The 72,089-nt window shown below is 41.0% G+C and overlaps 3 protein-coding genes across 3 annotated transcripts; 1 reads left to right on the top strand and 2 right to left on the bottom strand.

Annotated features, from left to right (window-relative positions):
• Positions 1–67: 67 nt before the first annotated feature.
• Positions 68–1,015, top strand: LOC142140029 (olfactory receptor 52A1-like). The gene has a single exon (XM_075197890.1). It carries the CDS (start codon positions 68–70, stop codon positions 1,013–1,015), a length of 948 nt encoding a protein of 315 aa, XP_075053991.1.
• Positions 1,016–30,877: 29,862 nt separating this feature from the next.
• On the bottom strand, positions 30,878–31,810 carry LOC142140030 (olfactory receptor 52A1-like). The gene has a single exon (XM_075197891.1). It carries the CDS (start codon positions 31,808–31,810, stop codon positions 30,878–30,880), a length of 933 nt encoding a protein of 310 aa, XP_075053992.1.
• Positions 31,811–63,827: 32,017 nt separating this feature from the next.
• On the bottom strand, positions 63,828–66,800 carry LOC142139755 (olfactory receptor 52A1-like). Its single transcript, XM_075197624.1, has 2 exons — positions 66,719–66,800; positions 63,828–64,753 (listed from the first exon to the last, which is right to left on the bottom strand). Exons 1-2 carry the CDS (start codon positions 66,798–66,800, stop codon positions 63,828–63,830), a joined length of 1,008 nt encoding a protein of 335 aa, XP_075053725.1.
• Between the last annotated feature and the right edge of the window lie 5,289 nt (positions 66,801–72,089).

The raw sequence follows: 72,089 nt of genomic DNA on the forward strand, positions 1-72,089 counted from the left end.
CACCTTCAGGGAACACCAGGGGTATATGCAGACAATGATGATCAGATTCCATGGGCTTCAGCAAAGCATGTTAAATTCCACATTTTATCCAACATTCTTTATACTGGTTGGGATTCCTGGTCTAGAGAATGAACACAAGTTAATCTCAACCTCCTTCTGTATATTTTATATACTCGCCATGTTGGGAAATATAACACTACTGGTTGTTATCTCAGCATCACCCGGACTCCACAAGCCCATGTTTATATTCCTTTCCATGCTGGCATCCAATGACATCCTACTTAGCACAAGCATGGGCCCTAAAGTATTATGTATTTTTTGGTTCAATGACAGACATATTAGCTTTGATGCATGTCTTCTCCAGATGTTCTTCATCCACTCCTTTACAAGCATTGAATCTGGGTTATTACTGGCCATGGCATTTGACCGTTACATTGCCATATGTCAGCCACTCAGGTATGGTTCTACAATGACCAGAAATCTGATAGGTAAATTGGTCATCGTGTTGCTGGTCAGAGCTGCTGTTTTGGTTGGTCCTTGCATCATTTTGATCAAGAGATTTCCTGCATTTAAGACCAACATCATAGAGCATTCTTACTGCGAGCACATGGCGGTTGTGAAACTTGCCGCAGCTGACATTAGAATAAATAGCGCTTTAGGGTTATTGGTGGCCTTTACTATTGTCGGTGTTGATTTGCTATTTATTCTATTATCTTATTCCATGATTTTCCGTGCAGTCTTCAGTCTTCCATCTAAAGACTCTCGTCTGAGAGCATTTAACACATGTGCACCTCATATTTGTGTCTTTCTAAGTTTATATGTCTTGGCCATTTTTTCTTTTCTATCACACCGATATGGTAAGTGGATTCCACCCTATATCCACATTATTCTCTCTGACATGTACCTACTGGTTCCACCCATGCTAAATCCACTCGTGTATGGCATGAAGACAAAGCAGATCCGGGAACAAGTATGGAAATTCTTATGGAGATATCAAAAAAACTCTAGACATTAACGATTAGAATTATAACTGGGCGATTCTGAAATAATGTAGAATGTAAACTGAGGGTCTGCAATGCATCACTTACACCTACAGCTGAGAAGCCGAGGATGAAATGATCAGAAAGAAGACAGTTCCATATAACAGCTGCCATGACTTACTCTACCATATACACATACACAAGGAATTGAAGATATGACAAAGAGACTAAATTAGAACATGTTTCTGCATCTGTTATTTATATTATGAGTTTGTTTTATTGAAGTTTTTATTGTGAGAAATAAATTATATGCAATATACATGAATTTTCTAAGATGTTGCCAATAATTTCTTATTTATATCCAGGGGGGTGCAAGGTCTCTAGGTGTCGTAGGCAAATTTTCAGTCTAATCCTCCCCCCCCCACCCTCCTGCAAGGCTCTCACTCACTTAATTCCTTTTTGAAAAGTAATGAATAGGAATTCTGCATTTATTATTAGCGTAACAGCATTACCTGGTTTCGTTCAGATCACCTGGCAGTCACGCCCCTTCTTCAGCAACAATCTGTCCAAACCGCTTGAGTCTAGTTGAGAAAGCGCAACAATTACTGGAGTGCAATAATCTGGAGGGGAAGGAAGGGGGGTGTCCGAGGTGACGACCAGAAGTAGAGACCCAGCACTCTACTCCTATTGCTGACACCTCGATTTGCTCTGGGCCTGGGTGCGGGGCTACAGATATCCGAGGCAGGGAAGTATGCCGCCCAAATATCTTACTCACCAATGTACCGGTGAGGGCCCCACAAAGAGAAAGGCGAAAACACACAATGATTGGTGAGGGTCGCAGCCGACAGCTAATCAGTGATTTGGTTCAAGATGGAGTGTAAAATAAAAAAAACAACCCTTTCCTTCTCCTGGCTGGCAAGGATGCACTCCAGATGCACTGATGCTTTCAATACTTTCCAAGCTCAACTTCTACCCTTTGGCCAGTTACTGAAATAACAGCAGTAATTTACTTAATATTGCTTGTTGACATAATATATATTTTCACCCCCATACTTTGCAAGTAAAATATAGAATATAATAGAAAAGTGGGGATAAACTGTGCTTCCTAAATATTAGTGTGTGAAATGCTGTCCCTTATGGGAATACTTTGTTAAAGGGGGGACCTTCCCCTAGAGAAATCAAAAAAAGGTAAAAGAGCAGTATTACCTGGCGGTCTGAGAGATGGATAAGATCAGTAGTCTCAGGCAAAGGAAGTGAATGATATTGAAATATAAAATGTGCGATAGAATATTTATTAATCAGGAAAATAGAGAAATACTTAAAATTAAAACATATAGTTCATATATGGTCCAGACCAGCAATACTCTGGTATATACACTCAAAGTGTTGAAGGCATAATATACCATAAATCCAGTTATAAAAAGTATTCCTCCATATAAATTCACATAGATATAGCTTCTATAAGAATGGAGGGACACAGGTAGAACTCCAATATCTCAGATATGTTAAGGAGAGAATCAATTTCCATAACAGTTCTGAACAATAGCAAAAAGTGCAGATACTTAAATGTGCCTCTGTAGGGTGGTGTATAGAAAATCACTCACTGTTCAGTAGTTTAGTGGAATACTTGTGGAAAGCTATGGATTTCCACAACATTCAACTCTATATCTTCTCTCCTGATCTTTCCTCCACCCTCCTCGCTCAAGTATCCGACTGCCTCTCCGCCATCTCCTCCTGGATGTCCGAGCGCTTTCTCAAAATCAATATCTCTAAAACTGAACTCATTGTCTTTCCTCCACCCAGACTCCCATCCCACCATGACCTCTCTATTGTCGTCAACAACACCACCATCTCCTCTGTCACCCAAATTCGCTGCCTGGGTGTCACCTTTGACTCCTCTCTCTCTCTTTTGCCCGCCACATTCATTCCCTTGCCCAAGCCTGTCGCTTCCAACTACGCATCATCGCCCGCATCCGTCCTTTTCTCTCTCAGGATGCCACCAAAACTGTCATCCAGGCACTCATCATCTCCCGCCTCGATTATTGTAACCTCCTCCTCACTGGCCTCCCCCACTCCCGTCTCTCCCCCTCCGCTCTATACTCAATGCGGCCGCAAGACTCATCTTCCTCTCACGCCGCTCCTCCTCTGCCTCCTCTCTCTGCCTTTCCTTACACTGGCTCCCCTTCCCCTACAGAATCCTTTTCAAACTCCTCACCACCACTTACAAGGCTCTCTCCAACTCTACTGCCCCTTATATCTCTAACCTCCTGCCCGCTCCCTGCGCTCGGCCAACGACCGCCACCTCTCCTCCACTCTTATCACCTCTTCCCACTCCAGAATCCAAGACTTTTCCCATGCAGCCCCCCTTCTCTGGAACGACCTCCCTCGTTCCATCCGTCTCTTTCCTACTCTGTGCTCCTTCAAACGTACACTCAAAACTCACCTCTTCCTCAAAGCCTATCAACCATCTACTTAACCCCCATCTCCTCCCTTTAGCTCGTCCTCCCTTCTCTCCTCTTGCCTCAACTGGCTCCTCTTGTGCCTGGTCTGTTTACCCTCCCTTAGGATGTAAGCTTGTATGAGCAGGGCACCCTCCCCTCCTGTCTCCATACCTGTTCTTCCGCTCCATCTTTTCTGCATATGACTAGCCGGAGATTCTGAAGTATTGGTACTTTTTGTTCATTGTTCTGTATGGTTTCACCCTGTGTAGTCTACTGTTAGTACTGTGTGCGGCGCTGCGGATACCTTGTGGCGCCTAACAAATAAATGATAATAATAATAATATGGTGGAGTAAACTCTCAGTAGCGTTGTGCCAATTTAAGCGGATAAGATGCCTCGTCTGGATAGCACAGATAGGGTTCAGTCATAGGATGAATTGGCTGCAAAAGTTCCCATGCAATCACCAAGCACTTGTTTGCAAATAGTCACAGCCATTGGCTCAATTTTATCATGATGATGGTGGATGAAAGAATAGTAAACTCTTCTTGTCCACCACTTAAGGAGCCATTTTGCTGGAGGTCAGAGTAGAAAAACATAGCAAACATAAATTAATGATAAACAAATAATCAAAGCAGTGAGTCTATAGATAAGGACACAAATATACAGGCTCATACCAAAGGTATAAGTCCAGATAATATTAAAGATAGATATCAAGGTCAAAACCCACATTTAGACCATCTGGTGACAGGGTTTGAAGGTTGAAAATCCACTTTGTTTCTTCTTGGGAAATCAACCTTATGTAATCCCCTCCCCGCCAGAGCTTGTTCACCTTATGTATCCCAATGAACTTTAACTTAGAGGGGTCATGGTCATGGAAATGAAGGAAGTGGTCAGGGACGCTATGTGTTGTCATTTTGTTCCTGATGTTCCTATGAAGTTCCTGAATTCTAGTGCTCAGTTTTCTAATTGTTCTGCCAATATACTGTTTCCCACAGGGACATTCCAGTAAATAGATGATCCCCGTTGTGTAGCAGGACAGTCTGTCTTAATAGTATAATTGACATTAGTAATCTAGAGGACTATTTTAACCTAGAACCACTCACTAGGAACAAACTAACACAACTAGAGGATGACATTACAAGGGTTAAAGAAAATAAATTTCTGAGAGACATCAAGGACTATGAATCCGATTTCAGAGAACATGAGAACAAATATATGAGTGAATTCATACACAATCCAAAAAAACAGACACTATCTAGTACTCAAACTGGAAAGACCCATCTGACCAACAAATATAGGAGAAGAGAGAATTTTAGGTATCCACCTTATCCCACAAGAAAAGCAGGTTTTAAATCAACGGGCTTTAAAAACCCACCTTTTTCGTAAAGCCTTCCAGTCTCCCACCTAATTACCTTCCTTTTTTTCTGCCTCTTCCCCTTCATTCCTCTTCCCCTATCCTCCATTCCTCCCTCTCTCCCCCGTGTCTTTCTGTCTGTCTACCTTACCCCTTAGATTGTACGCTCCTTTGAGCAGGGTCACCCCTCCTCCTGTCTCACCACTGTTAACTCTGCTCTCCAGAAACCTTATCGTCCTCCTCGAGGACCCTCTTCCCCCTGTCCCCTCCCGCTCCCTCCTTTCCCCCCCGGGGTCTCCCTATTATCCGTGCCCTCCCTCTTGGGCTCCGTCGTACGCAGACCTTCCCCTCTCCCCTCCCCCGCCCTTGCTGTGCTTTGAGCTCACGGAGTTACTGTGCTTATTGTTTACTGTACTGTGCTGTCTCTCCTTGTATTGTAATTTTGTTTGTCCCTGTACGGCGCTACAGACACCTAGTGGCGCCTTATAAATAAAAATTAATAATAATAATAATAACCATTGATTAAAACTACCCCAAAGAGGATAAGAAATATTAGAATTTACAAACCCCTTGATCCCTGAAATATAGGATCTCCATCCCGCCCTCCAAAAAGAAGCTACACAGAGGTAGCAAAGGAGGGCTATACATAGGGTAGTCAGTTGGCATCTACAGCATCTACAAACCTGAAATTGGATTTCTTAGATAAACTAAGCCAGTTATCTGACCATACCACTGAGAAGGAGCCTATTTTACCCCCCAAACAATCTGATGCTGATGAAAATATTGCAATTTTTTTAGACCTAGCCAAGGAGACCCTATCCCGATGGAACAAAGAGATGAAGGGAGAAAGTCTTTTAGGCCAGAAAAGAAGAAGGAGCCCAACAAGTTTAGATGAAAACGAGGAGGACAGAAACTTAGGTGCCAGATAAGGGGACAAGATATGACGCTAAAACCTATAGGTGAAGGCATCTTTAATCTCAGTGAGACGACATTGACAAATCCACAGATAAGAGTTCTCAGTAAATGTTTGAAATTTGCCCCCACAAGGCAGTTCAGTAAATTTGACACCTATATAGACATCCATAAATTTATCAGTGTTAGTAGTCGCGGCGACCGCGGGCACCGCCGCGATTCTCCTGGGTCTGCTGGTGACGTCCCAGTCGTTGCTATGGTAACCGGGGCGTCACTTCCGGTTTCTGTGTCCCGGTTGCCTGGGCAACAACCAGGACGCTTTGGTCTCCCTGATGCCGCGTCCGGCCAGCTGTCAAACAGCCGGCCGCGTGTGCACAGGACTAGGTAGGGCCAGCCCTGCAAAACTGTGTAGGATCAGCTAATCAAGGCTGATTAAAGCTTTAGTTTACTGCTGGCACTCTGTATATACGATTGGCTGCAGGCTCTGCATGTTAATTATTCTGATGCTGGGAACACATCCTGGACTGCATTCTGATTGGCGATCTGTACTATTTAAGGCAGTGAGGACTGAGCCTCACTGCCGGTTATAGCGTCCTGTTCCAGTTCTGCTACCTGCTACTTTGTTCCTGTGATTGGTGTTTAACCTGAGATTGACTACCCGTGTATGACCTTTTTCTGTTCCTGGACTTTGAACCTGTGCTTCTGACCCTAATCTATTGCCTGAACCTGGATTCTGAACCTCTGCTAGTGACCCCGACCTATCGCCTGTTCCTGGATCCAGAACCTGTGCCTGTGACCTTGACCTTTCTGCTTATACCTGACATACCCTCTGGTGCCCGGCCCAGTCCGCTGTCATCTGGCCTGTCCCTACTCCGTGTGCAACCTCCTATACCTGTGCGCTACCGTGTAAGCATAAACTCATACTACTCTGAGCATAAGACCTGGGGGCATCTGAGTACCTGTGAGCATATGTATTGAAAAAGGAAAAAAGGAAAAGGGGAAGGATGGGAAAATGTGTATATAGGGCACTCTTTTGGTTCAATATATATAGTAAATTTCTGTTAAGAGTAATATCTTTATTATAAACAGATGATACATTAGCAAAATGATTAAAAACACTCAGTGAATGGAAATGATGACCAAATGTACTAGGTAGAACACTGTGAGCATAACCAGTCTCTACGGGAAAGGCGGCTGCTAAAGGTGAAGACCTCTTCAATCTGTTCTATGAGTTTATGCTGCACTGGTGGCCATAACAATCAGAAGGATGACTTTAGAGAAGCTTTTTGCACAAAACATTAGACCCACTAAGGGATACACCATGTAAGAGGAAAGCAATGACTACTAACATAATAATTTTAGATCCAAATCGACCTTTACCCTAACCATGTAAAGGGATTTTTTATGAATACATTCCAAAAATTAGTACTAAAAGACTTGGAGGCTACTCCAATTGAGAATACTACTCATCACAATATTACATACTCTGAAAAGAAAGCAATTAAGGAGCTAAAAAAGGATAGTGGACTAATAGTTAAACCTGCTGATAAAAGGGGTGGTATTGCTGTCCTAAGCAAGCACAATTATGAGGCTGAACTTAAAAGACAACTAGAGGATCTAGAAACCTATGAGATCCTCCCAGGGGATCCGACTGAGAGCTATCAGAAAGAGCTTGAGCTACTTCTGGATGAGGCAGCAATCCTAGGCATTCTAAATAAAGAGGAGTATAGCTACCTCTCTGTAAAAAACTCTAGATTGTCGGTTATATATCAGCTCCCCAAACTGCATAAAACATTAGTCAACCCACCTGGGAGACCAATTGTCTCAGGGATAGGATCTCTCACGAGTAATATCTCAAGCTATATTGATCACTTCTTGCAACCATTGGTTCGAAAACAGAGAAGTTATTTGAGTGATACTGGGCATGTCCTGAGCATTCTTAAGGATGTAGAGTGCGAACAACACTTAACACTTATGACATGTAACGTCACGTCGCTATACACTATTATTGACCACCAATCTGGATGTAGCTATGTTAAGAATATTCTGGAGAAAGAATCCGATCCAACACAGAAACAAATTGATTTCCTCCTCGATAGTATTCATTTTGTATTGCAACATAAATACTGCTGGTCCAGTGGGTCATATTATAGGCAGCTCCGAGGAACTGCAATGGGAGCAAAGTTCGCGCCCTGTTACGTGAACCCGGTTGTGGCCCACTGGGAAGAAAGAACTATTTGGAATAATAATCCCTTTTGCAAGCAAGTTACACACATGGCGTCGCTATATAGACGACATCCTGTGTATATGTACAGGGACATCATTAGAATTTAAGCTATTCATTGAATACATCAATAATAATGATTTAAACATTCAGTTTATTTCTAATAGCAGTACAACTAAGGGTTTTTGAACGTAGAAATCTATGTCCAAAACAACAGGCTAGAGCCAAAAACTTTCTTCAAGCCTGTTGATTGTAATTCCCATATAGCTACCTCAAGCAACCATCATGTCAAATGGTTGAGTAACATCCCTAAAAGCCAGTTTATCAGGTGGAGACGTAATTGTTCTAGTGTGGGACAGTACGAAGATCAGGCAGAGATTTGATAAATAAGGCCAACATTGGAGTAAGGAACACTGAAATGGAAGAACTTTTAAGAACAAAAGATAAGGACAACAATGAAAAGAGTTTAGCTGAAATCCCCTTTATCAACAGAAATAGCGGAAACTCATATAAATTTGAAAAAATTATTTAGAAACACTGGGTAGTCCTTCTAGGTAATAACACATTAAGAACTATTATCCCACCTAAGCCCAAATTTAATTATAAAAAGGCCGACAATTTAAGGAAGCAGCTGGTTAAGTGCACTATACCCACGAAGATGAAGGATGTAAAAAGCACCTGGTTAAATGAGAATACACATGGCTTTTTCTACTGCAACCGCTGCACAGAGTGCAAGACAAATGGCTATAGGGACACTAAACCTCTGAATACTTATAGGTCAAACATTACTAATGTCAATTATACTATTAAAGACAGACAGTCCTGCGACACAACAGGGATCATCTATTTACTGGAATGTCCCTGTGGGAAACAGTATATTGGCAGAACAATTAGAAAACTGAGCACTAGAATTCAGGAACTTCATAGGAGCATCAGAAACAAAATGACAACACATAGCGTCCTTGACCACTTCCTACATTTCCATGACCATGACCCCTTCAAGTTAAAGTTCATTGGGATACATAAGGTGAACAAGCTCTGGCAGGGAGGGGATTATATAAGGTTGATTTCCCAAGAAAAAATGAAGTGGATTTTCAACCTTCAAACCCTGTCACCAGATGGTCTAAATGTGGGTTTTGACCTTGATATTTATCTTTAATATTATCTGGACTTATACCTTTGATATGAGCCTGTATAGTTGTGTCCTTATCTATAGACTCACTGCTTTGATTATTTGTTTATCATTAATTTATGTTTGCTATGTTTTTCTACTCTGACCTCCAGCAAAATGGCTCCTTAAGTGGTGGACAAGAAGAGTTTACTATTCTTTCATCCACCATCATCATGATAAAATTGAGCCAATGGCTGTGACTATTTGCAAACGAGTGCTTGGTGATTGCATGGGAACTTTTGCAGCCAATTCATCCAATGACTGAACCCTATCTGTGCTTTCAAACATTATAAATGATCCTAATTCTCCCTGCTTGCAACACTGACATCCCTGAGGAAGCCCATACCGGGCATAACTCATAGGGTTTACTGCTATTCTGAGCAAGGATTATTTTTAACATTCACCTGCATCCCCCATGAGTGTGCCCGCTTGTCGGGTAAAAGGAACAGCTGATACAGCCGGCAGAGTCCCTGGAAGCTAGAGCGCACATGCGGATATCGGACCAGGCACAGAGAAATTTGAACCACACAGCCTCCGATCAGAGCAGCTCCCCATTCCAGGGGAGTTAAGGACTATCTGTGTATAATCGCTTAAACGGAGGGAGGAGTCCAGAGCGATGCATAGGTGTATCTGTTAACCGGACCTATTTGGAACCTCAACCCTGGAATTTCCAAACGGGGCATCTATATGCCCCGTCTGGTAAGGACCTTGGCACAAGGCTACTGAGAGTTTACTCCGCCGTAGCCTTCCACAAGTATTCCACTAAACTACTGAACAGTGAGTGATTTTCTATACACCACCCTACTGAGGCACATTTATGTGTCTGCGCTTTTTGCTATTGTTCAGAACTGTTATGGAACTTGATTCTCTCCTTAAAATATCTAAAATTATGGAGTTCTACCTATTTCCCTCCATTCTTATGGAAGTTATATCTATGTGAATTTATATTAGGGATGTGCACCGGCGACTTTTGGTGTCTCGTGTTTTGTGTTTTGGATTCGGATTTGCTTGAGGTTTTGGGTTCGGATTTGTTTCGCAAAACACCTGCCGAAAGGTTTTGTTTCGGATTTAAGGTTTTGGATTCGGATTTTTTTTGAAAAAAGCATAAGTAGTTCAAAAATCAAGTTTTTGGGCTTATTTTCACTCCTACGCTATTATTAACCTCAATAACATTCAATATCAATAATTTCCACTAATTTACAGTGTATTCTGAACACCTCACAATATTGTTATTAGTCCAAAACGTTGCAACGAGGTATCTTTCTGGACTGCGTAGTGGAGTGGTCCCCACAATACAATAAGAAAACCATCAACTGCTCTTAATTACACCAAAAATTGTACCTGGACTGCGTAGAGGAGTGGTCACCACAATATAATTTAAAAACCCTCAAATGGTCTGAATCCCACCAAAAATTGTACCTGGACTGCTTAGAGGAGTGGTCCCCACAATATAATAAGAAAACCGGCATCAACTGGTCTTAATTACACCAAAAATTGTATCTGGACTGCGTAGAGGAGTGGTCCCTACAATATGATAAGAAAACCATCAACTGGTCTTAATTACACCAAAAATTGTATCTGGACTGCGTAGAGGAGTGGTCCCTACAACATAATTAAAAAACCCTCCACGGGTCTGAATTCCAAAAAAAAAGTTTCTTGACTGCGTAGTGGGGTGGCCCCGGTACACTATTTTTTACCAGGGCCATAATATAATTAAAAAACCCTCCACGGGTCTGAATTCTACCACAAAGTTTATGGACTGCATAGTGTAGTGTTCCCCACAATATTATTTAAAAATTTTGCAGCAACAGTCAATATTGTTTAATATCTGTACACCTCTATTTGGACTGCATAGTGGAGTGGCCCCTGTACTAAATTTGATACCGGGGCCACAATACCTCCTCCAACTTCCAAGTGTAGTGTTTATAACATATAAACACTACAGTAGCTCTAGCACGTCAATACCTCTTGTTTTAAATTATGACAGGGCATTTTACTTTTGGTTTAATTTTTTGAATTTGTTGACATTTTGTTTTACTTTTTGAACATGGCAAATGACTGTTGAATGGTCACATAATGCCAAAAAAAGAGTTGCAAGATGGAATTGTCCTTGGGCCCTCCCACCCACAATTATGTTGTTGAAATAGGACATGCACACTTTAACAAACCAATCATTTCAGCGACAGGGCCTACCAAACAACTGTGGCTGAAATGATTGGTTTGTTTGGGCCCCCACACCAAAAAAACAATCCATCTCTCCCTGTACAAACTAAACAGGCTCTGCTGAGGAAAGATGTCGTCCTCATCCTCAACCTCTGATTCCTCTCCCCCTACAGTGTGTACTTCCTCCTCATCACACATTATCAATTCGTCCCCGCTGGACTCCACAACCACAGGTCCCTCTGTACTATCTGGAGGGCAGTGCTGTACTTCATTGAGGAATTGATTATTCATTTTTATAAACATCATTTTTTCAACATTGTGAGGAAGCAACCTCCTTCGCCGCTCACTGACCAGGTTCCCAGCTGCACTAAAAACTCTTTCCAAGTACACACTGGAGGGGGGACAACTCAGGTAAAATAGAGCCAGTTTGTACAGGGGCTTCCAAACTGCCTTTTTTTCCTGCCAGTAACAATATGGACTGTCTGACATGTCTATTTGGATGGTGTCAGCAAAATAATCCTCCACCATTTTTTCAATTGTGACAGCATCCAATGCAGCGACAGTAGACATGTCTGCAATGGTTGGCAGGTCCTTCAGTCCGGACCAGATGTTATCAGCATCCCCGCCAGCGGGTCTTATAGGAAAACTGAGCTTTTTCCTCGCAGCCATAGATGTGGAAGAAAGTGAGGGTGGAGCTGTTGGCATGTCACGGTCCTCTTCAGAGGACAATATCCTGACCAGCAGGTCTTTGCACCGCTGTAGACTTGTGTCCGCCAGAAACAGAGACACAACATACGCTTTAAACCGAGGATCGAGTACGGTGGCCAGAATGTATTCCTCTGACTTTAAAAGAGTGACCACCCTCGGATCCTAGCAAAGCGTACGAAGGGCTACATCCACAAGAGCTACATGCTTGGTGGAATTGCAATGGTTTACCAGCTCCTCCCTCACTTTCTCCAGCTGCTTCTGCAACAGCCTGATCAGGGGAATGACCTGACTCAAGCTGGCAGTGTCGGAACTGACTTCTCGTGTGGCAAGTTCAAACGGCTGGAGAACCTTGCACAACACGGAAATTAGTCTCCACTGCGCTTGACTCAGGCGCATCCCCACTCCTTTGCCTATGTCGTAGGTGGCTGTGTAGGCCTGAATGGCCTTTTGCTGCTCCTCCATCCTCTGCAGCATATAGAGGGTGGAGTTCCAGCGCGTCACAACCTCTTGTTTGAGGTGATGGCAGGGCAGGTTCATGGTTTTTTGATGTGCCTCTAGTCTGCGGTAGGCACTGGCTGAATGCCGAAAGTGTCCAGCAATTTTGCGCGCCACCGCAAGCATTTCCTGCACACCCCTGTCACTCTTGAGGTAATGCTGCACCACCAAATTAATGGTGTGGGCAAAACATGGGACGTGCTGGAAATTGCCCATATTTAATGCCCGCACAATGTTACTGGCATTGTCTGACACCACAAATCCCCATGAGAGTCTAAGTGGGGTAAGCCACTGGTGTTAGGAACCCCTCCAGCCAGCACAACACAACCCGGAATCTACTCTGCCAGTCAGGTGTTCACTGGAGCCCCTGATGGTGGGGACAGACTGGGCCGCAGACTGACAGAGGGTCGTGAAGTGCGTACCAGCTGGGGAGAACCCAAGCAAGAGGAGTCAGGTCCACGCAGAGGTCAAGGGCCAGCAGCAGACAAGAGTATTGATGAACAAGCTGAGGTCAGGGGTCACAGGCAAATAGCAGAACGGGTAAACAGGCCAGAGATCAGGGTCACAGGAAACACGAGCAAGGTCCAAATCAAAGCCAAGGGTCATACACGGGGAGTCAAATAGCGATATCAGGATACAGGACAGGAACTAGCAGGTTTGCAGACTGGAACACAGGAGCTATAACCGACAATGAGGCAGCAGACCTCATTCCCTTAAATACCCAGCTGAACCAATCACAGGTTGAACACACTCCTGCAGGTTAATAAAGCAGTCACTAACAGAGCCAATCAGGGCTTGCCCCTGACCTGCACAGTTGCAGGCTAATGCCTGTAATTGCCTCCTATAATCTGCCCATATTAATTAGCCCACAGGCTGTAGAACGCTGCGCCCGGCCTCCTCCTATTGCCGGGACGCAGCTCTGAAGCGTCTACTGGTTGCCCCGGCAATGGCCGGGTTATGGCCGGAAATGACGTCCCGGTCGTCATGGTGACGGCCGGGACGCGGGTGAGTGAGTCGCGGCGGCTGGGCACCGCCGTGGCTCGTAACAGTACCCCCCCCCTTGAGGAGGGGTCGAGGGACCCCGACATCCTGGTTTTCTAGGGAATTTTTTAAAGAACTCCTTCAGTTTCTTTGGGGCATGGAGTTGTCTCCGCGGAACCCAAGATCTCTCTTCCAATCCGCGATTCCTCCATTGTATGAGGAAATGCACCTGTCCTTGAACTTTTTTAGAATCAAGGACCTTTTGAATCACAAATTTTTGTGGTCCATTGGAACCTCTCCCAGGCACACTTGAAGACTGGGTTTGACCAGGAAATAGTACCGGTTTCAACAGAGAACAATGAAATGTGTTGGGAATTCTCAATGAGGCCGGAATTTTTAACCTAAATGCGACGGGGTTCACCTGTTTGATGATAGGAAACGGCCCGATGAACTTAGGGCCCAACTTCTTGCAAGGCTGTCTGAGCCTGATATTTTTTGTAGACAGCCACACCTTCTGGCCAACCTTAAGGGAGCAGGTGGTACGATGTCGGTCCGAATTTTTTTTTGCCACAAGTGAGGCTTGTCTCAATGATGAGTGAACTTTCTTCCAGATAACTCTGAGATCTCTTGCAGTGGAGCGGATCTCCTGGATACCAACGGACTGGAGTGAATACAGGGAGTTAGATCTGGGGTGAAAACCATAATTGCAGAAGAACGGAGAGATTTTTGTAGCTGAGTGACAGGAATTATTACAGGCGAATTCCGCCCAGGGTAGCAGGGAAGACCAATTATCGTGGAACTCCGATGTGTAACATCGCAAAAAATTTTCTAGGGACTGGTTAACCCTTTCAGTTTGCCCATTTGACTGAGGGTGGTAGGCGGATGATAAACTGACCTTGATTCCGAGAAGGGTACAGAAGGACCTCCAGAATTGTGCTATAAACTGAGAACCCCGATCAGAGACGATGTCAGTAGGGAGTCCATGGAGCCTGAAAATATGTTGAATGAATAAGAGAGCCAAATCCCGAGCAGAAGGTAGTTTGGTTAACGGAATGAAGTGTGACATTTTGCTGAACCGGTCTACCACGACCCAAATCGTGTTGTGTCCTGCAGAAGGTGGTAGATCCACTACAAAGTCCATAGACAGATGAGTCCATGGTTTCGCAGGAGGGGCCAAAGGAACTAATTGGCCTACTGGACGGATCCTAGGCACTTTGTTTCTAGCACAAATCTCACATGAGAGGACATGCCTCTTGACGTCGGCAGACATGGATGGCCACCAGACCGTGCGGGAAAGGATTTCTAGCGTCTTGTAAATTCCAGGGTGCCCAGCAGCCCTACTGCAATGTGCTTCCACAAGAATCGCCTTTCTTAAGTGGACTGGAACAAAAAGTCGTTGCTCCGGAGTAGCATCTGGGCTAATTTCTGGAATCTCTGCAGTGTGACATTCAGATCTTGGGTTAACCCAGCATGGATTATGGAAGGAGGAATAATAGACTCTGGGTTAGTAACTGGAACATGGTGTGCCATGAAACTCCTGGACAGGGCATCTGCCCGGACATTCTTGGAACCTGGTCTGTAGGTGATCAGGAAATTGAACCGGGTAAAAAATAATGCCCAGCGGGCCTGTCTAGGGTTTAAGCGCTTGGCTGACTGTATATATTGCAAGTTCTTGTGGTCGGTAATGACAGAGATCTGATGCGAAGCACCCTCCAACCAATGCCGCCACTCCTCGAAGGCCCACTTGATTGCCAATAGTTCTCTATTACCGACGTCGTAGTTGGCTTCTGCTGAAGAGAACTGACGGGAGAAATAGGCACATGGGTGTAGACGATTAGTATGAGGATCCTTCTGTGATAGAATGGCGCCGGCCCCGACGTCCGAGGCATCGACCTCTAGAACAAATGCTTTAGCTGGATCTGGATGTTTAAGGACCTCAGCTGAGATAAAGGCCTTTTTCAGACTTTTGAATGAGGCTACTGCTTGAGACGACCAATTAGTTGGGTCCATTCCTTTACGGGTCAAAGCCACAATGGGAGCCACAATGTCAGCGAAGTTGTGAATGAACCTTCGATAATAATTGGAGAAGCCCAGAAACCTCTGTACCGCCTTTAGATTGTTGGGTTGTACCCAATCCACAATAGCCTGGACCTTTGTTGAATCCATAGAAAATCCCTCAGAAGAGATTACGTAACCTAAAAAGGATACCTTCTGCACCTCAAACTCACACTTTTCCAGCTTGGCGTAGAGATGGTTTTCCCGCAATTTTTGACTTGTTTGACGTGAGTCTGATGTGCGAGTAAAGATTTGGAATAGATGAGGATATCATCTAAATAGACGACCACAAAACCACCCAGGAAGTCTCGGAGGACCTCGTTGATCAAGTCCTGGAACACTGCAGGCGCATTGCTGAGGCCAAACGGCATGACCAGATACTCGTAGTGGCCAGAGTGCGTATTGAACGCCGTCTTCCACTCATCTCCTTCTTTGATACGGATGAGATTATATGCTCCGCGAAGGTCGATTTTAGTGAAGACAGTAGCCCCTCTTAGCTGATCAAACAATACCGAGATGAGCGGAAGGGGATAGGTGTTCTTGACTGTGATATGATTCAATCCCCAGTAGTCAATACAAGGTCTTAACCCTCCGTCTTTTTTTGATACAAAGAAGCATCCTGCTCCTACGGGAGACTTAGATGGCCTGATGAAGCCTCTCTCCAGGTTTTCGTCGATATACTCCTGCATGGATTTTGTTTCTGGAGCAGAAAGGGAGCAGAAAGGGATGCGTAACCCCGCTAATCTGTACAGATTAGCGGGGTTACGCTAGGCACCATACTACTGTGCTAGAGAGCACACGCTATTTAGAAGAGTACATTAAACTAGCTGATCCCTGACTAGTTAGACCTTAAGCTCATAGACCATAGAGCACCTCTCCTATTAGCAGATTTGGAGGTAGATGAACGGAATAGGAGGCTAGACAGGTATCTAGATATTCAGTGATACCTAATCCCAGTCCTCTATATTGCTCAATTTATAGACTGGAACATAATATTACATTATTACTATCTAGCAGTAGAGGGGTTAGAATATGTACCTCTGCACTATTAGTTTATTAAAATCCACACCATAATAACCAGTGCAGTACCTAGTTCCACCCCAAGGAGCAATAATAAGGGACTGTGAGTAAGAGAGGAGTTCTGTATCCAGTTATGAAAGGGAAACGATGTGTCCTATAATAAACCTATGAAATGATAGAAGGATTGGATACACAATAAGGATAACTCAATATAATAATTTTTTGTATACTGAATCAACACTTTATATGATAATGGTGCAGCTCATTCCTCAACATTAGTGACAAAACATAGTGAGACAGCATAGTAGTCTTTTTTACTACTTTTTAACAGTGTTCTACCAAGTTTATTTGGTCAATATTCTCATTCACTATAGGTTTTTTAATTATTTCGCTTACGAATTATGTGTTTACTCTAATAAAGATATTACTCTTAACAGATTTATATAGTACATAGAGTACCAAAAGAGTGCCCTATATACACATTTTCCTACCCTTTCCCCTTTCCCTTTTCCCTGTTCTTAAGATATATATTGGTAATGTGTAGGAGCACCTCCCCATCTGATGAGACAAATAGATCTCTGTGATATACAAGGGGTTGAGCTTGGTGCGGTGAAAATTGTTTTAATCGCTCCTTTTACCCAGTCTATGACAGGGTTATGAACTTGACAACCACCAACATCCTTGGACTCGCCTTGGGGATTTGTGATAATGTCTCTTTAGAAGGCAGAGTTGTTTGCTATGTTGTTGCTGACAGCATAACTCTCTTAAATTTTTTGTAGGGGGGGGGAGGAGGGCTTAGTTCCTTGGGTGAAGCTGAACCACTAGTCATGAACACGGGCCAGGGGCTAATCCGTTCCTTGCCACTGCGTGTCTTAAATGGCATATTGGCAACTTTACGTTTCTCCGCAGGTGATTTTAAGTTTCTATTTTTGCTAATTTTACTTAACTTGGGCTTTTTGGATTTTACATGCCCTGTACTAGGAGATTGGGCATCGGGCTTGGAAGACGACGTTGATGGCATTTCATCGTCTATGTCATGACTAGTGGCAGCAGCTTCAGCATTAGGAGGAAGTGGGTCTTGATCTTTCCCTACTTTATCCTCCAAATTTTTGGTCTCCATTATATGTAGCACAAGATACTGCAGAATGTGTGAACTTGGTAATATTGCAGTACCAACGGACTTATACTGCTGGATTGGTTTCGCAAATTTTGTTATAATGACTTTTTTTTTTTTTTTTTTTTTTTATAAGTTTTTTTTTATTTTTTAAAAACTTGGGAATAATGGGGAAATAACTATGCCCTTAGAAGCACAGAGCACAGGACACAGCACCACTGGACTGAACAGGACACAGCACAGGACCCAGCAGCACCACTGAACTCAGAAGGACAGAGCACAGGACACAGCACCACTGGACTGATACTGCAGAATGTGTGAACTTTGTAATATGGCAGTACCACTGGACTTTTACTGCTGAATGTGTGAACTTGGTAATATTGCAGTACCAATGGACTTATACTGCAGGATTGGTTTTGCAAATTTTGTTGTAATTAATTTTTTTTTTAATTATTTTTTTGTATTTTTTTGTATAACTTTTTTAATAATTTTTTTGAAAATGGGGAATAATGGGGAAATAACTATGCCCTTAGAAGGACAGAGCACAGGACACAGCACCACTGGACTGAACAGGACACAGCACAGGACCCAGCAGCACCACTGAACTCAAAATTGACAGAGCACAGCACACAGCACTACTGGACTGATACTGCAGAGCACAGCACAGCACAGCACAGCACAGAACTAAGCAGCACAGCACGAGATCTACCAGGACAGAGGACCACCTAACACACCCTCCCTCTACCCTGATCAATGCCCGAGTGAAGATGGCGGCGACTAGCGGGGAATTTATAGGATCCGAGTATCGCAAGATCCGACAGCGGGATTATGACTCCGAGCCTCGGTTTCAGGTTTTCATTTGGCACCAATACCCAGATCTGTCTCGGATCCGGCTCGGATCGGAAGCGTTCGGGTGGGCTCGGATTCACGAAATCCGAGTGCGCTCATGTCTAATTTATATGGAGGAATACTTTTTATAACTGGATTTATGCTATATTGTTATATACATTTGAGTGTATATACCAGAGTATTGCTGGTCTGGACCATATATGAACTATATGTTTTAATTTTAATTTTTATATTTATTTTCCTGATTAACAAATATTCTATTGCACATTATATATTTGAATATCATATTTCCATTGCCTGAGAATACTGATCTTATCCATCTCTCAGTGTGCCAGGTAATACTGCTCTTTTACCTTTTTTTGAAGTCAAATATAGAGCAAGAGGGGGCATATAATCATTTTCCCCCTTCCCGACTGGAGCTAATGCCGGGACGCGGCGCTATCTATAACAGCGTCCCGACCGTTAGGCAGCGGCCGGGACAGCCCCCGGAAGTGACATCCCGGTCGTCATAGCGACGGCCAGGACGCAGGCAAGAGGGTTGTGGCGGCTGAGCACTGCCGCGGCTCGTGACACAAACCAATGCATTTTTCTGCTACACATCAAGGGCCTGATTTAATAAGGAAACTAAGGCAAAAAAATGAGTCAGTTTTCTCCTGGTCAAAACCATATTACAATGCAAGGGGTGCAAATTAGTTTATTATTTTGCACATAGGTTATATTTTGTCTGTTTTTCATGTAGCATACAAATACTTGCTAACTTTATTTGTACACTGAAATTTAAAGTTGATCTAGGACATGCCCTTCACCAATTATAAATCTGTCCTCATATTTTAAGTTTATCTCCTCCTCCAATGCAACATGGTTTTGCCAACGTTCCAATTTTTTTGCTTTACTTTCGTTAATGAATGAGGTTCCAAGTGTCCTTCACAAATGTGATAATGTGCTGGAATGTTCTTCCTGCTGGAAATAGATGTTTGGCAGAGATGTCTGGTAGATATATAAGGACTCATGTACAGTTGGACACATTTGTGCCTAAAGTACGTAGGACAAATGCACACACAAAAAATCATATTAATCAAGTTTATTTCGGTGGCTACCCCAACACTACTTACCCCAACGTGGAGACACCGGAGGGCTCCTTCCCCGACCAGCGTGTAGGACGACTTCTGTGTATTGCGACTGGAAGTTATGGCAATCCTTGAAGAAGGCTGCGCCAGCTGATGCCGTCACCGATAACCGGGACGCGGTCATCGGTGCTGTGAAGGGGTAATACTTACCCCTTTAACAGCACTGATACTTAGGACTTTATCGTCTCCTCCTCTGCTGAGTCCTGGTACTGTTCTTTATATTCCCCTGCTGGCTCCATCTCCTTTTCTTGGGTCTTTGCTGTGCTCCATTGTTGTTTCTCTGAAACACATAAACAATGTAGTTATTTGTTTTGTCAGCTAATGTCCTAGTTACCTATCTGTTAGTGTTTTATATTAAACCACATAAATATATAAAGGCATTTTTTAATATATAAATAACATGGTGGTCAATATTTTATATAACATTTAAAGTACCTCACAGTAAACACGGAGCTAACTCTTGCAGGAGGATCCCATCGCCCATTAGTCATAAGTAAACTACAAATCCTAACATTGTCAACATTTTTGTTCTTTTTTTGAGGCTCACAGAATTCAGCTTGAAACTTGTACATAGCAATAACAGCATTTGTTAACCTTTTTTTGGGGGGGGGGGTTGGGGGGGCTAGAAGGACTTCTATCAAATCAAACATTGTCCTAACAATACTTACAAGACTACTCTAGGATGTCTAAGTATGGCCTTGTAGACATATTTTATACAAAACATTTCTTCAGTCTGAATCACACAGTCCTCATGCTTTAAACAATCTGATTGGCTGTGTGAGGGCTGTCTTTGGTAATTCTTAACTTATTTAACATCCCGGAATGTCTTGATCTATACATCTTCTTTTCTTCATCTTCCAATTATATGGCTTCTGGAGTGGGTCTTGTGCGTAGTCTGTGTACAATAATGAAGAACACTCAAGCAATAGAGAAGTACTTGGAGAGAGCTACGAATATGGCTGGGTGAAGACAGCACCATAAATATAGCAATAGATGCAATGTAGCACTGGATACAAGACAGCAGGAACACTAGCACCAGGAAATTAGCAACAGTTGTCGTGCAGCACTGGAAAACGCAGCAAAAGTATGCGGCACAGGAAAACACAACAGGGATCCAGGAGACACTAGAACATATCCAAGATAAAAGCTCTTGCACCCTAACGGTGCACAGAGCGAGTTCCTATACAGACAGAGCAACAAGGGCCATGGAGGATGCCTGATCATCATTTTACTGAAACTTTAAATAGGCGACGTGCATGAGCACCTGCGTGTGCACAAGTGTCATAGCTGCATGGAGCATCTGGCACAATGAAGAAATGACGATGGAATAAATTCATTTATTATTCGTCTTCTATTACTACTATGACACACAATCTTACTTTAAATCTCTCTTCTCTACCATGCCAACAAGTCCCATCACTTGATTGGCCTCCTCCCCAAACCACCATCTTTGTTCACCCCAAACAATTTTGCCACCTTCATTTAAGTCAAAATGGACTCAATCCATCATGACACCTGCCGCAAATATTCCCTCCTAATTCTACTCAAACTCTCTGCCACATTTGACACTGTTGACTATTTTCTCTTTCTTGACATCTTCCGCTCCCTTGGCATCTGAGACAGTGCTTTCTCTTGGTTTACCTGCTACATTTCTTGCTGATTCTTCAGTGCCTCAACATCTCACTATTTGTCTTTCCCCCAGCCATTCTCAGTCTGGATCCAACAAGGCTCCATTCTTGGCCCTTTTCTCTTCTCTCTCTCTTTACTCTACCTCTCTTGGTGAACTCAAATGTTCCTTTAGCCTACACTATGACGCCTACGCTGACAACACTCAGATCTACCTTTACCTTTAGTCTCCTGACTTCCCTCGTTCTGTATTTGTCCTTGTAATCAACTGCCTGTCGACCCTCTTCATCTGGATAAGGCAATGCCACGTTAAGTTTATGTCAAAATCTGAGTTTATTAACTTTCCACCTTCTAATTCACATTCTTTTCACAGTTGACATCATTACTCTCTCCCCGGTTCCCCATGACCACTGCCTTGGTATGACTATTGACTCTGCTGACTATTGAATCTGCCCTCAGCTGCTTTCTCCACATGCAGTCCCTCAGCCCTGTTTACTCCTCCTCTGCAACATTGACACAATCTTGTCCTTCATCACTAACTAAAGGTGACTAAAACTATATCCCACCTAAACTATTGTACAAATCTTCTCACTGGTCTTCAGTTCATCTGTGTCACGATTCAGGAGTATTTCTTACTGTTTTTTGGCACTACTCACCAAAGAGGCGCGGAGTCTAACGTGTTCCAGGTCTTCATTAGGAACCCCCGCAAGGAAGTATGGTCTTAGCTGCGGGAACACACAGGTCGCGGTCCTCAGAGGGAGCAACCAGTGAAGCAAGGATGGAAGCGGTATCAGGAAGGCTGGGTCAGAACCGAGATATCAATAGATGCCACGGGGAGAATCCAGTGTTCGTAGTCAGGCGCTAGCCGGGTCAGGTATCAGAAGCGCAGGAGAATGGTCAATAACAAGCCGAGGTCAATTCACAGGGAGCACAGAGAAGGAATGGTCAGGACAAGCCGGGTAATACACTGAAGTCACAGATAGCAAACAACAGGAACGCTGGAGCAAGGATGGGACCTAATACTCTGGCACCCATCATGTGTCAGAGTCAGCCTTTTATGGGGGAAACAGGGGGCAGGGCTGCCTACGGCGGTGGTGATGCTGAACACCACCGCCGGATACTGTGGATCGCGTCCTGTTGCTAAGCAGCGGGACGCGCGGCTGCAGGGACCCGGAAGTGACGACCGGTTGCCTAGCAACCGGCCATCTGATATTGGAAGGGAGCGCCCGTCCCTGTGTGGAGGATGAGACACAGGGACGGCGCGTGACAATCTGCCTCTCCACAGTCCATCATAAGTACTGCAACTAAAGTAATCTTCCTTTCCTGCTGTTCATCCTCTGCTGCACCACTTAGCAAATCCCTTCATCCTCACTTTCAAAGCACAAAACAATAATTCTCTACCTTATATTGTTGACCTTATTTCAAGATATACCCTGGCTGACCCATGTGCTCCTCCTCTGACATTCAATGCTCTTCACTGCTTATTACCTCCTCTCATTCTCATCTCCAAGACTTCTCCCAGTTCTGGAGTTCCTTACCTCACCCTATTTGATTATACCTCAATCTTAAAGCCTTCAAATGCTCCCTAACACACCTCTTCTTGCTTGCCTACTTGTCCCCCTCCTAGACCCCTTCCAGTTGCTCCCTCCTATTGTCTAATCTTAATGTCTCTCACTCCCAGCTCCATCTAGATTGTAAGCTCTCTCTACCCTATGTCTCTTGTCTGTCAGTCTACCTTGTATGTCCCTGTAATGTTTTATACTGCACAATGGTTTTGTGGCTACTGTCTGAACCACATGCCTCTATTCTTTATGCTGTATCCAGTTTAAATTTAATTGTACTTTATCTTGTGTTATCGTGATTTTGTGTTGGCTTTACCCTTTCTGTATTTACATTTTATTTTATTGCACTCTTGTACACTCTTGTGTGTGTGTGTGTATATATATATATATATATATATATATATATATATATATATATGTATATATGTTTTATGGGATGCAGAGGAAGGGGCAGTGGAGGAGGCGGAGGGTCCAGGATCATAAGTGGAGCCAGTCCTTACTGTGGAGATGGAGGAGGTAGACTCTCCTTTGCAGGATGTGAAGTCTCCAGTGGATGTTGAATGTGAAGAGGAAGACACTTACCAAGGTACCAAATTGAAACTTGTTTGACTTTATGCAGTACAAGTCTAAATGTTGGCTAATCAATATGAGTCTATGTCTATGTATGACTTCAGACAGAATCTTTCTTTTTTTATTGAAATCAACATTATTAATGGATTATTTAACCTTAAATAATAAACCCAGGTGCTGCATTTGTGTATATAAAAACAAGAACTGCTAACCACTATGCCATCATGCTGCACTGTGTATTAATGTACATTATTTATAAATTAAAGGGAAACCTAAATTAAAGGAAAACCTAAAGTTGATCTAGGACATGTCCTAGATCAACTTTAAATTTCAGTGTGCAAAAAAAAAGCTATTAAGTATATGTGTGCTGCATGAAAAAACAGCCAGTATTTATATTATGTGCAAAATAATATACTAATTTGCACCCCCTTGTATTGCAACATGGTTTTGTCCAGGAGAAAACTTACTCAATTTTCTACCTTACTTACCTAAATGAATCAGGCACAATGTATCTATTGTCAGATGGTGTAATCCACTTCATCCTGGGACAATCTATGGAGTATACAGCACTTTTGTGCAAATTAGTTAAGCACTGAACTCAATTTTTTGTTTTGCTTTGTTCGATTCATGTGAGAATTATTTATTTTAATGTTAAAATAAAGTATAAATGTTTGTTAAATCTGCTTGTTTCATTGCACATATATTCTATTACTTTAAACTAAAGAACAGACTAAATTATAAAAGTAAACAGTATGATTAGTGTTGGATATTTGTGGTGCAGTCGCAGTACATAACTCATATATAATAGGGTGTTTATACAGGGGCAGTTACAAGTTGCCCAGAACCCTATTCACTTGACTAATTACACTACTCAACAAGTTTTGTTGAGTAGTGTAATTAGTCTGGCATCTGCATCTGGCAGGTGAATATACATTTTTTTTGCCTAATTTAGGGATGTTGAATTCAGTGGAAAAATCAGATTATCTCTATTACGTCACATTTATTAGATACACTCAAATAACCAAAGAAGTAATAGCTATATCTGAAAAAAGTAAAATAAGGGAAAATTTCAATTAATCTCTATAGAATTTAAAGATTCTCATCGTAATCATTTATAAAATACTAATAAAACTACAGAAACACTTAAAAACTGCAGAAAGTATACTTCAGAAACTAATGACAATTCAAATTAGCCATAATGTAATTGTTAATAAAAGATAAAATGTAAAATCACTTTGCTTTAGGTATATAGGATGTTGACGCTTTCTGTTTGTATAGTCAGGGCCGCCTTCAGAAAAAATCGGGTCCAGTACGGGCCCCCCTTGCCACCCGCCCCCCCCCTTCATGAGCCCCCCCTCCCCCATGAGCAACACATACTTTCATACTTACCTGGGGCCCGCTGTTGGTCTCCGCTATTCTGTCTTCAGCCTGGCTGTCACCGTGACAGCCAGGCACCACGATCCGATTGCAGGGGTGGAGGAATCATTCCCCCTGTGATCATGTGCTCTGCCTGTGACAGATCACATGATCGCAGGGGGAATGATTCCTCCACCCCTGCGATCGGATCGTGGTGCCTGACTGTCACGGTGACAGCCAGGCTGAAGACAGAATAGCGGAGACCAGCGGCGGGCCCCAGGTAAGTCTGTGCTGAGCTGTTGTACCGGGCCCCCTGGTGAGCCCGGGCCCGGTACAACAGTACCCCCCGTACCCCCCTGATGGCGGCCCTGTGTATAGTGTCTCATTAGTTTCTCTACATAGGAGCCAGCAGTAGTCCTCCATCATTACAGGGCCCCAGCGTCCTAGGTAGCGATGCTACATTGTCAGAATGTCTTGGTGAAAATGTTTCCCCTGTTCATCACTTACACTATCCAGGTTGTCAGGGAAAAAGTCTAGATGGGAATGTAAAAAGTGAATTTTATGTGACATTCTACAACCCATATTCTTGTAGTTGTCCAATAGTTCATTCACAATGGACACATAGTGAATGAACTATTTTCTGTTCCCTAATAATCCACACACAGCAGCCTTGAAGTAGGACAAGCAGCAGACTCAATTTCCTTAAATTTAGAGTTAAAAATGTACTCCATAAGCAGTTTCCTTTTTGGGGGGGCCTAAAAATATGTGTTCTTTTAGCTTTGCTTCGCTTAACTTCCGAAACTGTTCCTTCAGTCAGCTGAGACCGGCCTTCTTTATCCTGAGCTTTCACAAAATCCTTCATTAGGCCAAACTTATTGTGAAGCGGAGGTAAATTGATTTTATGCAGCAAACCAATGGAATGTACTTGATGTTTATGCTCTCCAGCGACATTGGTTTCTCTCTCTGGCCACTTCTTTGTGATATTTTCCATAAACACAGAAAACAGCAGCACTTTGTGAATCCACCTTGCAAACACAACAGCAGCAAAGAGATTGCTAGGAGAATATGAGTGGATATTGAAAGATGTTACACTGGAATTAAGAAAAAAGGTTTAATACTGTTCTATTAACCAATGAGACTGTACATAAAAACAGCCTAGGATATGCCTAAAATAAAATCGGGACGACACACATGGATATGAGATGTCAGAGCTCTTGACCTCCATGTTGTATCACTGACTAATGTCAACCACATTGTATCTACAAAACGGTTAGTGCTGAACTTGGACATATGGACTATTGTGGACATACTATGCTGGATTATTTTCTCCCCACGAGTTAGAACCGTTCAATTTGACCAGCTCATGATTCTGGTTGTTTGATTGTTGATCTTGGGACATTAGCTTATGATATATGGTGAACTGTGTAATAGTCACAATCTATTATATATTGTCATTGTTTTTAATTTATCCACTTGTATTTTATTTTAAGTATATTCTAGGCTGATTTTATATATAGCTTCAATGTTTAATAGAACAGTATTAAACCTTTTTTCTTAATTCCAGTGTAACATCTTTCTATATCCACTCTCATCCTCCTAGCAATCTCTGTAGGCAATTGTGCGCATATTATATGCTTTGTATGTTATACGGGAAGGGATTCCTTAATATTGTAGCTCTTGCCCACTAAGAGTTTAGCGCAAATCTTGTTCTATTCAAACCCAACAGCAGCGCTACAATCACAACTCGTCACAACAACGATTCCATCCTCATACTTCATTCCCTCCAACAACACAGCCATACTTTCTTGGGTTTCATTCATGTCCACTGCATAGACCAGAGGCAGTGAAGGGAGTTTGTTCCCATTACGGAGTAACGCTGCTTTCAGACTGCTCTCCGAGGAATCAATAAACAGTCGTCACTCACTAGTATTGTGCTGAACACCAAACTCAATCATTAAACCATTAACATCAGTACACACATTGATGAAGGGATTCTTGACGAGCACTTCCTGTGATTAAATACTTTACTTTTCGAATTTAAATGTGTAAAAATATCTCAAAATTCTTACGTGATATCAAATTTGTGAAGCTATATCTGGAGAAATTGATATATATTATGTCAAATGCAAAACGACTTTTGAGGAGTGTTACAATTTTGTGGATTAGAAACGACTTCTAGGAACCTTCTCCCCCTGTTTACATTACAAAACTATAACTATATACATTGTGGGGATCCGTCTATAGTTTAATGAACTTTGGCTTCATCAAAATGGCAGACATGTTTGTACTCACGTTTGGCTCTAGTGTTTCTGTAACAAGGCAAATGCAGAAAGATTAAGTTACTTGTGATATTCCCCATTTAATTGGCTGCTGAGAGTGATGTGAAGCACTAGGTGAGTGACTGTAACACTAATTGTAATTTTGTTTTGAGTGGGCGATTAGTATTTATTTGTTGTATTACTTTACAAAATAGTGCATTATATTATTTTTGCAAGATGATCAAGAGAAATGTATGTCAAGGATATTAATATTAATCTGGGTTTTTCAATGTACAGCTTACTTTAGGCCTTATTTTTTATTTAACATACATTATTGCATTTACACACATTGCTCTTTTCTATTTTTATTATTATTGCAGCAGTTGTTTTTTTGTGTTTTGCTTTGCTTTTTTTTCTGAATCAAAGCCCACCTCTGTAAATCATGAATTTGTCCCTGCTATATGCAACGGAAACAAGTGTATATATTCACTGATAGTATTGACATCCCAGTACAGAACATACACAATATTTCTAAAGCATTACTCTATTTGCAAATAATATTGCGTGAGCAATACTGTTTTATGTGAGCAGTCTTTAGTGAAAAATGTGGCATAAGCTCCACTCTACATTCTAAATCACCCGTACTTTACGTTAGCTGTAATTGTAGGTAGAGGAGGGTGTAGGTAAGTCACATGTACTCCTTAATTACACATGGCACATATGCTAATGAAGTGTAGCTAAACTCATATTGAGGCATAAATACACTTTTTCATGTGTGTTTCTTCTCCTGTGTATGTTTAGGGCACTAATGCAGCCAACAATACATGAGGTCTTATTAATCTCTGCCAGACATCTATTTACAACCGGGAGAATCTTCCAGCACTTCCTCACATTGTATCCTAAAACATACCAATCGGTTAATTGGCTGCTATCAAATTGCCTCTTGGTATGTGTGTGTATTAGTATTAGGGGATTTAGACTGTAAGCTCCAATGGGGCAGGGACTGATGTGAGTGAGTCATCTGTACAGCGCTGCGGAATTAGTGGCGCTATATAAATAAATAGATGATGACGATGATCTCATATAGAAATGCACTTGATGTGCAGTACAAAATGCCATGGTTTTGGACCAGTTTCAAGGTGATCACCTACACGCTATCCAAGGAAGATGACTTCACAACCCAAATGTAGAGCTAGGAGTGCAGAGAGGGGCAAAGGTCTCCCATGCACTATGCAAAAGTCACATAAAACTCCAACCTGTTACCACATTTTAGGACTACCAGTTTTCATTAAATAAAATATTTAAATTTTTCTCTTAAAATTATCAGTTTAGCCCTTAAAATGCTTAGTGGTTGATAACATAAGCAAAAACCTTTACCTTAAACTTAACACTTGTGCCATGCAATAAGAGACACCACACTGACTTGTTGGCAAATTAATTGTTTACTGAATTATCTCTGCACTGATATGGTGGAGGGAGAACACTACTCAGGTTGGCTACTGATCAATACTAATCAGGATGTTCCATCACGATTCCCATCCTTGGGACATCATTATTTATTCGCCATTTTACCTAAGCGCACTGTTGTATCCTTAAACTGGGACAATAAACCCCACGCGTTCTGGAGCCCCAACTCTTCTGGGCTAATTGTAACGCCCAGCAAACCAGCCCAAAGGGGCTGTAAATGTGCCGAACCTACCATCCATGTATGCTTTCCCAACCTTGCTTATCGCCTGTACAGTGTTCGTTTGCCACAACAAGAGCCGCACCAGACTCCAAACCCGGTATTGATCCCACATATCAAGCAGTTTCACATACGTCCGAAGCTAGACTAGCACACCCATACCATACCAAGACCTGCGCACCGAGTGGTCCACCATACCTCCAGGGCTAGATCAGCACACCCATACCATACCTTGGCCTGCACACCATGTGGCCCATCTTTACCTCTGGGGCTAAACCAGCACACCTGTACCATACCATGACCCGCGCACCATGTAGCCTATAAAACCTCTGGGGTTAGACCAGCACATCCATGCCAGTTACCAGAACTTGTGCACCTCCAATCACACAGCCTCAGGCCAGTACCATAACCTGGGCAACAAGAACACCGGATTCAGGAATGGGTGGGAGGGATGCTTGTCTGGATTCCAAAAGAATTGCATGACTCCTTCTTACTCTTATATAATCTGTCCCCTTGATCCTGTCCATTCTATGACCTGTACATAGACATGACCACCTCTGTGCTTTGTTGTCACTTAGTTAAGCCACAAACCTCAGCTTTTAATCTCCCTTGGGCTTAATTCATCCCTCATTTCTACTTATTTATATCTAAAATTGTTTTAAATTATTCATGAAAGTGAGTGGACTGTTTTTATTATATATGGCACATTCAGGTGTTTGAAGATTATTTGAAGATTATTTTTACACTGCAATAAGTGCGCCTAAAAATCTACTACTCTGAAAGTCCATCTGGAAGGTTCAAACTGCATCCTCTTAAAACTAGAGGGAAAGACTCAGGGCCTGAGTCATTAGGAGAACAAAGCAAAAAAGGAGTAAATTTGCTCCTGGACATGCCTTGTTACAATGCAAGGGCTGCAAATTAGTTTAATTTTTTGCACACAAGCTAAATACTGGCTGTTATTTGACGTAGCACACAAATACTTGATAGCTTTATTTTTACACTGAAATTTAAATTTGATCTAGGACATGCCCTACCCCAACTATAAATCTGTAACCACATTTTAAATTTATCTCCTCCTCCAATGCAACATGTTTTTGCCCAGGTGCAAAGTTACTCATTGCTTTACTCTCTTTAATGACTCAGGCCCTCAATTATCATCCGCTGGTGCAAAAATCTAATAATCTTGTGGAATAGAATTGCCCCTACCCACAGCAAGAGTCACCTAAAATGCAACTTCTACCCTCCCACCATATATAAATTCCATAATCTCCCTTCACAAAATGAACCCATGTTTTTGTGCTGTGCACCATTGTGACTACTGCAGAATTTGAAATGAAGGACCTTATATCACCCAGCATCTCATATCAGTTGGTTAAAGCCTCAGCTCCTCTGCCACCTTACTTTAAAGATATCTCTGTTAATGACTACAAGTCTAATAGGAGTGTATGAAATGAATTATATTATTGGCTAGCTATTGTAAACAAGCATATGTTTTGCATATAAATTATTGCTAATAATAAAAACTTCAATAAAACAAATCATCTTTAAAAAACACACTTAAGATAGGTAAAAACTGCTGTAAAATGTTCAAATTTAGTCTCTTTGTCACATCTCCAATTCCTTCCATATTGTCTTATTAGTATATTTGATTTAGAGATGAGCGGGCTCGGATATCTGAAATCCGAGCCCACCCGAACGTTGCCGATCCGAGCCGGATCCGAGCACAGCACAGCACGAAAAAGTTATAAAAAAAAAAAATATCCAAAAACAATCCTGCAGTATAAGTCCATTGGTCCTGCAATATTACAAAGTTCACTGATTCTGCAGAATAGACTGGGAATTAGTGGAAATGATTGTTATTGAGGTTAATAATAGCGTAGGAGTGAAAATAAGCCCAAAAACTTGATTTTAACACTTTTTATGTTTTTTTCAAAATAAATCCGAATCCAAAACCTTAAATCCGAACCAAAACCTTTCGTCAGGTGTTTTGCAAAATAAATCCAAACCCAAACCTCAAGCAAATCCGAATCCAAAACACAAAACACGAGACACCAAAAGTGGCCGGTGCACATCCTTAATTTGATTGGGCTGTCTTCTTTCTGATCATTCCAATTCAACTTTTTGGCTGTAGGGGTAAATGATGCATTGCAGACCTTCAATTTACATTCTTCGTTATATAAAATTCCCTAGATTTGATTTTTTTTCTACCATTAATGACCAGAGGTTCCTCAATATTTACTGTTTAAGGCTTTCAATACTCTTTCCCGGATCTGCTTTGTCTTCATACCATACACAAGTGGATTTAGCATGGGTGGAACCAGTAGGTACATGTCAGAGAGTATAATGTGGATATAGGGTGGAATCCTCTTACCATACCGGTGAGATAGGAAAGAAAATATAGCCAAGACATAAAAAGTTAAAAAAACACAAATATGAGGTGCACAGGTGTTAAATGCTGTCAGACGAGAGTCTTTAGATGGAAGACTGAAGACTGTATGGAAAATCATGGAATAAGATAATAGAATAAATAGTAAATCACCACCGACAACAGTAAAGGCCACAAACAACCCATATGCACTATTTATTCTAATGTCAACTGCTGCAAGTTTGACAACCGCCATGTGCTCGCAGTAAGAATGCTCTATGATATTGGTCTTGAATGCTGGGAGTCTCTTGATCAAAATGAGAATTGGACCAACCAAAACAGCAGCTCTGACCAGTAACATGATGACAAATTTACCTATCAGAGTATTGGTCATTATGGAACCATACCTGAGTGGCTGACATATGGCAATGTAACGGTCAAATGCCATGGCCAGTAACATCCCAGATTCAACGCCTGAAAAGAAGTGAATGAAGAACATCTGGAGAAGACATGAATCAAAGCTAATGAGCCTGGAATTGAACCAAAAGATACACAACATTTTAGGGGCTATGCTTGTGCTAAGTAGGATGTCGTTGGATGCCAGTATTGAAAGGAATATAAACATGGGCTTGTGGAGTCCGGATGATGCTGAGATGACAACCAGTAGTATGATATTTCCGAACAAAATGAATATGTAAAATATACAGATAAAGGTAGAGTTCAAGTTGTGTTCGTTCTCTAGTCCAGGAATCCCAACCAATATAAAGAAGTTTGGGTAAAATGTGGAATTTAACATGTTTTGCTGCAGCCCATATAATCTCAACATCATCTTCTGCATATACCATTGGTGTTCCCTGGAGACGAGATGAATGTGAAATTCAAACTATCAATTTACTTATAGAATATGGACCATACCATTGGAATTTAAGTTCTGGATTTAAATCATTAAATATGTGCCTACCTGACTGAAAGGGACACTTAATAACTGAATACACAGCGCAAGTGTCCTACACGTACTACCACGGTATTCCAAATCTGTAATTGCAGACCATATGCCTATTCCTGTGGACCTACAGTGCACATGGATCAAGAGAATATACATATATAACATAACAATGGGTGACCTGGGTGTTTGAGGGATATTACACTGTGCTACAGGATAGACAACAATCATGCACCTAAATATCCACCAACCTGAGCTTTCTTTTTGCAGAATGGAATATTTAACTGATCGTAGGACTCATGCAGTCTATTAAATCATTCCTGACTGTGCCAGTGTAATTCTTTAGTCATATATGTAAGGATACCAGATTTTTAGAACCGAAAATCACTAGGTTACCCTGCCCTGTTAGGTTCAGCAATCACACGGGCAAGGAGGAGAAGATACAGCGCCATCTTTACTTTTTCTACAGTAATACAACTGAGCATAAGACTGCATGTTTTAAACAATAGTTCAACGGATCAATAGGAATGGATTGCTGGTACATACCCCATACACATACAATGAATATATAAGATAATTTACAATATCTTTATAAGTGAAACAGAAAATATTCAACATTGCCAAAATGTTCCCAATAGTCACCAAAACAGCACAGCCCTTACCTAGCTGCACTGTCCAGCGGAGGAGGGTCAAAGGGAAGTCTCTTCACAGTAGCTCACTGCTACTGCATCCACAATCACTGTGGAGGGAAATGTTGAAGTTTAGAAGAAAAGGCATAAATGGACAATATGCCCCTTAGACCTCTCCACATGTCCCTTGCATGTACATCAGCCACCCCACACCTTTCCACATGCCATTCAATCTACCACATGCCCCAGAAATGCCCATCAGATATCCCCACATGCCCATCAGACCTCTCCAAATGGCCATCAGACCTCTGAACATGTCTTCAAATCTCCCCACATGCCATCAAACGTAACCAAATGCCCCTGTTGTATAAACAGAGGTTTAATACCACCAAGTGTTGGACAGCACCGATATTGCTGCAGGGATGTTGTTAAAAAGCTCTAAAAAAAAGCTATAGCACATGAGGGGGTAGGCGATATCAACGGACCACCTCAGCATCAGACATCCCAAAGAGGATGATACATGGTCTCCAGACACTCTACATGGGCTGGCAATGTGGTACCAGCTACTGGTTTAGCAGGGGACAATGCCTGCCATCCAGTTTCCGAGCTTCAACCATGCCCCTGCCTGGCTATAAGTGAGAAAGTTGGATGGAAAAAAATGGGAAAAAATTACCCAATGCCTTGCAAAGTTTGTAGCATTAAACATTATAGACATACTAACAACTAGCATGTTCATCAGCAAGTTTCTGTCGAATAGTCCAAAAATATATAAAAAAAAATTAGATTACAAGTGTATACTACTCATAGGCATACATAGTAGACAACATAGACAAGACTTTTGACAGCTATTAAAGCACACAACCACAATTCAAATGTGTGCAAGCATATAGGAACTATTCAACAGGCACAAAACATACTAAAAGAGACAAGCATTGTTAATGTGCGTCATTACTACGTTAAAATTGTATGAAAATCATCATCATCCTCATCATCATCATCATTTATTTATATAGCGCCAGCAGATTCTGTTGTGCTTTACAATTGGGAACAAACAGGAATAAAAGAATACTGGGTAATACATACATACGTAGAGGTAAGAAGGCCCTGCTCGCAAGCTTACAATCTATGGGACAATGGTTTGATATACAAGGGTAAGTGCTACATCATATTGAATATTTGTCCACCTACAATGCAAAGGTTACAAAGTATTTAGTCTCAAGTCAGACAACTATGTTGGTCAGAGGGTTGTTGTCTTGTGTAAGCTGTATAGAGGCTGGAAATAGGGTAACCTAGGATGATTAAGAGGCTGGTAGAGAAATTCTCTAAGCTTGTCTGAAGAGGTGGGAATTTAGAGAATGCTTGAAGGTTTGAAGACTAGAGGAAAGTCTTATTGTGTGAGGGAGTGAATTCCATAAAGTGGGTGCAGAGCGGAGGTGTCGAGTTGGGAGAAATTTTGAGACAAGTGAGGAGATATATTTTGGTGCAATTTTGTTGATGACCTTGTTTGTTAGTAGAAGAATTTAATATTGTATTTGTTGAAAAACTGGTATCCATGTAGAGACTGACAGAGTGGCTCAGCAGAGGAAGAACGGTTTGCAAGGAAAATCAATCTAAGCGCTGCATGCAAAATAGATTGTAGGGGTTCTGATTTTGGGAAGACCAGTAAAGGGGGAATTGCAATAGTCCACGCGGGAGATGATGAGTGCATAAATTAAGGATTTTGCAGTGTCTTGTGTGGGATATGTACGTATTCTGGAAATGTTTTTAAGATGTATGCAGCATGATGTAAATATAGGGTTGATGTGGGGAATAAAGGATAGTTGTAAGTCAAGGATTAGACATAGACAGCGAGCTTGCGGGTTGGGATTTATGGTCATGTTGTCAACAGAAATAGCAATGTCAAGCAGTAAGCATCTGTTGTTGAGTGGGAAAATTATTAATTCTGTTTTTGGAAATTTGAGTTTCAGTTGGCGAGAGGACATCCAAGTTGAAATGGCAGAAAGGCAGTGAGTAACTCAAAACAACACATATGGTGAGAGAGCCGGAGAGGATAGTTAAATTTGTGTATCATCCACATAGAAATGATAATGATATAAAAAGGAGCTTATTAGTTTTCCAAGAGAAGTGGTATAGATAAAGAATAGCAGAGGACCTAGGATTGAGCCTTGTGGTACTCCAACTGATAAAGAAAGCGGAGTGGAGGATGTTCCAGAGAAATTAACACTGAATGAGCGATTAGATAGGTAGGATGAGAGCCAGGATAGGACAGTGCCTTCAAGACCTTGGGATTGCAGCATCTGTATGTTGAGAGAGTGGTCAACAGTGTTGAATGCAGCAGAGAGATCCAGGAGAATAAGAAGAGAGTAATCACCTTTAGTTTCAGCTGAGATCAGATCATTGACAACCTTGGTCAGCGCAGGCTCTGTGCAGTGTTGAAAGCGAAAGCCTGATTGAAGAGGATCCAATAGATTGTTTGCAGTAAGGAAACATGTGAGACGAGTGTAGGCAATTCGCTCGAGAAGATTGGAGGGGTTTAGGAGCTAAGAGATGGGGCGGTAATTTGAGAGAGAGTTTGGGTCAGAATTTAGCTTTTTTAGAATAGGACTAATCACTGCATGCTTGAATAGTGATGGAAAGATACCAGTAGAGAGAGATAGATTACAGATTTTAGTTAGAGGTGGAATGAGCACATGAGACAGGGACCTACCAATTTGCGAGGGTATGGGATCAAGAGGACAGGAGGTAGAGTAGGAAGATAACAAGAGAGTAGAAACTTCCTCTTCATTTGTGGGATCAAATAAAGAGAGGGTGTCAGAGGATGTTGGGAAGGAATTGAGGTGATTGCTTTTCGAGGAAGATGACACCCTTTGAAGTCCGTCGGATGGTTTGAGGTGGGAGGATTGAGAAGAGATTTAAATGTGTTAAAAAGGCGTTTGGGGTTAGAAGCCTGAGCATAGATGAGAGATTGGCAGTATGCTTGTTTAGCAATGTCCAGAGCACTTTGATAGGAGTAGTAGATAGCAGTAGTAGATGCGCTGAAATCATTAGAGGAACAAGATTTGCGCCAGTGATGTTCAGCTTTACAAGAAAGTTTTTGTAGATTTCGTGTTACTTTAGTGTGCCACAGTTGACAACGAAGTATACGCGGAGTATGAAGAGACACTGGAGCCACTTGATCAAGAGCTATTGCTCGGATATGGTGAAAATTATGTTGAAATCACCTATTATGATGGTGGGGATGTCAGAAGATAAGAATTGAGGGAGCCATGCAGAGAAGTGTTCAAGAAAATGTTGGTGGGGTCCGGGGGGGGCGATAGATCACAGCATCACGAATAGAGAATGGGTTAAAAATCCTAACAGTATGTACTTCAAAAGATGTGAATGTGAGTGATGGTACATTTGGTAGAACTATGAATGTGCACTGCTGGGAGAGAAGTAGTCCAAACCCACCTCCCTGTCTGACTCCAGTTGTGGGATTGTCGGTGAAATGGAGACCACCATGTGAAAGGGCTGCCGATAAGGCAGTGTCTGATTGCGTGAGCCATGTTTCTGTTATTGCCATAAGGTTGAGGTTGTTTGAGAGGAATATGGCACCATAGTAATCTCCCTCTGATGGTCTTACATAGTTTTGCATAATGAAATGCATGTCTGCAGGTGAATAGACAATTCTCCTATTAAATGAGGAATGCTGCATTTGGTTATTAATTTCATCCGTGAGTTAGACTGGACCATGTCTGAAAAACAGCGTACTTCTGCGTCTGCTGGAGCTTGATTTGCAAGTATTTGCCAGGGAACACCGTTATTGTACTTTGACTACATGCTCATGCCACTTCCCCTCCCTGTTCCACACCTGAAATCGTACACTGTCCCAAGGGTCCTTTGTGTATGAAAGATGAATTGGATGTTGCTGCGTTCACTGGCAAAAACTTCCCTTAGCTGTATCGGTGGTTACCCTCTATGTGATTCAATTCACTTGGGCAGACCAAGAATATATCCAAAATAAGGTATTATTATGACAGCACAAAACCATGAGACGTTCCTAAGAAACAGGGTAAATGGTAGCGTGTACCCTTAACAGCCTCCTGCAGTCAGCCCCCAAAGTAATAGTCTTATCCTCCAGCAGTATTACCACTACTGTTTGCTAGACAGTCCTGAGTCTCTGTCACAGGACCGTGGCTCACACAGACCCTGTCATGGTCCGACGGCACTGAGATATCTGACCCAGAGTCCTTTGTGCTGATCTCTTGTACACTAGGATCCTCCAGGCTAGAATGAACCCATTGACATACTGCTCTCCTTATTTATATTCCTGGCTGTCTATTCTGGAAGTAGAGTCAAGATGTCCAGCTCCTCCCCCTCTCCGCGGGGGTCAATCATTGGATGCTTATTTAACTGTTAGATATACTGTGGATACAATGGAATGGTTGGACTGGATCAGGAGATTCAGGAACAGTACATGTAATATACGTCAGAGGCAGCAAATATGTGTTCTTTGTTAGGGGCAGCATGTCTGTGGTATATGTCAGGGGCAGCACATGTGTGTGGTATATGTCAGGGGCAACACATGTGTGTGGTATATGTCAGGGGCAGCACATGTGTGTGGTATATGTCATAGGCAGCACATGTGTGTGGTATATGTCATGGGCAGCACATGTGTGTGGTATATGTCATGGGCAGCACATGTGTGTGGTATATGTCAGGGGCAGCACATGTGTGTGGTATATGTCATAGGCAGCACATGTGTGTGGTATATGTCATGGGCAGCACATGTGTGTGGTATATGTCATGGGCAGCACATGTGTGTGGTATATGTCATGGGCAGCACATGTGTGTGGTATATGTCATGGGCAGCACATGTGTGTGATATATGTCAGGGGCAAGCACAGGATTTATACAGGGGGTATGATGAGGTTTCATTTCACATATATATTTATATTCTGTGTATGTACGAAAGACAAACATTTGCAGGTGCTCGTTTTTAAAAAGAAATAAATGTCCCACAATTTATTTCGGGAATAATTAGAGTGAGTCCCAGCGACTAGATCATAGAAGGGGATTTACCCGTTACCTTCACTCCAAATCTGACAGATAAAACAGTAATCTTGCTGATATCCGCCCCTGTCACCGTAAGACACTCAGGATCACTATTATGTACTAATGCGGAGTGTTTAGGGCTGATGTGTGTGTGAATACGATTAATGATATCAAGTCTATGCTAAGAATCTAGTTGTTCAACCTACATAACACAGGTCACAAGGACACTGCACTATGTAGATCACAAAAGAAGTTTCACAATTCACAATATCTGTGATGTCAAATTTTGTACCATCCAACCTAGAAGCGGTTTCAGTTGCCCTGTTTGTAACATGTTGGTGTGTCAGACACACAGGACTATTACAGGGAAACATGATCCCACCAATGTAACAGAGACACACACACATTCCTTTATCTGTTACCCCATTTCTCAAAGACCCTCTATACATTTCGGCTATTTACAGAAAATAAAAGTTGGTTTATCTAATATTGAATCCTGTTTTAGAAATGTACAATTCTTAGAGATGATTTTATTAATCCAATTAGTTCCTGAAACACAGAGATCCAATTAAAGTCTGAATAAGCTCCTGATATAAACTACAGTCCTTTATTCCAGGCTAAAAAGACGTTGTGGGAAGAAGGTCTGTTTTTTTAGGACTTGAAGGTATTGCTTTTCCTTCAAATGAACTTTGCATTTGAGTGATTAATCTGTATCACATGGCACTATAGAGATGGCTTGATCAGGCTCCTATGTGGAGGTTTTAATGGAAGTATGTTTGATTCTGTCATTATAATTTTTTTAAATGAGTTAAATAATCAGTATCAAACCTATCGTTTGTGTGCAGCATATCCTGCCATAGGGTAGTTGCTGATAAGTGGAATCCTGTTAGAATTGTGATATTATTTTATGTATATAAATTATCTACAAACATTACATTTTACTTGAAATATATACTGTCTAGTGGGGGTCTAGAGGGCACCTATACACCTTCCCCCCCCCCCCCCCCACCACACACACACACACACACACACACACACACACACACAGACACACCATTTGTGGTTACCTCTGTATGTGTCCAGAATTCTCATGACTGATCTGGCAATCATTGCCCTGTTTTATATGGAACAAGGATATTGCAGGAACTCAGCAGGTACAAAGCAATGACAGAACTAACTTTTATGGAATAAAGATACAGAAATGATTTGCAAATTCATGTGTACTGTGTGTCCTGTCACTATGTGTTATTTATCAGAGTGCAGACAGCTCCCAATTCAAATTCTGTAATGCAATTTCCAATACCCACAACTCAGCTCTTCAGCATCTGCCAATCAGATACATGTTTATCTTACTGATATAGATATAGATACAGGAAAGGAAGAGATAGACATGATAGAACATACAGCATTGGACAGTATGCACACACTATGTAATAATACAGTACAGTTATGATGATGAAGTACCTGTAGTAACACAACATCCCCATCTCCTGGATGAAGCACTGAGAGACTCACCTGTGTAATGTTCAGACAACCTGCAGCCCCAGTCTTGCTGGGAGATATTAATACTGAGCGAGGAGGAATCTGATTGTTCTCCCAGCAGGTTTCTATCAGTCTCTAAAGCCCAACAGACCTAGATCTTTGCCAAAGATAATAATAAACTTTCCAGACTTCATGAACTAATTGAGAAACAAGTTTGAAAGTTTTTCAAAGTCCTTAACAATCCACAAAAATGTTTTTTTTTAATATAATGATCAGATTTTTGCACAGATCTTCCAGATCCTGTCCCTGAGCCTGTAGTGTGATGTAGGTCAGACCTCCAGGCCCCACACTCTACGTTTCAAAGTTTTTTTGAACATTGACATTATAAGATTATAAGACCTGCCGCTCTGGAGCAGATCAGGATGTTATCTGAGGACTTGTAACAACCTGGAATTTATCCAGATATGTTACTGAATAGCAACAGAGGGTACTGGACTGACACCGCATCTTTATAAGGAAATGTTTTGGGTCCAAGCAGCAGTGTCAGCATGTCTCCTTCCACCTCGGGGTAGGGGGAGCTTCATACCTTCTAAATGCTACACCGGGATTGGGCAACATTCCTTCTGGTGAGCCTCGTCCTTCACCTAAAAATAGGTAGTGACAGTAGCAGTCAAACTGAGGCAATGACGCTTACCTTGGATGGACCAATAGGTGATGATGTGTAATCTCTGGCATTCATCAGTTGTTACATATATGAAATAAGTGAGTGGGATCTAGACGCGTACCACGTGGCCACGTTCCATCCTACCAAACGCCTCCAGCTCCAGTCACACGTGGTCACCAAAAGGCATCTACAAGCACATGAATTGCTTTTGTGCCTCCTGTTCATAGGCTGGATGCAAACTTTTAACCTGGGGGTGAGCACCCATCATTGGCCCATTTCTCTCACTCTCTGGCAGGACATTCTGTGCTAAAGAGCCAGAGGCACTGATAAAGATAGAATGTCATTGACAGAGGCCCATCTACCATGCAGCGTGTATCTTGGCCTGTCTGCTTTGCTGTGCAGGGGAACGGAGTCCATCCATGTCCATCGCTATACAAAGAAAATGTGCTGAGTAATCTCAAGTCTGATATTTTAAGGTCTCTCAATACATTAAAAAGACCATTTCTACAAAAAAAACTCAATTTAAAAAAAGTATTGATTGTTTAATCACAACATAATGTTAATAACACTAGTCTAAAGTAGCATTATCAAAAATGGCCAGTGAGCTTTATCATATTTATTTCTGTTAAAAGTAACAGAGATCCAGTTCAAAGATATAGAGACCTATAAGCCATGAACAGCCCTTTCCTGGCGATATGAAAGATCTTTTATCACCACATATCACAGTGATAAAGAATCTCTTATCCCACGACTTATCAAACAAGTACAGCTGAGTATCTCTGAGCTGCCATGGCAAAACAGGCTAGGAGAGGTAAGGGTTAACATACCGCTCCGCCGGGTCAGAATTTGCAGATGTGCTCATGCGTGGGCCGACTTGCCAGATTTGGGATTTCATTTTTTGAAAAGTTTAAAAATAGATAAACTTTGTTTTGCGGTAAACCTTAGATGTTAGGGTGAAATAAAGAAAGTCTTATTGCCAGCAAAAATTTAATTTTTCCAAGTAATAGGTATTTTGCACTGTAATAATTCTCCCTTTTAGTGCATGCAACTTCAGTGAGAAATCCCTGTCAGTGTCCTCATTAGATCAGCAAAATTATTAAACTCAGAAGATTGTGCTTACCTGCCATCCTCAGGCTTCTCCATACTGCTGTCAGGATTGTGGACAGAAGCTTAGATAGTAACGGTGGTAGACTCAGATCTTCCACTTCCTCCAAGCCCATTTGAACTGTGTGTTGGTTGCTTTGACAGTCTCTGCCTCTCGTGCTTTACCATGTTTATTAGCACTGTGTGATAATCAGAAATGTAAGAATTGTGGTTCAATTGACCTGAACAGATTGTTCAAAACTGGTTATCATGTCTATTTGATCATGACCTCAATAACTTCAGCACTTCTGCTTGAATTGCAAAAACAGACTGAGATGAAAATCTCTTTAAAGGGTGCAAACAGTCAGCATAAGTCCCCTAATGAGTTACTATTGGCTAGGATGTTGCCCATTCAGCAGCCTGCATAGTTGTTGATTGTCATGACATAGCTGTGGATTGCTTTATGTTGTTTGAAGCTCCAAAAGCATATTGGCTGTGTTTTTCATCTGGTGGGCAACTCCATTTTCAATTTTTATATTGGCAATAACCTAAAGTGTATGTAGCCCATTCTAATTTTTGCAGGATTTGCTAAACAGAGAGCAGATATTGCATGTCAGCATAAAACTTCATTGCACAATAGAAGCTCTGCACGCTATGGGAACAGCAGAGGAGCTCAGCCTTGTGGATAACAACTGGGGAGAAAATTGCAAGCTAAGTCTATCTATTGTCATAATGACCACCCCCATTTTCAATATCTGTATCTTAATTCAAATTTTAATAAGCAATGTCTGCCACTTCTTACTCTGCCTTTTCCTCAATATCTTTATTATTTTCAAATGTATAACCTTGTTCTAGCTCTTAAGGGTTGGTTAGTTGTACATTTTAGACCAATGGTGCTAACTTTGTTGTAGCTTAAATATTGACAGTGCAGTTTGTGTCTACTAGTGACAAAGGTAAATGAATGTCTTACTTGATGATCAAATGCTGCTTTTGTTTGTGCTTCTGAGTTTGTGTCAATAGGAAACTACATGAGAAAAAACTACAACACAAGAAAAACCTATAATGGTGTTAGTACAGGATCCAACTCCAAAAACAACTTGCTAGGTTAAAAATAAGGAGAATGCTAAATTCTTACAACAGAAATAAGAGAGGCATCCATAAAATTCATAGAATGGGAATTTGAGATTATGGGCCTGATTCATTAAGGAAAGTAAAGCAAAAAATTAATAACTTTGCACCTTGGCATAACCATGTTGCATTGGAGGGGGAGGTAAATGTAAAATGTGATGGCAGATTTATAGTTGGGATGTTCTCGATCAATTTTAAATTTCAGTGTACAAAAAATCTATCAGGCATTTGTGTGCTACATGAAAAAACAAACAGTATTTAACTTATGTGCAAAATAAAAAGCTAATTTGCACCTTTTGCATTCTAACATGGCTTTGACCAGGAGCAAACTTACTATTTTTTTTTCCTTTCCTTTCCTTAATGAATCAGGCCTAATAAGTGTTATTATTTGTATACGTTATACATTACTTAATATTATAAACATTTAGTTTCCAAATAAATATTATATTATATAAAGGCTATAGAACACCAGATTCACCCTATATGGACCAGACCAAGTTTATTAGTCCTAAACCTTGCCCATATATATGTTGGCAGAACTAGGAGCAAACCTGGTGCTCATGGTCATTCCTCAAACCTGTAAATAATAACAAATTAGATTTGCATTCAATAACTGTTCATCACATGTGAGCACACACTATTGGGCATCCCACATGATATAAGCAAAATAATATGTATCATCACCAAAATGTCTTTTAATTGCGACCAATAAACCTTTATAGAATTGCATATTACTTTGGTCTCATAAAAAATGGTAAGTCTCCATCATATAATATGGATTATTTTGACTAACTACATGTCCTCCTTTATCGGAAGGTGTGAATTGTAGAAGATAAGAATTATTTCATATGAGGTTAGAGTATACAAAGCCTTTCATTCAGATTTATTTAGTTATAAAATAAGAATTTTCCCTTAGGTTATTTTTGGCACAGTTTCGTAAACTCATTTAGTACTAACTTGTAGAAACCTCCCATATATACCTCTTTGTGATCAAAAAGTGACGTAGCTGTCTGACCCAAAGTTTAGAAGTTCTGATGTAGAAAAGAACCAAATTTATTGATTTACATATACACAGACCATCACATATTAGCCTGATTAGAAGGCAAAGATTATACATTATCACATATAGTTTATAAGCAATAATCTTGGCAATCTTCGCAGAGCTTTCAGCTTGGCATTTACTTTTATTTTATAAATATTAATTATATTAACAACTGTGCCTCTCTGACTTAACAAAAAAATAACAAGAAGAGGCCATATTTCTGGTGTAGGAGACATTATTTATCTTATCAATGTTTCTAGATAATCACTGGTGCTAGTTAGTACGTATGGTATAAGCACATTCCTAGAGGCAAGGGGAATATTTTATATAAACATATTTATCTCATTACAATCCCAAGTACAGAGGACAGACCTATGTACACCATGGCTGCTAAACTCCTTTTTTTATCCAGATTGATATTCAACTTCCACAAAAGAATAAAAAGGTGATTTTCTCTTTAATCCAAGTGATGTCTTAGTTATGTAATCCGTAGTTGATTTAATCTTGACATTGCTCATACTTTGTTGAAGAGATTAATGTCATAAATGGGTTTAAATTCTGCAGAATCCAAGTGATAAAACAAAGGATTAATCTTGCCACAAACAGCCTGCCCCTTAGGACTGGAGACATGTAGATTTTACCCTTCCTCATTGACATCTGGACACACATTATAGCTATGATTTACTACTATTGTATGTAAGTGGCAGAGCTGGATTAAGGTTCTGGGGGGCCCGGGGCACTTAAGACAGGGGGGCCCCATATTGTCGAATATGGTATTCATTTTAAACAAATAAACAGGCAATGCTGTGTGCACTACTGTTAGGTGCATGCAGCTCTGCCTTCACAAGCATAACAGTGTGAAGTAGGACATACTTCCCAACTGTCCTTGTAGTCAGACCAAATCCTGACTAAGTGAGACAGTCACCCAAATTGTGGACAGTCCCACCATATTGAGAACAGTTGGAAGATGGTCCTGCTCTCTCCTACCTGCTGTTGTCACTTTCACCACCTGTGGCTGCTGGTGTCTTAAGCTCAGTTGCTGCTTGTGTAGATTCTGGGATGTCGGGGCCCTATTTTGAAACAAAAACCGGTACATAAAGTCCCCAAACAGTCCTCTTAATAAATCAATAGCACCCCATTTAATAATTAGGCCTCCCTCCCTGCAACCAGCCCCAAATTTGGAATTAAATTAAATTAATACTATTCACTTTTAATAATAGAACTATTTTCCCCAAGCAGCCCCGACATTAAATTAATAGCGTACACATTTAATAAACTTATTTCCCTCCCCACCAAACAGCCTGGTATAAATGAATAGCATTTACATGTAATAAATAAACCTATTTCTCAAAACCATTGCCAACATTTTATAATTCATATTCACATTTAATAAATAGCACTCCTTCTCCCCAAACTCAAGCACACATTAAATTCCTCACAATCACTCCACAAATAATTAACAAAATAACCTTACTATATGTAAGTATATATTGGTTATCCCTAACAGCCTAGTCCAGCTAAGCACTAGCAGGCCTGAATTTGTGGCAAGGCAACAGAGCTAGCATGGAGGCATATTACATTTTGTACATTATACATTTCCATATAAAGTAAGTGTATGTCCAGCTGAGGAGAGCTAACAGAATGAGTGGCCTTAATTTTGTCATTTTTCCAATAATGCCCACTTTTAGAAATGCTACTTCCCTGGGGCATGGAGAGAGGATCCACAATAAGTAGAAAATCTAGGTCTGAGCACATTGTACTTCTCTGTTCTCCATTTATATCCCAACATCCCACTCCTCAATCCTCTTCTTCATCTTAATCCTCTATCTTCCCTCTCACTCCTCATTCCCCAACTACTTAGCATCTTCAACCCCCTTCTCATCAGCGTTGGTTTCCCTTCCTGGGTTGTCACTCTGCAACCCCCTCTATGTGTATAATCACCCCCTCCTTGTCCATAAATAACCCCCTCCTTGTCCATAAATCACCCCCTCCTTGTTCATAAATCACCCCCTCCTTGTCCATAAATCACCCCCTCCTTGTCCATAAATCACCCCCTCCTTGTCCATAAATCACCCCCTCCGTGTCCATAAATCACCCCCTCCGTGTCCATAAATCACCCCCTCCTTGTCCATAAATCACCCCCTCCTTGTCCATAAATCACCCCCTACGTGTCCATAAATCACCCCCTCCTTGTCCATAAATCACCCCCTCCTTGTCCATAAATCACCCCCTTCTTGTCCACAATTATCCACTTCATTTTCATAATCACCTCCTCCTCTGGCTGAAACACAGACAGACACAGTCACACACACACACAGACATAGTGACACTCACAGTCACACACACACACACACACAGACAGAAAGTCACACACACAGCAGATATTAACTTACCTTATGCCTGACAGGCAGGGCAGCTCTTCTCTGCTCCTCCTCACACTGTCACGTGTCTCACACGGCAGCTAAGGAAGCCCAGAAGACTCAAAAAAAAAAAAAAAGCAAAAGCATGCTTGTGCTTATAGTGCCGACAGGGCACTTAAAAACGGAACCCTGTGCTGCCCCCAGTAGACTGACATTTGGGGGCAGCAAAAAGAGCCACAGCTGGTCCGGGGGGCCCCCTAAGAGATGGGGGCCCGGGGCACGTGCCCCCCCTTAATCCGGCCCTGGTAAGTGGTATGGGTTCATTATAAGTACTGATCTTATTTGTGCATCATATTGGACTCTCTCACAAAGTTGAAATGAAAAATCACATCAAGAGATACATTGGTAGTGATCTCATCTCATTAGAAGTAATAGCTGTTGGGGGGAAATCTCCCCTTCTTAATATTCATTCAAGCAGACAGACATCTCACAGTTTGGAGCTCCCCACATTTATCCGGGCGTTAGCACAGCAAACAGCCATAATGATCTATATAGTCATAAGTGACTGATACCTGTCGAATTGTCTACCTCTGAGTCAAAGCAGACAGTATGACATCATTACTGTGGGGATCTGCCTAGCTAACTTGTAGTAAAGTGCCAGCTTGGAAAAGCCCCAAACAGGAAGAGATAATACCAGCCAATCCCTGCACACGCAGAAGGACCAATGAGGCAGCTTCTAGAACTCCACAGGGGGACATCCCTGCCTGCAAAAGTCAGCTTCTAGAGCAGCAATGTGGCATTCACTACCTAGTGACACCTGAGTCAGACAGGTGTTGAGATTAAAGTCTGATGGCTGGCAGGAAGGGTCAATCAGTCCTTGGAAGATCTGCCTGAGATTCTACTTTAAAGGACTATCTGTGGGGAGATACCACCCGGAGAGTGGCTACGAGACTGGCGAGCAAAATCCATGTTGTAACCTGTATGTTGGCTGTGCCACACTATAGTACGTATTGTTGAGGTTTATTCTTGCAGGTTTGTTTTAATCCTTATGTTAAATAAACCTACTTGTTATATTTCATGAGCTATTTGCCTGGGTGATTCTGAATCTCAGCTGGGCATAATAGAGCTGCCTTGTTAAAGACAGACCAGTCAGCTGTTCAGCAAAGGGATAATCCTAAACTCGGTATCCTCAAAACGTACATTATCTCCTTCATTCCAAAATGAACACATTTAGAGCATCAGAATCATCTTGCACTATGATTATTGTACTTGTGAAGGGGTGCCCCACGGGGGAGTTATCTCGATATCAACATGCAGGTAAGCCTGATTCCCTTGCAGCATCCTCTGGCATTGGTGAGAGCGAATTGGAAACAATTCCTTGTCAGCCAATCAGTGGTGAGGATAGTTCTCCAATCAGAGCTCACCTGAGGCCATTTGAATTTGGCGCTTCAGTGGGTAAATTGCATCTTGCTGCATTGTTAAGCCCCACCCCCTGCACTGGTCGGATTATACTGTACAGGAAGCCAGAAGAAGAAGATGACAGCAAGAGAAAAAGAGGTCAAAAGTAGAGGCGCAGGAGTGTAACGAGGACATAAGAGAAGACGCTAGAAGAAAAGGAAAAAGAAACCACTGCAATCAACAGAAATTAGCCAATGAGGATGGAAGAAAACAGAGTTTTTGAAGAGGGGCATAAGGACTGTGGTACCAGTAGGATGTTGCAGATTTATTTTATTTCCTCATAGGGTGCAGTGGTTTCAGGCTTAGAAGCATGCAGGATTTTTTCACGAAGAACATTGTTAGGATCTGGGCGTTGCTGTTGTATTTTTGATGAAGCTAGCACCAGAGGTTTTAGTATATAATAGCCCGGTAGATAACTCTGTGGGTGATGTGTGAAGCTCTTTTCCCAGACGTCAATCCTGGGAGTTGCAGATGACCATCAAGAGGAGATGGTGACTTTCTGTTGAGTATCATCAAATGGTTTCAACTTCCTCTTAGAGGGGCCCTCACCAGCAAGTCAGTGAGTAAGATATTTGGGCAGGAATCTTCCCTGTCCTAAATATCTGAAGGCCCACGCCCAAGAATATACCAAAATCAAGGCGTCGGCAATAGAAATAGAGTGCAGGATCTTCCTGCCACTTTGTATTACTGCAGTCAAATAATTGCTGCGGTTTCTCCCTCAGATCGAAGCAGTGTGTTGCTTTGGATGGTTGGTGGACAAATTGTGATCAAATAAGAACTCTGTACGTCTGTCATTTCCAGTAGGCGTCACATACCTGTAATATTTTGCTTATTTAAGGTTTTCCATCGGAAATATCTCTTGAACATACTTTATGATATATTTATTGAATTCCGCAAAAATATTAAACAGATACAGAACAGAGGAAGGAGAAAGGATAAACCTTTATTTAGTAAAGAAATGTATTCATCAGTTAAATCCTATGGTAAAGCAATACCTAATGGGTTGATTTGTGTTTTTTGCTACTTTTTCTAACACCTCCTCTTCTTCTGATCTAACATCTCTTGAACATTTTGAAATATATCATTCCACATTAGATAAATTGGACCTGTAAGTATTAATGTACAAAGAGCACATTGCTGCAATGTTGTTCCTTGCATAGAATCATAGCTTTTCCATTTTCACAGTGCTACAACATTAGGGGGTAAATGTATCAAGCTGAGAGTTTTCCGGCGGGTTTGAAAAGTGGAGATGTTGCCTATAGCAACCAATCAGATTCTAGCTATCATTTTGTAGAATGCACTAAATAAATGATAGGTAGAATCTGATTGGTGTTTCAAACCCGCCGGAAAACTCTCAGCTTGATACATTTACCCCTAGGAGTGGTTTTCGTGTAAAGAAATCCAAACAACAAAAATGATGTCATCAGTAGTAACACCACAAACTAACACGGATAGCAGAAATATGTTTCTCATGTGCTTAGTTTTTTTTCCTGGGACAGGTATGTTTAAGATAATTTGAGCATTTCAGTGATGCCTGCTTTTACATGTTACACTATAAAAAAACATAAAATAAGAATTTAGTCAAACAAAATAATATAAATATAAAGAAAAAAATAACTAAAATATAAAGAAAATATATTAAATATTAAATATAAGAAAAAAAAATAGTTGAACTCTTCACCACTAGATATTATTGTGTGGTAAATATTTTTCACACAATGCAACATTTTTAGTATAAATAATAACCGTCTTATTGTGTGTTCCAGGCAAAAATAGCACGTTAGACTTTTAAATGTCTATATTAAGACAGGATTGAACCATGAATTTCACTAAAAATGTGTTTATTCTACTTACAGGAGACATCACCTACCCTCTATGACGTGGCTCCTCACTCAACATTTACATGCAGTCACAGAGCAACAATTCAGCAAATACCTCCAACTGATTGCTCATAGAATAACATGTTTGAAGTTTGGTCTGCTCCAAGCCTGTTACCAGTGCCTTGATTGCTCAGAAGGAGCTCTCATGTTATAAGTTGTATGGGATATAGTTACTCTGCGTGTCAACTGGAATGGGGTGCCTATTGACGAGTTGGTGAAAATTGTGTTGGTGAATGAAGGGATCATTATCTCAAACCTTCTGCCATGGAAAGCACCAGAGGATCAGAGACCATCATTATTCAACAATTTTTCAGTAGTAATCCCAACATCAATTTACATATTAACAAATGAAAATACTAGATAGTTGTGCTCTTAAATTTTGAACAGATATTTCTTCCAGCTGAATGTTGAACCCATGTTAAAATATGTTATAATGTAAGGGGCAAAATTTATAGCAAACATATTCAACATGGCCATATAATGTATGCTGCAAAAATTATCCTCAGCTATAACCTATATTTTTTTTATATTTTTAACAATGAATAATTTGAATGTTTAAAAAATGTACATTATAAACTCTGGTTTAGATATTTAAGATGTATAAATAATTTAAAAATGACATCATACATGTGTGATCTAAAATAAGGAAAAAAATATTTTGATATTTATAGAAGTGTATTTAGAAGCCTCCAATATTACGATGCACCTGGCTCCATCAAAGCTGACCAGTGAAGGCTGTTGGAGCAGAGGAAGATGAGGAAGCCCCTGATTCATGTGGTTGTGGCTCACCAGGGCCAGATGAGTACAGCTGGCCATGCTCTATGTTGTAGGAGCCAGGAGAATGAGGAAGGTCACAAGGGCTGAGCCAATCTCTTTATTATACTGATGTTTGTGTAGCAAGAACCCACTCTCCTAAACGAAGTTAACTATAGTTTATTCTTCATACTGCGATAGTATTTGATCCATGGACTGTTTCGCTGCAGCTCAGTGATCCTCAATAGTCTTCAGGAGTTGCACTGTGTCAGGTTTGCGAACGGAGGCTGAAATAGAAAAAAAGGCAGACTCAGATGTTCTAATCCATCTCAGGCTGTTTAAACTGTTTATATTCATTGTCATGTCACCCCTACAGTGTTTCTCAAACGCTTAAAATGAAATCAGTGTTGAGAGATGATTGATTAACTGCTTGGATTGGACTCTTGGTTTATAAGACTGTCTGTACTACTGACTAATTGCTTGCTATAGAGTTTGCTCACTTGCGTTCAATATCAGTTTGAAGTCTACTCATGTTCTCCCCTGCTTATTCTGACTATTCTGTCTTGCAGCCGCCCCTGACCATGGTTTGTGACCCCAAAATATTCTGTTATCCGTCGGCCCAAATTTTGGATTTTTGGATATTCTTGTCCATTCTTTTCCACAGAATTTGCATCTTCCACAATGAATTAAGACGTAGGCATCAGGAAATTATTGGCCATTAAATTGGAATTTGAGGAATGGAAGAACTGGCTGGAAGAAGTGATCCATCAGTTCATGTTGTACACTCTTTGCAAAAACCTACAATATATTATATATAAATAGTACCTATCATTCCAGGTCCTGTATTGTTTTTGCTTGACCTGAAGCTCTGTCTGGTCTTCTGCTTTTTACTAGGGGTGTGCACCGGGCACTTTTAGTGTTTTGGGTTTTGGGTTTTGGGTTCTGATTAGCTTGAGGTTTTGGGTTCTGATTTGTTTTGCCAAAACACCTGACAAAAGGTTTTGGTTCTGATTTTGGGTTTCGGATTTATTTTTAAAAAAGCATAAAAAGCGCTGAAATCCTTTTTTTTTGTTTTTTTCCACTCCTACGCTATTATTAACCTCAATAACATTCAATAACAATCATTTCCACTAATTTCCAGTCTATTCTGAACACCTCACACCTCACAATATTGTTTTTAGTCCAAAACGTTGCACCGAGGTAGCTTTCTGGACTGCGTAGTGGAGTGGGCCCGGTACCCAATTTGGTACCGGTGCCACAATACCTCCGCCTTCAAATGATCTCAATTCCACTGCACAGCTGCCTGCTCCTACATCCTCTGCAGCATATACAGGATGTAGTTCGAGCGCGTCAATACCTCTTGTTTTTGACGATGACAGGTCATTTTCATTAATTTTGGATTTGGCAGCAACAGTCAACATTTTTTAATATCTGATACGCATCTATCTGGACTGCGTAGTGGAGTGGCCCCGGTACCCAATTTGGTATCGGGGCCACAATACCTCCTCCAACTGGTCTAAATTCCACTGCACATATGGCTGCTCCTACATCCTCTGCAGCATATAGAGGGTGTAGTTCGAGCGCGTCACTACCTCTTGTTTTCGACAACCATGGTACAGAGCGTTCATCATTGAGATCCCATCAAGTATGTCAAAGACAGACAGCGTCGAAGTGTTATTTGTTGACTTTGGGAACAAAAAAACTGTCCCTGTTGCAAATCTTCGTGCAATGAAGAGTGACTTTTTCATTTAAAGGCTCAAGCTTTCAAGTGTAGTGTTTATAACATCATTACACCAACAGGTAAAAACCCTTTTAATTGGGATAATGGAGCCACAAAGGAAATTGCCCATATGTAATGCCTGCACAATATTACTGGCGTTGACACCACAAATCCCCAGGAGAGTCTAAGTGGGGTAAGCCATCAACCGTCTAAATCCCACTCCACTGATGGCGGACACCGGACGCACGTCTAACACCAACATAGCTGTTAAGGCCGCAGTTATCCGCTTTGCCATAAGATGGCTACTGTCGTACTTTGTGCTCATGGCAAACAACTGTTGGATGGTCACATAATGCCAAAAAAAGATTTGCAAGATGGAATTGTCCTTGGGCCCTCCCACCCACCCATATGTTGTTGAAATAGGACATGCGCACTTTAACAAACCAATCATTTCAGCGAAAGGGCCTACCAAACTGTGGCTGAAATGATTGGTTTGTTTGGACTCCCACAAAACGAGCTGGCAAAGAAAAAAAAAGGTGCAAGATGGAATTGTCCTTGGGCCCTCCCACCCACCCTTATGTTGTTGAAATAGGACATGCACACTTTAACAATTCAATCATTTCAGCAACAGGGCCTACCAAACAACTGTGGCTGAAATGATTGGTTTGTTTGGGCCCCCACACCAAAAAAGCTATTCATCTCTCCCTGTACAAACTAAACAGGCTCTACTGAGGCAAGATGTCATCCTCATCCTCATCCTCTGATTCCTCTCCCCCTTCAGTGTGTACTTCCTGATCCTCACACATTATGAATTCGTCCCCGCTGGACTCCACAACCACAGATCCCTCTGTAGGATCTGGAGGGCAGTGCTGTACTTGATTGAGGAATTGATAATTCATTTTTATGAACATCATTTTTTCAACGTTCTGCGGAAGAAACCTCCTTCGCCGCTCACTGACCAGGTTCCCTGCTGCACTAAAAACTCTTTCCAAGTACCCACTGGAGGGGGGACAACTCAGGTAAAATAGAGCCAGTTTGTACAGGGGCTTCCAAACTGCCTTTTTTTCCTGCCAGTAACAATATGGACTGTCTGACATGTCTATTTGGATGGTGTCAGAAAAATAATCCTCCACCATTTTTTCTATTGTGACAGCATCCAATGCAGCGACAGTATTTTATGGAACTACAGCAATAATGAACGTAGAAATAGAACTGGCAGTTCCTATTTTTTGAAACTACAGAAATAATGAACGTAGTAATGGAAATGGCAGTTCCTCTTTTTGGGAACTACAGAAATAATGAACGTAGTAATAGAAATGGCAGGTCCTCTATTTTGGGACTGCAAGAATATATTGCTCTATAATATTTTTTATACTTTTTCAATTATTTTTTTATTTTTTTAAAAAAAAAACATTTTTTATATTTTTTGGAGATTTTTTTTAAATTTTTTATAAGATTTTTGGCTAATTAACAAATTGATATGGACTTATTAGAAACAAATACAGGACAAAAGCACCACTGGGCTCAGCAGCACAGACACTGGCCAAAGCACCACTGGAATCAGCAGGACAGAGCACTGGAAAAAGTACTACTGCACTCAGCAGGACAAAGCATCACTAGACTAAATAAATCAGCAGGACAGAGCACTGGACAAACTACTAATTCACTCAGCACCACTTTTGTAAAGTTATCAGCAGGACAGAGCACATCAACCTCCCTCTTCAGTAACCACAGGGAGAATGAAAATGGTGGCCGCGAGCGGGGCATTTATGAGATCCGAGTCTCGCGAGATCCGTCGCGAGACTTGGATGTCATAGCCTCAGTTTGGATGCATTTGGCGCCCAGGAAGTTCCCGAACAGTGCTCGGATCCCGTCGGATCCGCACTGTTCGGGTGGGCTGGGATTAGCCAAATCCGAGCCCGCTCATCTCTACTTTTTACCCAGGAACAAGCTCTGATGGAAGAGATACATGACAACTGATTATTTGTCCTTGAGAACCTTAGATAGGTTATCTAAAATGAGGTTCATGATCTCAAGATTTCAACACACAGTGCATTAAAACCAAGAACTGTGGTGGCCATCGATTCTTGCAAGGAATAAGATTACTAGAAAAAAGACAATTTTATGTCTATGCCTGTGCCCACAAGACCTTGGACACATCTGTCAATGGAATTTCTAGTAAACCTACCTCCCTTAATAGTATATGGGCTGTTGTGGACAATTTTAAAAAGTCTCTTTGCATCTATGAGGGGTTTACAATTGGCTAAAGTACAAACCTCTGTGTTTGTCCAGAATGTTGTCAGACTCAATTGTTTTCCTGTTTCTGATAGAGGCTCTTTGCTTGTGTCTAAATTTTGGAAAGATTTTTTTGTATAAAGTTAAGTATTAACATGTCATCTTTCTCTGGCCATGACCCTCAAGTCAACAGGCATACAGAATAAATCAATCAAACCCTTCATCATCATCATCATCATCATTTATTTATATAGCGCCAACATATTCCGTAGCACTTTACAATTGGGGACAAACATAATAAACTAATAAACAAACTGGGTAAAACAGACAAAGAGGTGAGAAGGCCCTGCTCGCAAGCTTACAATCTATGGGACAATGGGAGATTGACACATGAGGTTAAGTCTACATTTTGCATTTTGGCCCAGCCAGACTGCAAAGGTAAAAGTGACTCATAAGCTAAATGAACCCGTCACACAACAATGTTGGTCAGGGGGCAGCCGTCCCGCGTGAAACTGTGTAACAGGCTAAAGGTAACGAGGTTAAGAGGGTGGCCGAGGAATATTATAAGCTTGTCTGAAGAGGTAGGTTTTCAGCGAACGCTTGAAAGTTTGTAGACTAGAGGAGAGTCTTACTGTGCGAGGGAGAGAATTCCATAGAGTGGGTGCAGCCCGAAAAAAGTCCTGTAACCGGGAATGGGAGGATGTAATGAGGGTGGATGAGAGACGCAGATCTTGTGCAGAACGGAGTGGCCGAGTTGGGAGATATTTTGAGACGAGAGGAGATGTATGTTGGTGCAGCTTTGTTGATGGCCTTGTAGGTTAGTAAAAGTATTTTATATTGGATTCGGTACAAAACAGGCAGCCAGTGTAGAGACATACAGAGTGATTCAACAGAGGAAGAACGATTTGCAAGGAAAGTCAGTCTTGCCACAGCATGCAAAATAGATTGTAGGGGTTTAAGTCTGTTTTTGGGAAGACCAGTAAGGAGGGAATTGCAATAGTCAATGGGGGAGATGATGAGTGCATGAATTAAGGTCTTTGCAGTGTCTTGCGTGAGATATGTGCGAATTCTGGAAATGTTCTTTAGATGCATGTAGCAGGATTTAGATATAGCGTCAATGTGGGGAACAAAGAATAAGTGTGAGTCAAGGATTACACCTAGGCAGCGAGCTTGTGGGGTGGGATTTATGGTCATGTTATCAACAGAGATAGAAATGTCAGGTATGCTCTTGTTGGCGGGTGGGAATATTATTAACTCTGTTTTAGAAAGATTAAGTTTGAGTTGGCGAGAGGACATCCAAGATGAAATGGCAGAAAGACAGTCAGTTACACGGGACAACACAGATGCAGAGAGATCAGGAGAGGATAGATAGATTTGGGTATCATCCGCATAGAGATGATACTGAAAGCCAAAGGAACTTTTTAGATTTCCAAGAGAAGCGGTATAGATAGAGAACAGCAGAGGACCTAGCACTGAGCCTTGTGGTACTCCAACTGATAGGGTAAGCGGAGCAGAGGTGGCTCCAGAGAAATTAACAGTGAAAGAGCGATTAGAAAGGTAGGATGAGAACCAGGATAGAACAGTGTCTTGAAGCCCTAGGGATTGCAGCGTTTGCAGGAGAAGAGAGTGGTCAATGGTGTCAAATGCAGCCGAGAGATCCAGGAGAATTAGGAGAGACAACCTTGGTCAACGCAGTCTCTGTGGAGTGTTGAGAACGAAAGCCAGACTGAAGAGGATCCAACAGGTTGCTAGCAGAAAGAAAGCATGTGAGGCGAGTGTAGGCAAGTCTCTTTAGAAGCTTGAAGGGGCACGGCAGCTGAGAGATGGGACGGTAATTTGATAGAGAGTTTGGGTCGGGAATCTTGTTTTTTTAGAATATGAGTAATCACTGCATGCTTGTATAGTGATGGAAAGATGCCAGTAGAGAGCGATAGATTACAGATTTGAGTTAGAGGTGAAATGAGCACAGAAGACAGGGATCTACCAATTTGCGAGGGAATAGGATCAAGAGGACAGGAGGTAGAGTAGGAAGATAAGAAGAGCGTAGAAATTTCCTCTTCATTTGTGGGGTAAAATGAAGAGAGGGTGTCAGAGGGTAGTGGGAAGGAATTGAGCCGATTGCTTGTCAAGGAAGAGGATACCATTTCTAGTCTGATCTTTTCAATCTTGTCCTTGAAGTAGGAAGCAAGATCCTGAGCACTGATAGTAGATGGAGGGTTCGGGGTGGGAGGATTGAGAAGATATTTAAATGTATTGAAAAGGCATTTGGGGTTAGAAGCCTGAGCATAGATAAGAGATTGGAAGTATGTTTGTTTTGCCATGTCCAGAGATTTTTGATAGGAGTGGTAGACAGAAGTATATGTGAAGAAGTCATTAGAGGTGCGAGATTTACGCCATTGACGTTCTGCTTTACGGGACAGTTTTTAAAGATTTCGTGTTGCTTTAGTGTGCCACGGTTGACATCGAAGTCGACATGTAGTATGTAGTGTCGCTGGAGCCACTTGATCAAGGGCCGTTTCTAAGGTTTGGTGAAAATGGGGTACTGCCATCTCAGGGGATGAGAATGTAGAGATAGGGGAGAGAAGGTGTTGGAGAGAGGTGGAAAATTGTTGAAGATTAATAGAATTCAGATTTCTGCGGGTATGAGGAGGCTTGGTAGAGTTAGACAGTAGAGAGGTTAGAGCAGTGGGGGTGAGTGAGTAGCTGATAAGGTGATGATCTGAGAGGGGGAAGGGTGTGTTAAAAAAGTTATAAACTGAGCATAGTCTAGAGAAAACAAGATCAAGGCAGTGGCCATCCTTATGAGTTGATGATTCAATCCACTGGGAGAGTTCAAGTGAGGAGGTTAGAGAGAGTAGTTTGGAAGCAGCTTTGGAAGGTGAGTTATCAATGGGGATGTTGAAATCACCCATGATGATGGTGGGGATGTCTGAAGATAAGAAGTGAGGGAGCCATGCAGAGAAATCCTCAATAAATTGTTGGTGTGCTCCAGGTGGACGATAGATCACCGCAAGACGTAGAGAGAGTGGATTAAAAATGCAAATAGCATGTACTTCAAAAGATGTGAACGTGAGTGATGGGACATTTGGTAGAACTGTAAACGTGCACTGTGGGGAGAGAAGTAGTCCAACCCCACCTCCTTGTCTGCCTTCAGGTCTGGAGGTTTGGGTGAGATGGAGGCCACCATGTGAAAGTGCTGCAGGTGAGGCAGTGTCTGATTGCATGAGCCATGTTTCTGTTATTGCCAGAAGGTTGAGATTTTTTGAGAGGAAGAGATCATGAATGGATGTAAGTTTGTTAAAAACAGATCGTGCATTCCAGAGGGCACATTTAAAGGACTTTGTAAGAGAGGGGAGACAGGTGATGTGTTTGAGGTTCGCTATAGAACGGTAGTGCTCTGATGTATGTGTGTGTGAGGAGTGTGGGGGACCTGGATTAGGTGATATATCACCAGCTAATAGAAGCAGAGTGAGAGAAAGATAGGGAAGGGGTAAGATGTGTGACTTTTTATTTTATGGCGACAGGTGGAGGTTGTACTTGTTAGAGATAATAAATAGGACAGCAGTTCATGGGTGTTGACTATAGGTGAGTGGAGTAATGCAGGTGCAATATGAACAAATGTTTGTGTTGGTGGTGGGGTGAAAGATGACACAGTCCTAAAGATCATGCCATGAAAAGAGACCAAGAAAAGCAATTTGTTCCACATTGTGATAAAAGGAGTTAAAGGCAAAAAGTTAGGGGATTTTAAAGAATTACCTCTTTGCAGTGTTCCATATAGAAAGGCAAGTAATGCAGAAATAGGCTGTGGCAGATGTAGCTTATTGCTGGAAGTAAAATCCAGTCAAATGTAGTCCAATGTTTGTCCAACTGCGTTGTCTAAATGTGCATTTTCATTCACTTTAAATAATACATCAGGTGTTTTGGCTTTGATTTACAGGACAGAATTAGCTCACAATAATGTGGAATATTCCTTGTCTTAAGACTCCCCTTTTTTATAGGTCTATGGATATCACCTAAAGTATTGTTTACTTTCCCTGGTATGACATTATGATGTTTACGAGGTGGGTCATCTCTCCCGAAGTTTGAGAGCAGCTTGAAGGAAGGTGCAGCTTCTTTAAACCAATCTCTCTCCCAGATTAAGAAATTTGCTGATCGGCACCGAATGGGAACCTTTAAGTTCAAAGTAGGAGACAGAGTTTGGTTGTGCTCTTTATCAGTGTGTTGTTTGCTTGTTGTTTAAACATCTTTGTTCTGACTATTCTTTGTCTGCCACTCAACCTGACCACGGTTTGTGACCCCACCAATTCTGTTAGGTGCCTGGCCTGAACTTTGGATTCATTATGACTATTTTTGCCTTTTATATTACTGGTTCATTGCTTGATTACTTTATATATTCCTTGACTTTAGTCACTACTCTTCTGTCTGTATGCACCAGTACTGCAATTAAACCTATACTATTGCACACAAGACCTGGATCAACTGAATACCATCATTTTCAAATGTCACATTTGAAAAATAAGATTTAAATAACTTCATCTGTCAGAACCTTTCTCAATAGCAAGGGCCAGGGGTATAAATGAGTTAAAATAATAAATCCCTTGATAAATATTCGTTGGCCTTTTATATATCCATTACATGTGTATAATACATAGACTGTATGCTTACATATATTTTTATTAATCATACCTAGTTTTTAATGTCTGTTAAACAGTTTGGGCTATAATTTATACATCTAACAGTGATGCTTTAAGTAAAAACCCAAATTGTAGATTTATATATAAATACTCAGTAGCCACTTTATTAGGTACATCTTTCTAGTACTGGGTAGGATTCCCCTTTGCCCCAGAACAGCCTGAATTCTTCATGGCATGGAGTCAACAAGGTGCTGGAAACATTCTTTAGAGATCCTGGGTCATGGTAACATGAGAACATCACACGGTTGCTGCTGATTTGTCGGCTGCACAAACATGCTGAGAATCTCCTGTTACAGCACATCCCAAGGGTGCTCTGTTGGATTGAGATCTGGTGACTGTGGAGGTCATTGGAGTACACTGACCTCATTGTCATATTTTGTTGAACCAGCTGGAGATGAGGAGTTATTTTTGACACGTAGCTTTGTCCTGCTGGTAGAAGCCATTAAAAGATGGGTAGACTGTGGCCACAAAGAGATGCACGAGGTCAGCAACGCTACTCAGCTAGGCTGTGGCATTTAAACACTGGTTGATTGATTAAGGTGCCTATTGAGTGCCAAGAAAACATGTCCCATTTACCACCACCAGCACCCTGTGCTATTGACACAAGGCAAGATGGATCTATAGATTCATGCTGTTTATTCCAAACTGTGACCCTACCATCTGCATCAGGCCAGGCAATGTTTTTCCCGTTTTAAACTCTCAACATTTGTTGAGTCTGTGCCAACTGTAGCTTCAGTTTCCTGTTCTTGGCTAACATGAATGGGACCCAGTGGGGTATTCTCCTGCTGTGGCCCATCCTCTGCGAAATTTGACATGCTGAGTGTCCAGAGATGCTTGTCTCCAGAACACTTTTGTAATACATGGTTATTTGAGTCACTGTCACCTACCTGTCAGCATGAAACTGACCATTCTCTTCTGACCTCTCTCATTAGAAAGGTGTTTTTTCCCACAGAACTCCAGCTCACTGGATGTCTTTTGCTTTGCACATAATTCACTGCAGACCTCATTTTTTCCCCATTCTGGTGTTTGGTCTAAATATCAACTGAACCTCTTGACCATGTCTGCATTTTTGTATGCATTAATTTGCCACATGATTGTCTGATTAGATTTGTAATGAGCAGTTGTACAGGTTTACCTCATAGTGTGCCCACTGAGTGTATACACTAAATACAGTTCATAACATGTTAGACCCCTAATTTTAGGATTCACAAGTGGAGGAGGTGGGAGTGATTACTATTTTATATATTTAAAGCAAATATGACCCTTACTGGTCCAGTGAATTTGTGCTGATAGAAGATTTTCAATGTCCACCACACCGACTTCATCAATTTGCTGCTGATCTACAAGTCTAGAGAGCCCACAACCAGTCACTGTTTATGTGTAATTTCAGAGAGAATCTTGGTTTTTTGTTTTTTTAACTCAGCATAATTGTTGAATTATTTAACCTTGTATAAATAATGAACCCAGGTGCAGTATTTGCATATAAAAAACAAGTAATTTACAAACTGTTTATTGAAGCACTATCCAAACTATGACATTATACGTACTCGTTAGAAAAAACAGAGCAATCAATAGTAGACCAACTTGCAGCAAGTTTCACAACCTCCATGTGCTCGCAGTAAGAATGCTCTATGATGTTGGTCTTAAATGCAGGAAATCTCTTAATCAAAATGAAAAATGGACCAATCAAAAAAGAAGCTCTGACCAGCAACATGATGACCAATTTACCTATCATGTTATTGGTCATTGTGGAACCTCTGTGGTGTTCACCTATTTGAGTTAAATTATAACTATTCGAGATTAAGTCCTGGAGACAACTGTGGCTAGATCACATAGAAATAATTTATTGTAGAATTTATTTAAATTAGTGGCGCAGGCGCCAATTTATATAATTGCAACTGTACTGATTTTCATACTGTGTTATATTTCTGTATTAGCAATGTACTGATTTCTGAGGCAATAGGCATATGTCAGAGGAGGAAATGTGTTTGTTTTTGAGTCTGTCTGAAGTCAGGTAATCTCATGTTAATTAATTCTTTTCATCTCAGAAGTGACAGACACCTGTTTTGGCCTGAAAGCCCAGCAGGAGATCATTATCTGTTGTAATGTTTTTTTAGAGAAACGGGAACCTGTCTGAACAATGTAGACTATGGATGCGTAAATTGCACTAGCTCCACGGTTTCTATCTTGTTTCACTGTAATCCAGTTGGCATCTTGAAATACTACAAAAGAAAAAGTGAGATACAGTTGTTCTCCTCTTCTTGATCTCAGTGACACAGTGGCAGATGGAGGCCACCGCATTGACCTGTTGTGTTATCTCCTCCCATATGGGGAGCTTGGTTCCCTCTGTGAGTTGCCTGGTGGTGTGGAGGATCTTTTCCACTATGGGCTGCACCAGCATGTCACTTTCTTTTAGCTGAAATTGGACTGGCATCGCTTTGTCGGGACATGGCTGGGGACAGGTGCCTCTTCCTCAGGCCGGAACATGTTTTTATCTGATAACCATTTTTAGGGATTGTATATGTTTTTATTATGTCTTATATACAGTATGATTAGACATGTTTGTGATTGTCGCAATCATATATTCATTCCAAATTTTGGTTCTACTTTTATTATTATGATGCAGCAATGTTTTATAGTTGTGCATGTGCAACAATAAATGTTCTAATCTGTAACGTGAATGTTTGCTTGGCCGTCATTTTACTTAATGGAATTTGGCAAGCTGTGGAGACACGTCAGTATACTTACATTGACAAGGACAGCCCTTGTCAAATCACACAGCCAATCAACTTAAAGCATTACGGAATTTGCTGGCGCTATATAAATAACTGTTGATGAAAATGATGATAATGATTGTTAAAAGTATGGAGATAGCGACCTTCAGCCATGAGGAGCTCACGCTCCTCACTGAGATTATTGACACCAAGCTGAAAACTCAGCATTCGTCAAAAGTGAGATTCATACAAGGGAGCTAAATTGCAAGTTCTCCATCAAGCAAATATAACTCTGATGGAGCCATTATCAGAACAGGAAGCCCGAACTTCTGGCGAAGCTCTGACAAAGGTTTAGACAGTGTAAGTTTGCAGCCTATTGTCTATGAACTGATTTGTATAAAATATGCCAAGTAGGTCACACTTTGACATTTTAAAGTAGTCTGGAAAGTATTATTAGTACAATGTGTGGTTTGATAGCTGCCCACCCACCTAAAAAAAAAAATAAGCAAGTTAAAAGCAAAAGGTTAACAAATGCTTTTATTGCTATGTACTAGTTCCAAGACAAAATCTGTAAACCACGAATAAAAAGTTGATAACAGAGGCCCAAGAAGAGAGATGGGGGCCTTAAAGGCACAAGAGGAGGAGGCAGGGCCATCAGAGGTCCAAGAGGAGGGGTAACAATAGGCTGTTGGCACGGAAATAAATAAATGTAGCATCTTGTACTCTTCTGTAGGCCTTATGTAAGTCCATGATAGCCAAAGCAATTGATGATGTAGGTGTGACTTCATACAGTGTGTAGGTGTTTGTATTAAATACATTGCATTATCTCAATATCTTATGCATTCACATTTTTGCTCTTTCTCTCCAAATGTGTATTTTCTTACAGGAAGTGTGTGAGACATTTAAATGTTTGCAAAGTGCACTCCTCTGGCATTCTGTAAAAAAAGTAAAAAAAAGACACACCCACCAACCAACCCACCCCCATTCAACAAATAATTATGAACGTGTAGTGTAATAATGTAATGATTAATTATTGAACAAAATTATGAATGTAACAATAATATGTTGCATTTGTTTCTTCTACAGATGCTTTGAAGGTTGACTTGTAGCCACCAGTTGGAAGGCACTGCTGGAGAATGTAAGTTCAGGGCCTTCAGCAAGAAATCCAAAGACATGCAAAGGAAATAACCTGCAATACTTCAATTTAAAGGAGGGCAGCATCTGATTTTTGTTGTTCTAAATTATAAATACAAATTATATTTTATTGTATACAAAAAATATGTTACAAATTAAAATCAATATAAATTATTTTTAAAAAAATATAATAAATACTATATATGCAATATTGTATGTTATTACGTGTAGTTAACACTTCTGCCTCACAGCGTTGAGGTCATGAGTTCGATTCCTGACCAAGGCCTTATCTGTGTGTGGAGTTTATATGTTGTATGTTCTCCCCGTGTTTGCCTGGGTTTCCTCCGGGTGCTCCTGCTTCCTCCCACACTCCAAAAACATACTGGTAGGTTAATTGGCTGCTATCAAATTGCCCCTAGTCTGTGTATGTGTGTGTGTGTGTGTCTGTGTATGTGTGTGTGTGTGTGTGTTAGGGAATTTAGATTGTAAGTTCCGATGGGGCAGGGACTGATGTGAGTGACATATATTCTCTGTACAGCGCTGCAGATTTATTGGTGCTATATAAATAAACAAATGATGATGATGATGATAATGGGAGGATACATTTTTCAGTAATGTGGCAAAAGCTGAACTTTACTTACTTTACTTTACGTAAACCTGTAGGTAGAGGAGGCTGCAGGTGTGGCTGATGAACACTTTAAGTACACCTGGCGCTTATCTTAGTGATGTTCAGCTGGGCGTTTCTTGAGATGACTCAGACTGAACATATACATCTATATATGCTTTTTCATGTGGGCATTTTCTCTGCATATTTTCATGTATAAATATGTCCAGCTGTAATTGAGGCCCTATGTCTATCAGCCAGCTCTGCCAACTGTCTATTTCCAGCAGAAAGAGGATCCGAGCACTTCCACCCTTTTCACCTTATTTATGAAGGACACCTAACAAGTAGCACAGTAATGCCTTGCTTCTGCTCTAGTGAACCTATATGAACTGCACTGCGCACATCAAAATGATCACCTAATCACTACCACAGGAAGATGACTCCAGAAGTACATCAGGTGTGTGTCAGAGGGGTAAAAATTTTAAACTTTGCACTGTGCAAAACTGCAACAGTCACATGAAAACTCCATTAACCAGTCAGATTTTCTCTTAAAATCCAAAGTTTAGCCTCATTTGTGCCTTAAATTGATCATGAAAGTGAAGGAGCATCTGGAATTTTTATTACATGTGTTGTGACATTGAAGCCCATCTGCACAGCAAGAATCACCCCTGAAAGTTCAGCCCTCTCTCATCTCCATAATCTCACTCCACAAAATGATACCTTGTTTTTGTACTGTGCAGCACCATTTCGGCTAATCCAGACTTTGAATGGAAGGCCCTCATTTCATCTAATACCTCCCATCAACTTGTACAAACTCCAGTTCTTCTCCAAATGCTGCCCTCTTGCCCTGTAAACCTATGCACTTAGGCATAAGTAAAATCAATAAGAACTGTGCTGTCAAAGGGGATTTAAGCAGCTCGTTGGATTGTGTCTAAAGAGCCAGACACAAGTGGTGCAAATTAGTTGTACTACCAAAGTGTGTTTTGTAAGTATTTATTGGTCACAAAAAAACTTCAATTAATCACGTAATCTTAAAGCAAATACATAAGATAGCAAAAAGTAAAATATAGCAAAATGTTTTAATTTAGTCTCTCCAATTCCTTTCTGATGCTCATGTGTTAATTGTAGTAAAAGTAGGTTTTATATGTGGCTGTCTTCTTTCTTTCCATTTCAACCATAGCTTCCCAGATGTAAGTGTAATTGATGCATTGAAGACCCTCAATATATATTCTACATTATTTCAAAATTCAAAGATTTTATTTTGAGGATCCCCAATATTCACAAAAGACTTTCCAAAATTGTTCTCGGATCTGCTTTGTCTTCATACCATACACAAGTGGATTTAGCATGGGTGGAACCAGTAGGTACATGTCAGAGAGTATAATGTGGATATAGGGTGGAATCCTCTTACCATACCGGTGAGATAGGAAAGAAAATATAGCCAAGACATAAAAAGTTAAAAAAATACAAATATGAGGTGCACAGGTGTTAAATGCTCTCAGACGAGAGTCTTTAGATGGAAGACTGAAGACTGCACGGAAAATCATGGAATAAGATATTAGAATAAATAATAAATCGCCACTAAGTATAGTAAAGGCCACAAATAACCCATAACCGCTATTTATTCTAATGTCAGCTGCGGCAAGTTTCACAACCGCCATGTGCTCGCAGTAAGAATGCTCTATGATGTTGGTCTTGAATGCAGGAAATCTCTTGATTAAAATAAGGCATGGACCAACCAAAACAGCAGCTCTGACCAGCAACACAATGACCAATTTACCTATCAGATTATTGGTCATTGTGGAACCATACCTGAGTGGCTGACATATGGCAATGTAACGGTCAAATGCCATAACAAATAACAACCCAGATTCAACGCTCGAAAAGGAGTGAATGAAGAACATCTGCAGAAGACATGAATCAAAGCTAATGAGCCTGGAATTGAACCAAAAGATACACAACACTTTAGGGGCCATGCATGTGCTAAGTAGGATGTCATTGGATGCCAGTATCGAGAGGAATATAAACATGGGCTTGTGGAGTCCGGGTGATGCTGAGATGACAACCAGTAGTGTGATGTTTCCCAGCATGGTGAGTATATAAAATATACAGAAGAAGATTGAGATCCATTTGTGGGCATTTTCTAGACCTGGAATCCCAACCAATATGAAGAAGTTGGGATAAAATGTGGAATTTAACATATTTCATTGTAGATCATCGATTCCACTTATATCGACCCTTACTAATATCTTGTAGCTACATATACCACTGGTGCTCCTTGGAGACGAATGCAAACAAAACATGAATTTATTTATAGAAAATGAACCTACAATTACCTATGAAAGCTCACTGGTGTCCTTAACTCACCACATATGCATAATGATTGAAAGGGTCATTTAGGAATGAAATCTGCTCTCCCTTTAAATGGTGTTGGGGTAAGCTATATATATATGTATATAGATAGATAGATAGATAGATAGATAGATAGATAGATATTATATATGGGTTTAGGTACGCTCTACTCTAACAGACAATACACTGCAGGATGTGACCATTACATGTGTGGAATTAAAAATATAAATTTACCATGATGTTATTAATGTCTATTGTACATAAAATTCATTTTACAGTTTCTCATGATAGCAAACACATGTTCTAGCTGCATACACAGCCGTCATCACCAGTAATCAGCATTTACACCCAACCTGTAGCTGGTGCAAGTGATAGAACAGAAAAACAACTTAGAGATGGCCACAGCTTGAGTCGGACGCTGCTTTGTGTGCTCGGACTTGGCACGCCCTTACTGTACATTGACAACATACATACGCCCAATCCCCTCCCAGTTCCGACCCCTAAAATCGTCAGGCTGTAGTAAGGGTCCTTTGCTCCCCCGAAGATGATTTGAACCTTGCTGCGTATAGTCCGGTTCTGGGCAGGCTCAGAGCGATTTTACACAAAATACAGCCCGCAACGGCATTTACGTACCTCAATGAATGTATTAATATCTGGGATGTGCTGTATGGTATTCACCACTGGTGTTATTGTGTAATCAATACTTTCCATTTCTATAGTTAAAAATATAATCTAACACATATTTTTTATTGTCTGTGTGAATCTATCAGATTAAATCTTAACAGGGAATGATAGAGGGGGTACCTGAATCTCAAGTATTTACTCTGTGTGTAATATAGGTTGAGGTGGAGACACTAACCGCTCAATTCTACCTAGTAATGGGGTGTTACATGTGTATTCCATGTGTTTGTGTGTAAGTCACTAGCTGACAACTTAATGTTTCATAAAGCAAAGATCTCTGAATATACAGATCAGTAATTACTGTTATATGTATGAAATATACTGAGCAAGAAACACAAGAATTATCAGCACAGAAAAGGTATCCCATTAATTATATATACAAAATGTTATACAAATAAGTAGAAAAATCACATAAACCTTCATCCAAATCAAATATATATATGTACATTATTATAAAATGTCACACACCTATATAAACAAACCATAAAATACAAGACTTAATGATGTGCGTCTTATATCAATGTCAGTGTGACGAGCAATCCTTACTCTCATTACTTTCCTATATATAGAGCATAGATCAGAAACAAGATTATTAGGGTAATAATTGACATATGCACGTTTTATTATATTCACTTAAAGGAGCTAAATGGACAATTTATAGAAGCTGTGCAGTATGTGTGTTATATGTCATGTATGTGTTATATTAGAATAAAGAATTGTGCAGGAATTCAGCCTGTACAAAGTAATAACAGAAATTACTTATATGGAATAATAATACAGAATTGATTTGTAAAGTATGTAACATGTTGTGTGTCCGGTCACTATGTGTTATTTATCTGAGTACAGCTCCCAATCCAAGCTAAATCCAAGTCAGACATAATATACTGATATTAGAGGGAGATACAGGAAAGGAAGAGATAGACATGACAGGACATACAGCATTGGACAGTATGATACACTATGTAATAATACAGTACAGTTATGATGATGAAGTACCTGTAGTAACACAACATCCCCATCTCCTCCCATCTCCTGGATGAAGGACTGAGAGACTCACCTGTGTAATGTTCAGACAACCTGCAGCCCCAGTCTTGCTGGGAGATATTAATACTGAGCGAGGAGGAATCTGATTGTTCTCCCAGCAGGTTTCTATCAGTCTCTAAAGCCCAACATATAATGAAGTTTCCAGACTTCATGAACTAAATGAGAAACAATTTTAAACATCTTTCAAAGTAATTTACAACTCAGAAAATTATTTATTGTGCATAGTTCTCAGGTTAGCCTTTCTGATCCTTTCCATGCAGCATCTCATAGGCAGTGATCATTAGGCACCACTCCTTTGTTTGGGAGATCGTTGGGCTACAACTTTGCAAATGGTGCTTTGCTCAGAGATTGTGACATCAAGGAAGTGGGGATTGGGACCCAGGGAGAGTGATGTTGTCAACTGGATGGGAGCGGAGGGTGAGGTGACAGGAGGCATTAAGAGAGCGGGAGCATAGGAACTTAGATTGAACCATGTAGACGGGGCAGGTAGAGGAAAAAGCGGATGATATTAGAGAGGATGCCAGATTCTGTTACCGGATAGGGGCAGTATGTTAGACGGGGAGGGGGAGATTTGGCTCCAGGTGATGCCATGATAGATTGAGTCTATTTTGTCTTTAAAGTAGTCATCCAGTGTGAGAGATCATTGGAGGGTTGGGGAAAGTGGTAAAGAAAGGGTGGGGTTTGCTGAACATGGCGGCAGTGTTGCATACCTTAGGATATCAGCCTGGGTGTGATCACATGACTTCCACTCACCTGCAGCTTAATCTGACACCTGTCCTAATTGGTCACTGCTGCTTTAAATACTTGTCAGGTTCACTAAACCATTGGCAGTCATAGCGTACACACGCTTGCTTCTCCGTGCTCCTGTTCCTGTGTATATCCTGTCTGATTTACAGTTTTGAACTCTGCCTGTGATCTGACCACTCCTGATTGTTGCTAGGATTGACCTTTTGCCTGGTGTTTGATGCTGTCTATTGTTTGTGAGACCACTTACCAGCCGCAGGATCTTGGTGCTGCTATCTGCTCCTATGTCAGCTGTGATGATCACACCAGATTTAGGGGCCTATTTATCAAAGATCTAACCCCCCTGTAATTTAGAGGCAAATCCCCGAAAACAACAGTTTTCAGGGATTAACCGCTAAATTACTATGGATTATAAATTACAAAGCATTATATCTCAGATATCTGCTGCTTTGCATCTCTCATCGTTTTACTGAGCACTCCCCATAACAGTTTATGGGAAGTGCTCAGTAACGCTATGTATTAAAGTCTTCCTAGAGAAGTTTTTCTCTTTTTCTACATGTTAATGTACGGGTGATGAAAAGAGAATGGAACATGGATGGACAAACGTGGTGCCTCTATGCTCTGCCCGACCTTCTCATTGTGTTGCACAGAAAACTAATTTAAATAGATCAATAACTTCTTCTAAAGCTGCTTCTGAGATCATTCAGAGCTAGTTCAATAAAAAGCAGATAAGACGTAGGGCAAAGTAGGTAGAAGATCTGTGTACATAGACCCTTAATGCTCATGTATGAGACATCTAATTGTACAGGTGTGAGGGTTGTCCTTTCAGATGATCCTGCACTTCCTGGAGTGATGTCTGTCTGGCTTATCACCCGTGTCAGTTCCTGATCTCTTTTATCTGTATTTCCCCATATGTTATTGGGTTATAGGGATTGACCTCCAAAATGAGAAGCTCCAGATACAGTTTCCATCACACACCTGCTGACCTCACCGTTCTAAAGGTAACAGGTCAGTGAAGAGTAGACATCACTCATGCATTCTGCTTATACGGATCCCTGCACACTCTGCCCCAGACAACAGGTTAAAAGAAGCTATTATATTTAACATATTAACGGATAAAGGATAACACAATTATATATCACATGTACAGTGAAAGTCACCTTAATGTCTATTCCATAATTCCACCAATGTACTAATGAGATCATGCCACATCCTATCTACTGTCCAGACAGCAGACGACAAACTGCTTCTGATTTACCCAGATCAGGTCCATCCAGTCTAGAGAGAAATGTATCTAAGCTGAAGTCCTAGAGTTTGAAGGGGGCTCAATCAAAACTTTCAGGAACAAATTTGCCCAAATAGGAGATGAAATAGACAAACTAGTTGTTGCTCTCCGTATAATGATAATGCTGTAAAGTAAACTCCTAAAACACTCGCTAACAATTTTCAATTCTTCCTCAAGTCAGGTAGTTTTCCAAGGGGTTAAATGAGAATATTGTTTATATATAAAACAAAAAAGCCCATTTCTTCCTTTCTAATATTATCTTACAATTGTGAAGAAGCTGCTATTCACAGATTAAATAAGTATCACTGTATAACTCAATCACTGCAGGGGATGGTATCATGACAAACTGTAATTGCAGAGCAGTCATGTGTGTATTCCATGTGTCTGTGTGTAAGTCATTATCGGGCAGCGTAACATTTCATAAAGGAGTATACGGATCATTATGTATGTGATATGCTGAGCAGGAAACACAAGGATTAGCAGCATAGGAAAGGTTTTCTTATGCTCATTACTTTCCTATGTAGACCATAAAATAGATAAGAGATTATTAGGGTAATAATAGCCATGTGCATCCTTCATTACATTGACTTAGTGCAATGAAGTTAACACCGTGTAGAATCTATGCAGCTCGTGTGTGTTATATGTCAGGGGCAGCTCATGTGTGTTTTATATGGCAGGGGAAGTACATGGGTTTTATATGTCAGGGGAAAGCAAATGATTGATTTATACAGAGGGTAAGATATTCATATTCTATGTACATGTATGGTCGAAATATTACTTTTATTATTCCCATCACATATTCTGTCTGGTCCCAAAGTGATCGCAATTAAGGTCGCTTTTCTATAAACTATTTGCTGGGACAGGCTCCTATCAGGGCTGCTACCCGGGGAGAACAATGTAAATAAATAGACATATTATATAATTTCTTATCAATGCAATAAGAAAAGAACTAATGTTTGAAAAATATGATGGATGATAAATAGAACCCCAAATACTGATACAGGAAAGGAAGAGATAGACATGACAGAACATACATCATTGGACAGTATGATACACTATGTAATAATACAGTACGCTTATGATGATGAAGTACCTGTAGTAACACAACATCCCCATCTCCTCCCATCTCCTGGATGAAGGACTGAGAGACTCACCTGTGTAATGTTCAGACAACCTGCAGCCCCAGTCTTGCTGGGAGATATTAATACTGAGCGAGGAGTAATCTGATTGTTCTCCCAGCAGGTTTCTATCAGTCTCTAAATCCCAACAGACCTAGACCTTAAACAAACATTATAATGAACTTTCCAGACTTTATGAATTAAATGGAAAACAATTTTAAACATCTTACGAAGTCATTTACAACCTAGAAAACTGTGACATGTTGTATAGTTCTCAGGCTAGCCTTGCTGATCCTTTCCATGTACCTGAGTGTACAGCATATTATAGGCAGTGATCATTAGGCACCACTCCTTTGCTTGGGAGATCTTTGGGCTACAATTTGGCAAAATTGTGCATAAGTCTGAGCTTGTCACACAAAGGCAGTGTGCTTTGGGGACCAGGAAAAGTTATGTTGTCAGGGAGATATTGGGGAGGATTTTGACCTATTGGGCCTGATTCATTAAGGAAAGCAAGGCAAAAAAAAAAGTAAGTTTACTTCTGAACAAAACCATGTTACAATGCAAGGGGTGCAAATCAGTTTATTATTTTGCACATAAGATAAATATTGGCTGTTTTTCATGTAGCACACCAATACTTGATTTCTTATTTGTACATTGAAATTTAAAGTTGATCCACGACATGCCCTACCCCAACTATAAATCTGCCATCACATTTTATATTTACCCCTTCCTCCCAATGAAACATGGTTTTGCCAATGGGCAAAGTTACTCATTTGTTTTCTTTACTTTCAACGAATCAGGCCCATTTAGTTCAAGATGCTATTGGGTCATCCAGGAGGAGATGCAGTTGGAAAACATGACAAAAGGTGAGAGGTCAGGAGAGGACAAGTAGATGTGAGTGTCATCAGTGTAGAGGTGATAGTGTAGCTCGAGGGAGCATATGAGTTCATCAAGAGAGGTACAGTAGAGATAAGTGTAAAGCACTGAGAACTGAGCCAATATGGATGAGATTAGAGAAAGGATACCAGACCCTGTCACCGGATGGTGGAAGAGTGTTAGGCAGAGTGTTAGACAGAGGGAGTGTGTGTGTGTGTGGGGGGGGGGGGGGGGGGTTGGCTGCAGGGGAGGTGCAATGATAGATTTAGTCTATTTTGTCTTTAACATTGGTTTCAAAGTCATCCGGGGTAAGTGATGACAGGAGGGTTGGAGGGGAACGGACAAATTAACGTTCGGGCCCCAGCATCTAGAGAGTCCCGGGCAATGCTGATTAACTCTGGGCTCCTGCTGGTTCCCCTAGCTGGTAGAATAATGTCAAAATATAATGTAAATATAGAAAAACAGAACATAAATATATGTATATGGTGATGTTGTCAACGGAAATAGAAATGTCAGGTAGGTAACTTCTTTTGGTGGGTGGGAATATTATTAACTCTGTTTTTGAAAGATTGAGTTTCAGTTGGCGAGAGGACATCCAAGGTGTAATGGCAGAAAGACAGTGAGTTACACGGGACAACACAGATTTTGAGAGATCAGGAGAGGATAGATAGACTTGTGTATCATCCCTGTCACTAATTATTATGCCATTGGTTGAACAGAAACTTGGGGAGATTCAGGTCACGGTATCTAGCTTACAAACCTCTATGGCTTTAATAACTGCTCGCTTAGACTCTAACGACAAACGTATGTCAGCTTTAGAACAACGTGTTAGCGATGTAGAGGACTCCCACACAGAGATGCTCGACACCTCTTTGTCTCTATACACTCTTTACTATATAAGGCCGAGGACCTTGAAAATCGCCATAAGCAAAACAATCTACGTTTTATTGGCTTATCCGAGTCGTTAAAGTCCCTGATTTTATTGATTTACTGCAGGATGAAATTCCTGAAATGTTGGGGATTAAAAAAGTTGACTACAACATCATTGTGAAACGAGCTCATATAACTGAGGGAGCGAGGCCAAGAGTGGTTATTGCTAAATACCTGAACTTTCTTGATAAAGATGACATATTAAGAGCTTATAGAAAGAGAGGAAATCTCACTTTAAAGAATGATAATATCCTGATTTTTCAAGATTTCTCCCTACAAATCTCTCAAATCCGCAGAGAATTCACTCCTTTATGTAAACTTCTTTCTGATAATCATATTCGCTTTGATTTATTGTTTCCAGCGAAACTTAAAATTATAAATGTCAAACGTCTTTGTTCGACGATGTTAATAAAGCTAAGGAGTTTATTCAAACTCTGAAATTAAATGATTGACAAATTAGACCATCATTTATTGTATTTTATTGTATA

Source organism: Mixophyes fleayi, chromosome 2, assembly GCF_038048845.1.
Source record: "Mixophyes fleayi isolate aMixFle1 chromosome 2, aMixFle1.hap1, whole genome shotgun sequence".
NCBI classification, from domain to species: domain Eukaryota; kingdom Metazoa; phylum Chordata; class Amphibia; order Anura; family Limnodynastidae; genus Mixophyes; species Mixophyes fleayi.

What these genes read in the sequence shown, in the direction of transcription:
- LOC142140029 (XM_075197890.1), top strand. Translation starts at nt 68, where the DNA reads ATGTTAAATTCCACATTTTATCCAACATTCTTTATACTGGTTGGGATT.
- LOC142140030 (XM_075197891.1), bottom strand. Translation starts at nt 31,810, where the DNA reads ATGTTAAATTCCACATTTTACCCAAACTTCTTTATATTGGTTGGGATT.
- LOC142139755 (XM_075197624.1), bottom strand. Translation starts at nt 66,800, where the DNA reads ATGAAGTCTGGAAACTTCATTATATGTTGGGCTTTAGAGACTGATAGA. An exon ending in ACAATCAGATTCCTCCTCGC is followed by an intron (nt 64,754 to 66,718) that starts TCAGTATTAATA and finishes ATTCCACATTTT; the next exon opens with ATCCCAACTTCTTCATATTG.